Genomic DNA, 69366 nt, shown 5'->3' with positions numbered 1-69366 from the left:
GCAAAGGTGAGGCCTCTGCATGGACAAGCAGCCTTGGGGAAGGAGAGCAGGGTGTGGATGCTTCTGAGAATCTTCTTTTGTCTTTGCTTTTCTTCCCTGGCAATATCAGCAAGCTCTCAGGCACCTCTGCTCTCTAATCTAATCCAATCACTCCTAGGAAAACAGGATTTGCTGCAGTGCCTGACCACTTAGGGACCCACCAGCAGAATAAATACCAGAGAGGTTTCATGAGGGTGCCCAGAAGCTCTCACAGCACCTTCTAATGCAGAGACAGGGCTGGAATCTGGATCTCTCCCTGCGTTGTGCTGCTGCTCCAAATTCCACCACTGTACTGCTGCTGACTTTGAACAAGCTCCTCTGGGGGGAGGGGGTGCTGAGCTCTGCATCATCTTTGGCTGTTCACTGGTATGCAGCCTGTCCCCATCCTGTCCCTTGGATCTCACAGCTGAAGTGCTGTGATCTGGATACCCACCTGCTCCAGTTGTATTTCCCATTTCTGTGGCTGGAGTTCATGAGATGACACATCCCTTACCTTCTGCCTGTGCTGCAGGTGCCACACCTGAGGGCAGTGGGATGGGGCTCTGCTGGGCACTGAATTGGAGCTGCCAGGTGTGGGCAGAGGGGCAGCTGCAGCCTGCAGCTCTGGGGTTTCCCTGGGGGTGCATTAGGTGATTTATGAGCATCTTCCAAGGTTTTCTCCTTTATGATTCTTGATTAGTAGATAAAAGGCCCATTTCTTTCTTTTAATGGAGTCTTTGATGTTAATGGCCTCCCTCCAGTCAGATTAAGGTGCTTTGGCCTGGTTTACTCTAATAGGGGATGACTGAGAAGACTCTGGCTGGGTCACAGTTGGCTTCCTCACACGTCTTGCTGTGCCGTGCTGCGGCCACTCTGCTGAAGAGAAGCTTCCTGCAAATTAAAGAAAGGCTGGAGGAGTTCATCCCTCTCTTTGCAAGGGCTCCAGCACTCCCTCCTCCAGGCCTCCTCCTTGCTGTGGACACATCTCAGGACCAACCCGAGGAGCACATGGCCATGATATGGGAATGGGGCAAAGGCTGAGCTCCTGGGGCAGCTGGTGCTGCAGTGATTACCTTCCCTGGTGTGCTGTGGGAACAGGGCTGCCTGTTCTTCCAGCCTCTGCCAGCCTCTGCCAGCCTCTGCCTGTCTCTGCTGTGTGTTGCCGTCCAAGGGCAAAGCCAAGAGCTGGAGTCTGTTGGATAATCAGAGCTATTAGAGCACTTGTTTGTGCAAGAGGGTGTGAAACACAGATGGATGCAGGACCCTGGGGAGCAGGAGAGAACAAGTGGGGACATGCCCACGTCTCGGCTGGGGTGGAGGGAGCACAGTCTGTGGTAGCTGGCACAGGGACCCTGGCTTCCCTGTGCCCCACTCAGCCATAGGCATCTCTGAAGCAGCACGGAGCAACTCCCCAGGCTGCAGCCTCCTCGCATTACAAAGGCACCATCTCTGCATTTTAAGTGTGTGCTCCTTGATGTTGTCCTGCCTCTAAATGATTCTGGAAATGTATCGTCTACTTAACTACCTTTTAATTAAAAGTCAGGGATATTAGAAAAGTGAAATCAATTCCTGTCACAATTAAGAGTTTGAACAATTGCAGCGAGTTTCACCAAAGGATCCTCTCTGGACTTATTGATCTGTATTGTCATAATGTCTGCTTTATTACCATGGCTCAGACGCTCTTAAATGAATATTTCACCTGAATTATGGATGTCATCTGCGGCAGGGGAGGCTGCTGCTGCCACTCAGAGCCTGCAGGGCTTCCAGGCCCTGACGCTGGCTGGCCAGGGCTGGGGCTGGGTTGAACAGCCTTATCCCCTGGGGTGCCAGGCTCATTGGTGAGCGTGCTGCTCGCACTGCTGGAGCAAGCTGAGGAGTCATGGTGGGGCAGACTCAGGGTTTGCAGCCCAAGGAGCCATCTCCAAGCCTGGAGACAGCCTGGAGAGTGGGACCGGTGAGCAGGAATCAGCAACCAGCAGTGCCCACGGGAGTGTCCTTGCACTCAGTGCCCTGCTGATGGGAGCAGGACCAGGAGGGCAGGCTGACATTTGGGCTGGAGCCTTCCCCACAGGCAGCCATGGCTCCCTCAGCCATTGAAACCTTCCTCTTCCTCTCCTATCATTCTCCCCCTTCTCTCCTCCTCCTTTCCTTTTCCTTCTCTTCCCCTGCAGAGGGGCCGCAGGGAGGCCCTTGGTACTCTCCGTTGCGGAAGTGACGGGAGAGTAGGAGGCTGATTAATCAAAATATAACATGATGAAGAACCTTTTTAAAGGCAGAAGATGTCCCACTTAGGGTTTCTTTGCCCTTTAAAAGTTCTTGAAAACTAGGGGGTCTTGGAGGAAAGAAAATTGATTTCTCACGGTTTCTTTTGTACCTCGGGGCAGAAAGTAAATTCAAAGGGGCCCTGACATGAAAGGTCAGAGTCTCTGTTGCCGTGGCTGATAATGAGAACTCTCACAGATAAATCAAACCACCTGGATTTCACCACAGAGGAGCTACTGGTTTAACCCAAGATGTTGGGATTAGAAAGAAGAGAGGGCATGTGCTAAAATCCTGCCTGCTGTGGAAGCAGACTCGGCAGCGGGAATGCTGCAGCCCCCAGTTATCCTGGGGTCATGGCTGTACTCTGCTGCCTGGGGGTGCCTGGCACAACCCCTGCCTCTCTCCAGTTTGTGCAGGCTCTGCCAGCTCTTGTCTCATGCTGAAGTGCCTTCTTTAGAGTCTGGCTTGCCTCTTGTGCTATTGCTGCTCTTGCTGTGATCCACGGGCAGGGGCTCCTGCAGCCGTTTTCTCCTCTCTCCATGCTCACCCACAGCCGCCTTGCCAAGACCTGGGGCTGGGGGGGAATCAACAACCCCCAGCCTTGACAGCACTTCTTGTGCAGCAGTAGCCATGGCTCCCAAGGCTGCAGCCCTCTAGATACTGTTTGCTCTGTGATAAATAGGAATCACATAATCATTTCTGGCTCTTATTAATGCTTTTAATCTGCAGACCTCAGGAGCACTCAGACAGGGAGAGCTGAGCCACAGAAAGTGAAAGATGCTCAGAAAGAAAAAAAAAGGAAGAAGCAGAGGAAAGTGAGTAGGATGAACTTTTTACCTCTTTATCCCATTAGCACATTCACCACAGATTGCACAATCCTTTTAGGAGCAGGGCTGGAAGGCAGCAGGGGTGCCGGGTGCCAGGCGGTGGCTTCAGCTCTGTGGCAGTGCCAGGGCTCTTCTGCTCGCAGGGGCCACAAGTCAGGGTGCCAGGGATGGCTCCAGCCCTGCCTGCCCCCCACCCCAGGACAGCCTCCAGCTTGGATCACTGCTTCTCTCTCGTTTGCGCTGTGCGACCCTCAGGCTCCTGCCGTTGGTGATGACTAATTGGAGAAGTGTCTAATCTTGTCCTCCGCTGATGGTACCATTGTGCAGCCTGTGATTAACCACGCTGTCAGCCACTGCTGTTTACAGATAATAATGCTGCTTTTTCTCCATCCCTACACCATCAGCCTCATTAGGAAGGTTTATGGATAAATTAGTCAGTCTGGAACTGGATAATGTCTCCAAATGCATCCACTGAGCACCTCACCCTCTGACTCCGGGTGGCCAGATGCGACTGTGGTGACCCCAAACCACCGCCCAGGTTGGCTTTGCTCCGATGGAGACTCTTTCAGGGGTGCAGCCTGCAGGCTGGAGACAACAGTTAAGTGTCTGGGTTGATTAAATTCTCCCTGATGCTTCATTACAGCACAATCTGCAAAACATGCAAAAAGCTGCTCTTTTTTTCCCTTCTTTTTTTTTTCCCCCCACTCTTGCTGAATGAAAAATTCATCCAGAGAAAGCTCCTGGTAGGGGTGGTGCATGGCCTTTTGGATACAGTAGGAACAAGCCGCAGCTGCTGATGGGAACAGGTTGTTTCTGCCATTTGTTATTCTTTCCCCTAATTATAATGCAGATTGGACACTCTCTCCAGCATTTCCTCCCTTTCTGTTGATTTAAGCAGTATTTTTGTGAACCTCCATGGCAATCTCGCCCTGGGATGCGCCTGCACTGTTGTAATGAAACCAAATTCATGGCTTCCCCCAAACTGCAGCCTCTCCCCTCCAACACCCCTTCCACCAGCAGCTACGCTGAGCCGGGACAGGCAGCCAGTGCAGGCAGCGGGGCCAAGCGTGGGGCCAGGGGAGTCCCTTTCCAGTGACAGGACAGAGCTGGCAGGACCCCCGTGGCATGTGTCCTGGGTGACAGCGTGGCCAGGGTCTGGCGGTCTCTCTCTGGGGCTGGCGGCACGTGGAGCAGGGACGCCTGCGGGTGTGGGAAGCTCTCCAGCTCTCAGCTCTCTGCTGCACACCGAGTGCCCTGTAATTAACAGAGAGCTTTAATGGAGCTGGACACCCCGAGCTGGTGCCTTCTTTAGAGCCTGCCCAAGCGCTGAGTCCTGGAGTGCAAAACACATGCAGGAATTAGCCCCACTTGGAGCAAATTGCTAATTATCATTTGCAGAATGCTCTACCCTCCCTTAGCAGCGACAGATGAAAAGACTCACTCTGGGTGACCTCCCCATCACCCTCGCCCTGCCACAGAGGCATAATTGTCGAGCACCTTGTGGTGATTGAGGCCTGAGGTGTCTTTCTTCATCAGTGTCATGCAACTTGCATCTTTGAGTGCCTAATGAACAGGATCTGGGGCTGCGTCACCCCAAGGAGAGCCGTGGCAGCTCGGTGCTGCAACTTCAGCATCCTTCTTGTTCAGGGATGTTTGCTGCCACTTTATTGAGGGGCCAATGGAGTTAGAAATCTTGGGTAATAGGTTTTCAGTGGGGATTTAGCAGATACTTGCACGTAAAAATGAGAAGTTGTGGAGTCTCCTTTTCTGGAGACTTTCAAGACCCATCTGGATGTGTTCCTGTGTGACCTGTGCTGGATTCTATGGTCCTGCTCTGGCAGGGGGGCTGGACTCAATGATCTTTGGAGGTTCCTTCCACCCCCTAACATCCTGGGATCCTAGGATACTCTTAACAAGCAGGGAAAACATGGAAAAGGGAAACCCACAGCTGGGGCCTCTCCAGGGTGCATGGGGATGCATGCACAGAGCTGCGGGTGCCTTCAGGAACAGCACGATCTAGCCCGGCATGAATTCAGCACAGTGATGCTGGGAGCAGTCGCAGGAGATCCAGGAAAGACCACAGGCTGTGCTGGGAGCTCAGCATCGGGGCAAGCACTTGGCCTCTGGTGTAGCTGTTCTGGAGCATCCTTCCTGGTGCCCAAAGCTGGGCACTTGCCTCGCCTGACTGCAAGGCCAGCAGGAGCAGTCTGTCTGAAACCCGTCGGGCCACAAGTGATGGCCACCCGCTGCAGATCCCTTTGTAAAACACATAAACAGCCTGCTGTGAGATGATTTCCGACGCCACTGCAAACGAGCATCCTAATGACAGCACTTCAAACAGAACTGCTGCAAATCTCTGTAAGTGATTTTAATGAAACCAGCCAGGAATACAAGGAGAGCAAATCAAAGCTAGGACAACTCCTTTGTTCAAATTACACGTAATTGGTATCAAAATTATGATAATGGTTGTTTGCACCATTATGCTTGAAGTATATCATCATTTCTATCACAGACCTGGGCTCTCAGAGGCTCAGGCACCTGAGCTCTCAGTCTGAAGTTGTCTCCCAGCCAGGAGAAGAGAAGCAGCAGAAGGGCTGCACGTGAAGAGCACGAAGGTGGCAGTGTCCTGCCCTGTATTTGGCACCACCAGCAAAGGGGCTCTGCAGGGCATAACTACTCCTCCCTGGGGAGCTGGGGTGTTTCTTGGGTTGGGATCCCTACCCCAGCCTGGTTATAACTCGGGTCCAGCTGGGAGGGCCTTGACCCTACTGCCTCTGCTCGGTGGCCGTGGGAGTGCAGCAGGTCAGTATTTCTGCTCCTGGTGATCAAGAGTGACAGGAAGGGTGGGGCAGGGCACATGCCCAAAGTCAATATGTTTAAGTAATTGGGCATTAATTAGCAGTAATTTACACCTGCATTTCTCCTGAGCTCCAAATTGCTTTTCTATTAGCACCGAATGGTTTCCTCTTGATCAATGTCAGCCAGGTAGGGGTTGAAGCTGTGGTCCGTAGCAGGTCAGCGGTGACTGCCACAACCCTCGGGGAGGGGGTGTGTGGGTCCCCGACTGCCCTATGCTCAGGGCATTTGGGGAGTGCTGTGGCCAAGGGTAGGCAGGGTCTGGCCAGTGTGGGGAGAGAGGATATCCTGGACTCAGCAAATGCCTCGGCTTGCCCTTCAGATTCTGTCACCTGGTTGCAGCGCCCGGATCCGTCCTGCCTGGCTCTAATTAATAGAGTGTGATAATTTGTCTCCACTTGAGCTGGAATTTGATGCTGAGTGGATCCCTGCCCCCATCTTATTGATGATGACAGAAGGGGGTATTACTTATGTAAGTGTAATAATCTTAGGCTGCCTGGAGCTCTGGATTTTCTCAGGATATGACGAATGGAAGGCATTTAAAAAAATCAGACACTTACTATATTTTATATTATTTTCTAGAACGTGGATCTCTCTGGGCTGCCTAGAAATCCATTAGCAAGAAATGTAAAGATGCTTAAAGGCATTTACCCAGATTAGCTGCCCTTATGTAGTCAAGGATCTTTTATGTGATTACCTTAAAAGCTAAAGAGCTGCTGCAAAACACTTCTAGCACAGAGATGCCGAAGCAAAGAGTACACAGCTGACAGGAAAATTAAGCCTCTGAAAACAAATGCATAGCTCTGGTTGCTTTTGTTTTCACACAAACACCACAGAAGTTAAGAGGAGTTAAGAGATAGAGCATTTTTCCTCTGGCAGCCCCCAGGGCAGGGCTGGGCAGCTTTGCTCGGGAGATTTATGGGGAAGCTTTACATTAACTTCTGTTTCGCTGTGATTTCTACCAGTTGGCAAGGACGAGAGGGTGCAGGATGAGACGGCGCTATCGGCACGGTGCTGGAGCGTGACCCTCCCGGGAAGCAGTGTCTGAGCCCCGGGATCAGCTCGGCAGGGGCTGGCGAGGCATGGAGGGACCTGCTGCGTGTCGCTGGAGCTGCACTAACCTGGCCGTGTCCAGCGTGGGATGCTTGTGCTGCGTTGCTGCTGCCTGCTCTGCTCTGCCCCAGCCTCATCACAGCAGAAGCAGCAAAACTGGTCTGGGAGCATGCTTCCTTTTTTTCTTGTGACATGCCCAAAACAGCACGAAATTGCACAAACCCCTTGTTTTCTGTGCTAAGAAAATCCTTTCAACTGTGGAAGAGGAAGGAGAGGTGCAAAAGGTTCTGTGAGGTTTTTGCCTGCTCCTCTTTTCTTCAAGGGCAGCTCTTACAGCCACATACTGAGGGCTCCTTTGTCCTTTAGCATAAAAAGTCATTTGTCAGCAAAAGAAACAAAGTTTTGTTTTTCAGTCCAGATCTGGCTGTCCTCCCACTGAGACTTTCAACTCTTTATCTCAGGAATTGATGGTCTCGGATTCTGATCCTCTTTCCTTGGTGTTTGTATCGATTTTCTTGGTTTGTTTTTTTTCCCCCAGGAGGGTTATTTTCACTGTGGTTTCAAAACTATCTTTCTGTCTCCACTTACAGCAGGTAATAGCTCAGCTCAGAGAATTACACGTTTTTCTGGGCTACACTGCCTCCAGCTCTTTGCAGAAGATCTCCTGGAAATATGGAGCCTGGACAAGACAATCAGGCATCTTTGCTTTCCCACTGTTCTCTCTCCAGCTCATCCTGTGGCCGTGGTGGCACTGGGCAGCAGGGTAAGGGAAGCTGCTTGTGCGTTGGGCATGAGTGACAGCAGTGACCAGACAACCAGGGTAGTCCTCTTCCTTCGCTTACAGGAACTGGGTCCATGGTGTGCTGCTGGTGCTTCGGGAGACGCTGCTACGCTGGGCCACCCTGGGACAGCAGCCCTGCCCCGTGTGTCTGCTGACCCAGGGGGACAGAGTCCCTCTGTCCTGCCCCCGGCAGTCTGTGGGCTCAAGGGCTCATTGCTGGTCATTAGCTGTGCCTGACAACAAATCTATCCAACAGCCTCAGATGTAAAGGCTGCTCTGTTTCCTTTCCTCCAGTGATGGCTTTTAGTCATCCAGCTTTACCAAAAGAAGATTCATGAGGCCATTTGCCCAAAACAACAACAATACTTCAAAATCATAATTAAAATACCTCTGGCTGCTCTAATATTAAGCTTTTATAAGTGCTTGGAATAATATTTCAGATAAATGGTGAAGCTTTGTACTCTATTAGCATGACAGTCCTCTAGTGAAACATCTCTAGCATCAAACCCTCCACGTGCATTGAAAATGATCTTTCCCTGTCTGTTTCTTCAGGGACAGAGATGCGTGCAGCTCCCACGGGTCTCGGCTGGTGAATGGAGCTGTCCCAGGGGTCTGCATTGATCTGTTTGACGACATTAACACCTCCCAACGTCCCCCGCAGAGACAACCGGCACAGGAATTCTGAATGGGAGGCTGCTGTGCCCCAGGGGCTGGTGAGCGAGCTCCCATATATTACACTGTGTGAGTTGTGTGTCATATTAGAGCAATCTGATTTTAAAGGGCATCTTTCAAGCGCAAACTGGCTTTTTCCCACACTTGACTGATCACACAAATAACTGTGATTAAAGGTCAAGTGCCTGGGTTTTTCTGTTTTACTCCTTAAAAATTTATATGCGAAAGAAAACCTAGAAGTTAACATAGCATGAAATTGTTATGCAGTTATGAGCCTTTAACGACAACTAAATATCACTTTTCCTCCTGGGTGGCTTGAGAAATCTCCAGTAACAGTGGGTCACTTCTTCTGGTTTCCACTTGAGGAAGGTTACAAATAAACCCTGTCTTCCCTGCCCTGTAATGTGATGGGGAGAGGGTTTTAATGGTATGAACTTGTGACCCAGTCACCGAGGCTGGACCCTGGTAGTGTCAGGGCTTGGAGCACTGACGTGCAGTGGCAGCACCACAGCAAAGCATCAGCCCGTGCTGAGTGCTTCTCACCACTCAGGTTATTAGAGAAAAGGTAGTGGCAGTGTGTGCTGAGGGGCTGAGAGTTGGAGGGAGAGCTGAAGACATCCTTGGGCTCCAGGTGCCAAGCTGGGCTGCCTGCATCCCGTCATGGATCTCTGCTGCAGATCTGCCAGGTTACAGCCAAGACAGTGGCTGAAGAGCATTTTGAGTGGGAGTGGAGTGCTGGAAGGCATGGAAAGCAAGTAGAAATATTAGAGGTAGATATGGTCAAATCCAGCTGTGAATCATCCTGCTTGGAAAATGTTTCCTCAAAACAGCCACAGCAGCAGCACCTCCCTCTGAGCTGGCCAGGAGCCCCAGAGAGCCAGCAGATTTGGCCATGGATGCAACGCCTCCCAGACCTCTCGAAAGTGAACATGCCTCAGCTGTTAGAAGTGCTTGGACAGGCAAAATTCCTGTCTGGCCAGCTGTGGCAGTAGGGGTCCAGCAGTGATGCTGGGACTGGAGACATTGCTCCTTGGTGCTGTGCACAGGGCTTGGCATCCATGCCCATTACCAGGGGCTGTGTACTGGGTGCTGCAGCCCAGACAGGCTGTGCTAAATGAAGACTCAGTGATTTTATTGCAGATTTGCAATGTTTTACCTTGACAGCACATAATCAGTGAAGGGAACACCCCACAGGAACAAGTGCTGCTACACAAACAAGTTCTGGCATCATGGTAGGAGCCACGAGGTGAGAACCTGACAGGCGTTTAGCCTGACTACATTTTTCAGGGGCCTACAATTAATGACAAACAAACTTTGTTGAGTTCCTCCCCCGGTGCAGGAGGCTGTGGGCCTGGCAGCACCCACCTCACCCGAATGAGTAGGGAATTGCCTCCCCCAGCTTGGCCAATCTCCATGAAGCTTCCTCATGCTGCGTTTGCTGCCATGGCACTGCGTGTCATGACCCTCTGGCAAGACTCACCCTGCCTGGCACTGCTTTTTCCTGGGGTTTTGGCTGACCATTTTGACTTTTATGGCAGCTGCTGGGATTGGAGGACCTTGAGATGAAGCTGGAAATCAAATTTCAACCCCCAAAGTCAGATATAAACCTGGCGTTTCTGGGCATCTCTTGCAGGCACAGGCAGTGACGAGCTCTGCCCTGCTGTCCCCGGGGCTGTGGTGCAGAAAGGCGGCTTTGACTCGCCGCTGGCTGCCCGTTCATGGCGGCACGGAGCAAATGTCACCCGTTGAGTGTCCCAGGGCACTGTTAGTTGTGGCTGTGACCACGAGGGCACAGCATCTCAGCGTCACCACAGGCTATCCGTGCCCTAGCAGCCCTCTGGGTCCCACCGGCAGCCCCTGCCCTTGGCAGCGGGACCGAGCAGCCCAAAGCTCTTCCCGGTAGCGCTCAGCCCGCTCCGGCGGGCGCCGACAGCTGCCGTCAGTGAGCTCCAGAGTGAACGGCGCGCCTCACCCCGCCCCCCCCTCGCTCCACGCCCCGTCGGCCGCGGCCGATTGGCCGAGCTGTCTCCCGGCCACGCCCCGCCAGCGGCGATTGGAGGCTCTGGGCGGGGGCGGGGCGCGGCCGCCGGCGCGCGGCGGCGGCGCGGGGCGCGCGGAGTCGGCGGCGCCATGGCGACGGCGCGCGGCAGTAGCGGCTTCCCCCGAGCGCTGCCGCTGCTGTTGCTGCCACTGCTCCCGGTGCTGCTGCCGTCGCCGCTGCTGCTGCCCCACGCCGCCGCCGAGCAGGGTGAGCTGGGACCAGGAGGGCGGAGCGGCATCTCTGCCGCACCTGCGTTTCTGGCCGCGCTATGTCTCCGGTGCTCCGGACGCGCCGGTCACGCCGCGTCGTGCTCTCCGTGCTCTCCGTGTCCGGCGGCCGCCACGCTCGGTGCCGCCACATCGGTTCCGGCGTCGATCCCCTGCAGCGGGTCGTGCTCCGCGTTGCGGTGACCGGAAGGAGCTGGACCGGCTCAGGGGCAGCTGGCGTCTGTGGGTCTGCTCTCGGGCCAGCGGGTCCTGGCACGCTTCCCCGACCTCCCCGCGGTGTCCCCGCCAGTCCCCGCGAGCTCGGCCATTGTTTCGCGGGGTGGGGTGCGTGTGCTGCCGATCTGTGATGCGGGGGGACGCGCGGGAGAAACGGGACGGGGTGCAGCGGATCCGGCCGCCCCGGTCGGCGGCTCCTCGCGGGACTCCCGGGCGTGTCGGGGCATCCCGAAGAGAGGAGATTCGTGCGACTTCGGTACCGGAGAGGCAGGAGCCTGGCCCGGCTGCAGCGGCTCCGAGAGGCAGCGCTGACCCCCTGTGAAGCGGGCACACAGTTCCAGCCCCGGAGGTCGCTGAGCGCGGGGGCCGCGCTACCTCGCACGGATTCACCTCCCGGAGAAGTGCCTGGGAGCCCTCGGGGTACCATGGTCCCCATGGCCGCGCTCGGCCGTGTCCGGTGACTCGAGTCCGAGACCAAGCGCGGCGCCAGTCAGGGGCGCGTCCGCTCGCTGGCGGATGGGGAATCGGAGCCTGGATTTGGGAAAACGGCTTAGGAGGGGGTGCGGGCAGAGGATAGGGCTGCCCCACAGCACCGGCCAGCGCCTCTCGGCCCGCGGGGGATGGCATGGGCACAGCGCGGCGACAGCGCTGGCTGGGTCGGTGGGATTGTCCTGCGGGTCCCTTTGGGTTCTAGCCTTCCTTGGGGCGTTGTCCCCTCCAGGTCGGGGCGCTGATAGCCTAACGATGATGTCTGCTCTGGGGTCTGCACTGGAGCTCCGGGCCAGAGCCCTGCAGGGCAGGTCCTACTCGGTGGCTGCTGGAGCTGGGCAGGAGCTGCGCCCTGCATTTGGGACCTCACACACTGCTCGGGCTGGGGGGGCACGAGCTGGTGTGCATGACACGGTGCTGAGCTCTCCAAGGGGCAGCTGAATGTTGGTGTATGCTTGCTAAGGTGTGGTCTTTCCTGCAGTTGTCCTGCTGGACTCAAAGGAATCTCAGGCGGAGCTGGGCTGGACCTCACACCCGTCCAACGGGGTAAGCGTGGTGGTGGCACTGTCCCCCTCCTTTGCTTTGGTGCTCTGCCTTTGGTGCTCAGCAGCATCTGAAGTCCACACTGAAGCTGGTGGAGAGGGCAGAGGGTGGCACCCTGGGAACAGAGTGAGAGGTGAGGTGCTGGTTGTATGCATGCTGTGACTGGCATGGAGCAGCTTATCAGAAGGGTTCCACTCTCCTGTAGCATGCAAATCACTACCAGCCAGTTAGGGTTTGTGCTGTGGTTTGCACACCAGTGCAAGCTCCATGGGATCAACCCAGTCCTTGGAGGAGGCTGTGGATGGGGTGGCTTTGTCAGGGGCTAAACGTCACACAAGGTTGGTTTGATCAGGTCCTTGCTTTGCTGGCAGGGTCAGCCTGTAGCTGCTCCCAGAAGAGGAATCTCAGAGTTGTGTTCCTGTCTGCCCTGGGTTCATTTTCCAGAGTGGAAACAAACCCTTCAGAGGGAGTGGTCATGGATTCTGGAGTCACCTGCCTTGCTCAGCTGTTAGTCTGCAGAGGAGATGCTCTTTTGGGTGTATTTGGAAATCTTGCATGCATTTGCTCTTGGAAAGCTTTGCTTTGGGGAGCTGCCAGGTCACCCTCAAGGCTGTGAGGGTTGAATCATCATTTCACTAACTGGGATCTTTGCTGGTAACTCTGGGGAGATCCCATTTCACTTGCAGTCAGAGGATTTGTCCTGTTCTAGGTAAAACTTCTGTCAGAGAAGCTGCTGCTTGCTCTCCAGAAAGATACTTGTCCTTGTGTGATGGTGTGATTGGTGTCACCTCTCTTTGGCCATCTTTGGCTTCTTTGGGCAGTTCAGCACCATCTGGCATTACGCTGCGTGGTGATGCTGTGCAGATGTACCTTGCCAGGGACAAATTTTGAACTGTGGGAGATAAAGGCTCAGGTTTCTCAGCAGATGATGTATCCAGGTTCACAGCAGACTTTGTTTTAGAAGGCCTGATTCCAGTGCCCTCTTTCTGGTCATGTCTGCATCTCTGCAAAAAGCTCAGGTGTGAGGTGGTCCAGCAGCACCATTGTGTTACCACAGCTTGTGGGCTTGGTAGGCTGAGGACTTCTGGTGCCTATGACATAATGGCCTGTAGGTGGAGAGGCTCGTGGTGGGGATATTTATAGTGAGTGGTGAGTCCGTGCTGGGGCGGCTGGCTCTGGCTCACAGCAGCCCCCGAGCTCTTACAGCCCATTGTGTTTTCTCCCCAGTGGGAAGAAATCAGTGGTGTGGATGAGAATTACAAACCCATCCGCACCTACCAGGTCTGCAACGTCATGGAGCCCAACCAGAACAACTGGCTGCAGACAGGTTGGATCGCCAGGCGCGACGGCCAGCGCATCTTCATCGAGCTGAAGTTCACCCTGCGGGACTGCAACAGCATCCCTGGCGTGACTGGCACCTGCAAGGAGACTTTCAACCTGTACTACGTTGAGTCTGACTCTGACCTGGGCTGTCACGTCCACGAGAGCAAGCACATCAAGATTGACACCATTGCCGCTGACGAGAGTTTCACGCAGGGGGACCTGGGTGAGCGTAAGATGAAGCTGAACACCGAGCTGAGGGAGATTGGGCACCTGAGCAAGAGAGGCTTCCACCTGGGCTTCCAGGATGTGGGTGCCTGTGTGGCGCTGGTCTCCGTGCGGGTCTATTACAAGAAGTGCCTCAGCACCGTGCAGAACCTGGCCGTGTTCCCGGACACGGTGGCGGAGGTGGCCTTCGCCACGTTGGTGGAAGTTAAGGGCACTTGCGTGGCTCATGCTGAAGTGGACGTGGATAACCCCCCCCGGATGCACTGCAGTGCAGAGGGCGAGTGGCTGGTGCCCATTGGGAAGTGTGCCTGTGGTCCTGGCTTCGAGGAGAAGGATGGGGGATGCAGAGGTAAAAGCGCCTGTCTCTGTCCCGGCTTCTGTCTGTGTCAGTCCATGGTGCTGCCAGGCTGCTCTGCTCTGCCTGGTGCCTGAGCACAGCTAGGAAAAGTGGTGTTGCCTTTTGTCAGCAGAATGGGTCTTAGCTGATTGCAGCTCCCCAGCTGACAGCCAGACCTTTGTTTGAAGAGTGACAATTGGGTAGATGGGAGTGGGAATTGCTCTGTGGTGTGGTGTTGACCAGGCAGACGTGCCAGGGCTGTGGATATCATCAGGCATTTCCCACAGCTTTATCTTAACCATAAAATTACTCTAGAACATTAATATCCCTGTCATCAGGCTTTAGACACAACTTAATAGTTTGATGACTTTACAGCTCGCAAGGTTATGTTTAACAGCAGCTGTAAAGTGGATGTAGCTTCCACTTAATGGCATCCCTCTCATGAACCTGGTACTGTGACCACTTTGATCTCACTGTCAAAGGCAGGCAAGAGCCAGGTGTGTGGTCAGCCCTGAGTGTGGGGCAGGGGCTGCTGTGATGCTCCTCCTGGAGCCTCTGAAAGGAGAGAAGAGAGGTGCTGATCTGATGCCTCCACTTGGGCAACTCCCCTTTTGGGCCATGGTCAGGACCTTGTCCCATTTCAGCAGAAGCATGAGCTGGCAGTGGTCCTGGGCAGCAGTTCTGCCTATCCTGCCCCAGCTGTGGCCGTTCCTCTGTCCATCTGCATCTGGGGCTTGTCTTCTCTGGAAGGTGTAATTAGCTCCCAGTTAGCAGCCCTGTTAGCAGAGCTGCCCTGGGGCAGGGGAGCGATTAGACCACCAGCTGGGACATGCGAGAGATCTTTTCTTTAGTAAGATGCACCTGGAAAGATCCTTTGTTGCCCCTGCCTGGTGTCCAGGTGATACCTTGTGCTGTTACAAGATGGATTGAAAGGAGAAGAGCTAAAGCAGCCCCATGCAGGCGCAGTTCCCGTGCGAGCTCTTCCTGAGGAGTCAGCTCTGCCCTTTGGAGCTCCTCATAGTTAGACTATGCCAGATGTGTCCCCTTCCTCCAGGAGGTGGGAAGACTTCTCTGGTTCTTCAGGTGGTGGCATTGACTTGGTGGCCTCCTTAAGAAGACCTTAGGAGAACTATGGAATCGAAACCCTAGCGCTGTTCATTGCTTCAGCGGCTCGTGGCAGCTCGCCATGCTTTCCCCATCTGTTCCAAGTGGGAATTTACATAGCATGTCCCAGAAGGCTTTTGCTAATGTTTCAGGTTTCTCTGTGTTGAGTTTAAATAATTCATATTCTCCAAGGAAAAATATTTGAAGTAATTTAATGGCCATAATTAAGTTTCCCCCCTCTCTCACAGAAAGCAGGTCATTAGTCACTCTCTGCAGAGCAGTGTCTGATGTCTGGTGAAATATCAGAAAAGAGTTTTTAAGGGTTGAAAGTATTTTTTTTGGTTGTTTCCAGAGCCCAACATTAACATAGTGCTAAGTGAATAACTTTAAAAGGTTTCTGATGAAAGGCATCCAGGGCTGTGGAAATTCTTCAACGAGGATGAAAACCTTTGAGCTGGAGGCAAGCCAATATGGAGGGGAGTTTGGGGACGTTAAAGCAGCCCAGTGATGGCACAGCAAATCCAGCTCCAACACTGTGCTCCTGTGCTGGTGGCTTGGGAGGGTGTGAGTCCACTGGGTCCATCTTGCCCATGGAACTCTTGTGCTCTTCTGACACATGGGTAGGGGCTTAGCTAGGCTGGCAGCGCAGGTAGTGGCCATGGTGGCCACAAGGGTGTGGGTGGTGTGAGCTTCTCTGCAGCAGGAACGAGCTTCATTTCCCACTGAACTGGGGAAGCTGTTGGAGCTAAATCACATGGCTGGTATCCCTGTAACCATGATTGAAGTGCTGAAATCATCCCGCTGCTGAGAGCGCATTTGTATCCTCACACTGAAATTAGGAGAGATGAGAAAGGCTGCCAGAATTTCCAGCACTGCTGATTACTGCTGTGAGACAGCCCAGCCCTTCCACTGTCCCTCTCCCTGTGCTGTGCCACCTCTCTGAAGAAGCCCCAGCACCTGCCAGGCTGCCAGGGGTGTGCACATTTCTGATGAATCATTTCACTGATCGCTGAGACGCAGCCATCTCTGGGGTGGAACCGAGCAGCTTTAGCATCTGGCTAACATCTCCTCCTGAATAAGGGGAGCGGTTCTGTCACTGCAAACACTCCCCCTGCTTCTCTCCTCCAGGATGGATATGCAGCCAGATGCTGCTCTGTGCTCACTCTGATCTGAAAGCCTATTTCCAGCAGAGGCACAGCAGGCAAGCACCAGGTCCTCTTGCAGTGTGGATGCTCACCTGCCTAGCCCTCTTCTGCTCTCCGAAGGCTTCACAGCACTGATGTGCTTTTACCCTTAATTCTACCAGGTCTGAGCTCTGGCCCCTTCCTGCCATTTACCTTGTGGTGCATTGCAATAGCTTCTGTGTAAATGAAACCAGGATGTGGAGGAGCTGCCTGACATTTGCTGTAAAGTTGTCTCTTTCTGCTTCATCTTTCCCATCCAATCCCTTGTAATATCTGCAAGGAGAATTTCAACAAAGCCCAAGGTTAATATTTACCAGCCAGATTCCTTGCAAATGAGACAACTTCAACCAGACATTGAATTAATATGATGGAGACCAGTTTCCAGAAATAGCTGTCAGCCCCTCTGCTTTGACAGAAACGTAAATTTGTGCTGCAGCAAAGTTTCCTTCTCCATTTATTTCCTTCCACTGCTGACAGCTGTGTCAGGAGCTGGCTCTGTGCTGGGGAAATGCCCTGTGCTCTGCTCTCCTGCGCTGGCATCGCCATGCAGGGCAGGCTGGCACTGTGCAGGGCAGGATGGCACTGTGTGCCTTCCGGTGGCGATGGTCTGATCACCAGGCTCTGCCCCTTGCCTACGCAGAGATGACGTGACTGAAGCCAATTTTAGGGAGGAAACAGCTCCCAGTGCTTTGTCAGGGGTTTTAAAGGACGTTTTAAAGTGAGTTTGGTGTGGGTTTGACAGCTCCACTGGGACTGGGCAGTGAGGCAGGACCTGACTGGGTCACGGGCAGTCAGACTGGTCCCTGGCCAGTGCTGCTGCTGCTTCATGGTCCAGCTGAACATATATTTGCTTCCCTCCCAGTAGGCAGCAGGCATTGCTGCTTTCCAGGAAAGGAAAGCCTCATGCAAGAGTCGCATCAGTGACTCGCTGTTTGTAGCAGCCCATGGGCATGAGGAGCAGCTGCCACTGTCCATGGTGGCTGTTTGAAAAGGGGGAATGAAAGAAGTTCCCACACTGCTGAAGGGATTTTTGAGCAGCTGGTTGGATCTAACATGCCATAGACAGGAGACAAGGAAGAGTTACCCTGTCTCACTTAGGGACAAAGCTGGAGAAAGTTGCAGCCCTTAGACTCATTCTTGTTCTGGAGCCTCCTGAACTGAAGCAAGGCTAGAGGGGACAGGTGTTGCTGTTGCAGGATTTTCCCTTTTACCACTCCTTTCCTGCACATTTGTGATAAACCAGCAGGAGTTCCTAGTCTCAGCTGGGTGGGTTTGCACTCTTCATCCCACTGTGTTGGGTGCTCCTGAATGTTCTTGCATGGATGACCTGTCACCAGCTCTGCCTGTTTGCTTACATGGGAAGGGGATTTTCTGAGGGCTGGAGGCAAGTCTCCCATCAGAGCCTTTCCTGGGAAGGGTCAGGCTTGCCCTGGAGGAAGCTCTGGCAAGCAAGGCTGTTGGTGCCAGCCTGCACATCTGTGTCTGGCACAAGGGCACTGTCCTGGTCTGTGCTGGGCTCATCCCCAAGTGACTTCTGTGTGAAGGACCTTTGCAAGGCGAGCTGGCACAGCTGCTGGTCTTGAAACGTAGGATGGAAGGCACAAGCTGAGACTAATGAGAGGAATCTTTCCTAAGGGTTACTGCTGGTGAGCCCAACAGTGACACTCAGTGCTCTGCAGCAAGAAATGGCTGCTCTGAGCTACTAGGGGATTTATCAGGGGTCTGTCAAGAAGTGAAGGACACTGGGCTGGCAGCCTGCTCTGCTCGGGCTGGGCCGCATTATTAATGGCTCTAATTGCCTGATGAGTCTAACGCTGTGTGTAGTGTAATTGCACTTTATGGCAGCTTATAATTGTTGCTGTTAATGAGAGACAAGATTTGTGACAGCACAGTCTGGATTCTGATCTGATCCTTCCTTGTTGCTGTTTTCCTAACTAATTTTCAGCTCCCTGGTGATTTCCTGGGGCTGTGCCTGTGTCAAGGCAGCGGCTGCTGCTCCCCGTGCTCTGCCTGCTGGGGTTGGGGTTCTTGGGGCTCTGGAGGGTCCTCCAGCAATGCCTCTATCTCCTGCTCAGGTGGCTGTCCTAGCCCTTCACTCTCCTTGTGTCTAGCACAGATTGTTCTTGCAGTAACTTAAGCTTCTGCCTCCTTGTCCCAGTGGCAGGGCAGATTGTGCCTTGTACAGACACTTCAGGAAAGTCGATATTATCTTCCCTGTGCTTGACTTCTTCAATAGCAGGGGAAAAAGCAGATAAGCAAAACCTTTGAGGATCTCATCCTGCCTGTTGTGAGCAGAGGTCTGTGAACAAAACCACAGCTGTAAATCCCGTGAAATTGAGCTGGCTTCTCACTGCTGCCAGCCCTTACTTGGACATGAACTTGGTCGATGTCTGAGCAAATCTAAAGGGAAGTTTCTTTAAAGAAGAGGTTTTCCTTAGTTTTCATTCTCCAAAGGGAAGTGCTGCAATAGAGAAAGTGCTTGCTTTTTGAAACCCCAATCTTCCCATTTGTGTCCTGACGTACCTCCCATTTAGTGCTTGTCTGCAGAGCATCACGAAGCTGAGTTTGGGGAAGGAGATTGCTCTGGTGTTGGACCACTCGCTTTGTGCTTGTCTGTCAAGGCTGCCACACTGAGTGCCTTTGCCTGGCTGAGTACCTTTGCCTGACTGCCTGCACTTGTGCTCTGCATGGCCAGGGCTTGCTTTTGCTGAGAAGTTTGGGGCAGGAGTGGGAAGTGGTATCGGTGAGTTTCTTTCTTGTGTGTCATGTGTGTCCCACCACGTCACTGCAGTGTCCTTAGATGGGAAATAAAGAGTTCAGTTGAAAGTTGGAGCAATTTAGACTGCTCAATTACAGCATTTTGTCATCAACTGCAAGGGGATCTCCTGAAGCTTAAGGTCTGCTTTTCCCTTTAGATAGAGAAAAGATGGATCCAAATATGGAGCACTTGAGGCTTTTGATTCATTTCATCTTTTATACATTAGCTTGCAAACCTGCATGTGCTTCTGGAGTTTATTTTATCTTCTGACTGATGCTCGAGTATTATGCATAATAAGTTTATTTTTTCTCCTGGGATTCTCTTAAGTTGCACAAAGCATCAGGTTTTGCTTTCATCACTGATGCAGCCACCGGCATCCCACTGACAGACGCTGTGCTCGTGGGGCTGGGGCTGATACACTTGTTGGGGCTGGATCCAGGGATGCTGGAACTGTGCTGAGTGGATGTGGGGTGGGAAAGGGGGGCACGCATCCAGTGGGGGCTGTGGGAGTAAATCTGTGCCTGTTGCACAGGAATAATCACTGAGGAGATTTATACTCTGGTGGTTTCCTTTCTGAGTTATGGTCTGGCTTTCTCCTCCTGGGTCTGAACCAGCAGAACGTGGCTGGAGCACCTTTGTAACCCAGCCAAAGTGACTCTTTCAAGGCATGGAGAGCTTCGTGCTGAATGAATCTGGATTATTTGCCTCCACCCAGGCTCAGCCATCACCTCTGTGGCAGCTGTAATGCCTTATGGTAGGTGCTGCTTTCCATCAGTCATGCTGTGAAGCAGAGGCTTTCTCCTCAGTCTCTCTTTGGAGTAATGATCAAGCTTGCAGATATTTGTTATTCGGGATTGCATATCACATTGCCGTTCCACGGCGTGTCTGAAATAATTATGGCTATGGAAATTGTGGCAGAGCCAGACACAAATTACTCTGGGACACTTAATTTTAGAGCAAACTGCTCAGAAAATTACAAGGACCTCTGTTCATTTGCTGAATTTTTTTTGGTCGGGCTTATGGTTGCAGGTACCTGGCTGCTGGTCACTGTGTGCCATGCAGGGCAGCCGTGTCCTGCCTAGGGCTGCAGGCTCTGTGTGAGATGAAGCCTGCTGCAGGAGCAGGCTGTGCCGAGGTGCAGGTCAGCCAGTCCTTCACAGGGAGTCATTGGGTGGATCCATTAGGGAGCTGAAGGAGACAACAGTCAATTGCAGTTGGCTCCCTGGATGTGCTGGCTCCAGCCTGTCCTTGAGGAGCGTTCCTGTGTAGACAGCAGTGAGGTTCTGCTGGTGCTGGCCTGGTGCTGAGTGCAGGCAGAGTGCAGGCATTCACTGAGATGTTTCGAGGCTGCCTTGGTAAATATTCCTGGGTATTTAATTTTCTTCTGGACTAAATCACTGAATTTAATTTCAGCTGTCGAGAGCTCGGTGTTGGAGATGCACAAAGATCCAGCCTCTGGACATGGGTTTTCATTTTGGTGCTCTTCAGATTATTTAACAAGTGCAAAAATTCGAGAGTATCATTGGCCTGAAGGGTTCAGGGGTGCTGGGGACGTGCTGGTCTGCAGGCTTTGCAAAGCAGCCATTACTGGAAACCAGCCACTGAAAAGCAAAGTTTGTGTAGCTCAGGCTGCCCTTTGGATGCTCTTGAGTGGCACAGCTGGAGATGCCCATCCTGGCAGATGGGGTGCAAGGTGAGTGGAGCTGGAGACCTGATCCCCTGCCCGTGTGGATCACTGCCTTGCGCTTCGTCCCCTGAGCACGGCGCGGAGATTGGACACGGCTCCGTTCCCCGCTCGCAGCAGGGCTCGGCGGCAGCATCGCTGCTGCTGCAGGGTATTGATTACAGGTCTGCAATGAGACAGGGCCAGATTGCAAACCCAGCATGGCAGGGGGACAGGAGCCTCTCTATTACCAGAGGACATTTGTTGACAAGGCTCTTTCACCGGCTCGATAACACCACTGAAAACCTCATCCTGTTGCTGTGTTCTGCACAAGGTGCCCTGGCTGCTTTTGGGCAGCTCATCCTCATCTGCAGCTGCTTGCCTGCAGCCTCCTTCCAGGTTGCCCACTCCCACCCTGGTCCTTCTGGTCCTCCTTGGGCTGCTGCTCAATCCCTCCTGCCGTGCTGGCATGGAGCACTTCTCCTCTTCACTGCTGGAACATAATCAACAGTGACTTGCTTGGCTTGATAGTAGAAGTAGGAGAGATGGAGGCTGGGTGTGCCTGCCTGTCCTGGGGAGGGGTCAGCAGCAGCGATAGCTCCAGTGACAGACACATTGAGAGCAACTTCCCATTCTACATGACTGATGACAGCAGTGGGCTTGTAGAGACAAAAAAGATGGATGTCTATGCAGCATGTGGTGTGTGCCCTTGACAAGCAGCCCATGGTGTGGGGAGCAGAGGATTTCTTCCCCTGAGTGCTCGAAGGGGCTGGTGCAAACCTTTGGTTTGCCTCGAGCTGGGCTAATCCTGGCAACACCTTAATTAAGCAGCAGCCATACCTGCTCTTTGTGCTCTGGGGGAAGCCCTGTGTGCAGCCTGCCCAGCGACGGTGGGGGCTCATGGTGCACTGGAAATTCACGCTTCTCAAGTCTGCCCCTTGTGAGGTGAGTGTTGGATGCCAGCCTAAGAGCTGGGTGCTCCAAGTCCATCCTTTGCCAGGAGGGACTGTGGTTGTCTTGAGGTGTCTTGAGCCGGGGGTGCTGTGGTGGTTCTCACTTGGAGCACCCCCTTGGCACCAGCTGATTATTTCCTTTAGCTTTGCTGTGTTTCCTAAGGAGCGTTTTTATGAATGCCTGCTTCAGCAGGGAAAATTAACAGACGCTAAAAGCAGATGAACTTTGTCAAATACAATCTCGTGACCCAAAAAAAAATGGAAAGGGATTGATTTTGGAAGACAACCGAGTTGTAGTGTTAATTATAAATGACTCTATAGGCGTTTGGAGGGAAACTGCAGGCGTTATTGATTCCTGCTGGCACGCAGGCGGCTCCTCCGCTATCTGCAGGAGCTTGGCAGCCTGGAGAGGTTCAATAGTGCTAACGCAGGCAGTGTCCTTCCCGGGTTTTCTCTTTCTTCAGCGCTATCTCCAAGGTTTGTGGGTCAACAAACTGACCCCAGACAGTTTGGGGAGGGAACAAAAAACAAACAACAACAAAAAAGAGGCAGAATCCATCAGAAGCATTAAAGCTAAATGCTGAGGAGGGCGTAAAGAAGCCACCCAACTCTGATATGAGGAAAATGATAGCAGACAGCAGAGAGGAGTAAGTGTGGCTGCCAGGGTGTTGCTGGAGCTCAGTGAATGCCTTCCACAGCCAGGGAGGAGTTTGTCCTGCTTGTGCACTTTCTCATCCCCCCTGCCCTTTCCCATGTGCTCTGCCCTGCAGCGGTGTTGCTGCCAGATTCTTCATCCCACTGCTTTGCTGCCATAGGTTGGACACTGTGCCACAGCGTGGGCACTCCAACAGAAACTGCCTTGGTACCTGCAGAGTCATTATAACGCCTTCACTAGAAGGGATCATCTCTGTTGCATAGTGTGGGTCCAGGTGCAAGAGTCATGGTCCATGTTCACATCCAAGTCCAGGAGGTGGAAGGCAAGAGGAGGCTACGCCAGTGTCTGTCACTGGTTTGGTACTGGTGGGCTGAGAAGCACAGACCCAGAGCAGCATCCCAAAATGGTCTTTAAAAAGGTCCTCCTGAACTGTACCCCAGCTGGGACCTCCAGGCAAGTCCTCCCCTGTCTGTGGTATAGCACAGCAGGACTGGAGAAGAGGAGAAGGGAAGGTGTGCATGCACACATGGTTTTCCCAGCTATGCAGGCAGGTAGGAGGTGATTCGATGGCTTTTGCCTGACATTTGTATTAACATAACCATGAAGTTGTCTGGGTTAAGTGGCTTTATTCCCAAATCCATGATATGAGGGAATTTTATCCTAGCATTTAATCTTCCATCTGTGCTCATTCTCTTAGTATTTTATGCTAAGCTTCAGTGTTTACTTAGGTCCCAGCCCCTGCTTCTCTGTGAAACGCTGAACACTTTTTAATTAGAGAAGACTCAGAAGCTCAGGAAATGGGGTCTTGGTTTCACTGGGCCCTGCAGGGTGTCTGGGGCTATGCTCCCTGCTGCTGCTCATGTTTGTCAGTGGAAACCCACCCCATGATCTATAAAGCATGCTGCAGCTGCTGCCTCTGCTGTGTGGAGCATCCAGGTGCTGGCCCAGGCATGGGAAGGACAGAGACTAGTACTGCCCTGGCTGGCAGCAGGCTTGACGCTGGGTACAGCTGTGGGAAAGTCACATCAGACCCAGCTGACTGTCCAAGCTGTGTAGCCAGGGTGGAGCTGGAGGTCCTCTGCTCCAGCTTCCTCTATGGAAGCAGAATTTGTGTCCATCACAGGCTTCTCTGTTGAGAGCTTTTCCCAGTTAATCAAAATCTCTTCTGCCATTTTTCAAACCAAAATTTGAACTTGCAGCTAACTGTGGCATAGAAAATGTTAAGATCCTTGCTGGTGCAGAAGAAGCTTCAGCATCTGTGGAGCTGGGACTGGCTGGAGGGAAAGGTTATGCCCAGGAGCCACTGGCAGGCTGTGTGACGGAATGTTGGAAGTGCTGGGGAGAGAAAATAAAGCTGTCCTATGCCAGCTGGGTAGGAACCCATGCATTTTTCAACTCTGCATCCTCAGTAGCCCCTGCTCACCCTGTGGCACAGACTGAACATGAGAGGACATTGCCTTCTCCTCTGCATGGAGCCATCCACACTCGTCTGAGGAGCTGTGGCAGAGGAGTGGGTAGGTGAAGCCCTCCCGTGGGTGCATCACGCTGGGTGCTCTGCTGAGCTGCAGCACAGATCAGCGTTGCTTGTTCTGCTCCTGGTTTGATCCTGTGTGCAGGCAGCGTGGTATCAAGGAGAGAATGTGTGCTCCCTGTCAGTGAAATGAGTAAGGCAGGGCTGGGGAGCAGGGAGTAGCTTGTGTGGGCAGTGATGATGGAGCTGGAGAGAAGCAACTGACGTCTGCTCTGTCTAACTGCTGCTCTTTGGCTCTGGGAGAAGGTATTGTTGGATTCTATTATTTAATATTTAAGTTGCAGCAGTGCCAGAGGACAAGGAATTGGATAGAAAGCAGTGTACAGAAAAGAGAATTTCATCCTGTAAATGGATTCTGATCTCTTGAGAGCTGTCACAGACCCACTGCAAAAATGAGCACTGTACAATGACAGGGACACCTCAGCCAGCCGAGGGCTGAGAATAACACTTGTGGGATGAGGTGGAGGAAGGTGGGAGTTTCTCTGAGACTAGGAAAGGGGTGCACACAGGCTGTATCACATGTGCTGAGGTGCTCTTGTTCTTCTTGAGGGTAAGATTCAGATGACCCAGGAACAAAATGTACACAAAATCCCGTGGCTGTGCTTGGGCTCCTGGTGGGACATGCTCTTGTGGTGTCCTGGTGCCTGTTCTTGGGAAAATGGAGGTGTTGGTGCAGTGCTGCCTTCTGTAAGCTGACTTCCAGGGTGGAACAGCCTGAAAGATGCCTCTAATGCAAACGTTCCATCTCCTGTGACGTGACATCAGCTCTGTGTGACTGGCAGGCTCCTCTCTGAACCCAGAGAGCAGTGAGCTCTGAGCTTAGTGCTCAGGTCCCATCAGGTTTGTAAACAAGATCGATTTTGTGTTCTGCCTGACAAGCTGTGGGCAGGGATCTTGTGAAAGCTTTGATGTCACAGCCAGATCAGCTTCTTCTGTGGGCAGGGATGGGCCAGAGTTGGGGCTGCAGCAGAGGGTGGCTGGAGTCATGGGCAGCACCACAGCCCACGAGCAGAGCCAGGAGGACACATCCAAATGTTTGGGGAAGTTCATAGAATGATAGAATTGTTAGGGTTGGAAGGGACCTCAAGGATCATTTAGTTCCAACCCCCCCTGCCATGGGCAGAGGCAGCTCATACTAGATCAGGTTGCTAACAGCCACATCCAGCCTGACCTTAAAAACCTCCAGGGATGAGGCTTCCACCACCTCCCTGGGCAACCTGTGCCAGTCTCTCACCACCCTCAAGGTGAAGAACTTCTTCCTAACATCCAACCTGAATCTACCCATTTCTATTTTTGGTCCATTCCCTCCAGCCCTGTCGTTACCTGACACCCTGAAAAGTCCCTCCCCAGCTTTCTTCTAGCCCCCTTCAGATACTAGAAAGCCACTATTAGGTCTCCTCGGAGCCTTCTCTTCTCCAGACTGAACAGCCCCAACTCTCTCAGTCTGTACTCATAGGACAGGAGCCCCAGCCCTCTGCTCATCCTCATGGCCCTTCTCTGGACACTTCCCAGCACGTCCAGATCCTTCTTGTAATAGGGGCTGTATGGAGGCTGGGGGACCAGGGGGTCTGCCAGTTCTTGGCCTCTCTGGGATGGGCACAGCACACACTAGGCTCAGCTGGTGGCTGGCTCAGCAGAGAGCTCCAAGTGCTGGAAGTTCAGTTTGGGTTTCTTTGTTGCAGTCCCTGTAGTGGTGAGATGTGCTCTCAGGCTTCTGCTCTCTGGAGGTGGCAAACTCTGTTTCCATTGTTTGAACGTAACATCAGTTCTCGTTTGGTTTCTCAAATATAAAGAGAAAGCTGGAAGTGTTAAGAGTAGTAATTTAAACATTTGCTGGCTTCCCCTCTTTTATCTAGCACCCTAGGTAGGGAATGACATTTACTGTGCGTGGTGGCTGTGCCAGTCTCACCTCTGCTGTGTTTGTCAAGGCCACACATCGGAAGGTTCAATTCTGCTGTTGCACAGACTGAGGAGAGGTGAATCCTGAGCTGCAGCCTCTCCGGTCCCACACTGGCAGCAGCTGCTTGCTGTTTGTGACATCAGGGAGCAAACATCTATTCTTCGTACCAGAAATAGATATATTCCTGGAAATCCCTTCTCCAGCCCATCTCAGGAGGGGATGGTCCAGCCCTCCAGCAGCTGTGAAGGTGCCCTGGCTCCCCGTGCCTGCAGAGACAGCAGTGAGGGCTCCTGGCAGAGTAGATCACCTCAGTCGGTGCTGACACCGCAGGCAGGACAGACACCTACATGTCCCCAGGGACTGCTGTGGGGTCCCTGTGTCCTTCTCTGTCACCAGCTTAGAGCCAGAGCCCACTGCTGGGGCTTCCTTTTGTGCCTAGGTGCCTGCAGCATGTGCTGGAGTGTTCTGTCTCGTCCTGTTCAGCAGGAACTGCAGCCAAAGGGAGCCCAGCAGTGATCTGCTGATGTTTGGTTCCTTCATTTTTTATCAGTTTTTGGGGTGTGTGTGTTTATTCTCCATTTTAACCATTTAACCTTTCAGCTTTGCTATAGAAATGTTGAAACCTCATCAGCTGGGAAGTTGCTGTTTGCATTTCAGACAGAGGGAAGTCTCTCTTCATTGCTTGTCTGTGACTTGAGGAAGCCAAATCTATTGCTTTTTGCAGGCTGTGCTTGTGCTGGGTGACCCAACAGCACCAGAGCTTGTCTGGCAAGGAGCAAGGCTCATGGGCAGCTCTGGAGAGGCTCTGTCTGTTATGTAAGAAAAGCAGAGATCTGTGATGTGTGCTGCTGCTGGCATCTCTGCCAAGCTGCTGTCTGCTGTGTGCCAGTGGCCCGGGGACAAAGGGCCACAGGGAGTACAAATCTCAGCCACGGTGCTGCCATCCCTCCTCGTGTCCCCACGTGTGACTGCAGGGCACTGAATTTCTAAAGGCTCTGTGGCAGGTGAAATAACCTCCCCTTAAATGTTCACCCGTTTTTAGCATCCCAGGGAAGGATCTTCTCTGCCTGTGCCGTGTCTGGTGCTTTGTCCTCAGATCACAGCTGTAGCTGCCAGGTTTATATCATGCTAAAAATTAATGAACCAGAGTGCACTGGAATCTGCTTTGAAAGGAACAGGCTCAGCAGCCAGCTCCTTAAAAATGATAAGAGAGGGGCCTGCCGTGGTGGAGCTGCTCATCTGGGAACTTTACAAGTGATTAAGCTTAAACATACCGGGAGCTGCTGAAGGGGCAGTGACAGCAGCACCACATCAAGAAGATGAAGAAGCCAAGCAAAGCATGAAGGCTTCTGTATGGCTTGAAATTCAGCTGAGACAAAGCCCAGCTCTGGGGCTGGCTCTGAGGCTCAGAGGGGCTGCAGCCCATGGGGCCCCCTGTGCCTGCCCCATCTCCTATTGCTGGGGACACCCACCAAGGACAGGCACACGTTTGCGTGCAGGCTGTTTCCTTTCCAAGTGTTTTGGGGTCAAACTGAAGCTGCTGCCAAGTGCTTTGAGGAGTTTTTCAGCCATTTGTGTTGTTTTTGTAAAGTGCTGTGCCTTTCATGCAGAACTAGCTGGGTGTCCTGCCAGGAGTGCTGCTTGCAGGCTGCATGCTGCTGCTGGGAAAGATCAAACAAGCCCTTGACCAGCGCGAGAATTCCTTGTTTGTCTGCGTATCAAAGGCACTTCCGAAGGATAAGGGGAGCCTGCCGAGGGGCTGTGAAAGCAAATTTATCTTCCTGTGGTTTAACTCCACCACACACCTCCCTGCCTGTAGCCACTGCTCTACGCTCCACAGCGACAGAGCTGTAGCTGCCAGTGACATGGCCTTGTGACTCAGGGTTGTATGTGAGGCTCTGGTGACTGATGAGGTCTCCAGCTTCTCCATTTTCAATATTCCTCTCCTTTAGGGGTTGTTGTTGAGTCTTGCTATGGTTCCCGTGTAATATCTGCTCTGCTCACCTAAGTTTAAACACTAAGCCATGTGTTTTCCATATCCTGCATCTTTCTGCAGCCACCTCGTCCTCCATGTCCCTCCAGAACCTTCAGCTCCCTTCACATGTTGCCCCGACTGATGTCTGACCATTTCTTCAGCCCCTTGAAAGAGTCCTCCAGCCTGGAAGTCAGTGCAGAGCTACAGCATCCAAATGTCCCTTCTGGGTGAACCCAAAGGCACACCACTCTTGGTGCCAGGATCATGCAGGTGCTCAGGGAAAGTAGCTTGGAGGGTGGTATCTGCTGGCCAGTGGCAAGCAAAGGATGTCCCAGGAAACGGGGAAATGCAGTCATCAAACACGTCCCACCTTCACCTTGTGATGTTCTTCCCATAACTCTCACTCCCTGTCTTTCCAGCTTGCCTTCCTGGATTTTACAAGCTGTCCCTCCGGCTCCCTCTCTGCTCTCCTTGCCCTGAGCACAGCTTCACGCATGAGGAAGCCTCCACGTTCTGTCTGTGCCAGAAGAACTACTCCAGGTCCCCATCAGACCCACCATCTGCCTCCTGCACACGTACGTCTGGCTACAGTGGCAGCTCTTTGGCAGGCAAAGGGGGGGTCCAGACGCTGTCTGTCCGGCAGCACCAAGCTGAGCAGGTGCCTGCTGGCTGCCCAAGGCTGTCCCCTGCCAGCTGGGTGTGCCAGCCCACAAGCCCTGTGCCTGCCCATGTGTGTCCTGGGAGGTCTGCATGGGGGAAGGGGTTGGAGGGGCTGTCCCTATGCCATGGAGCTTACAGGCTGATGAGAGCTGCATGGTTGGGCTTGCAGAGTCTCCAGTAAAACCAAGGCAGTCACTGAGTCAATATAGCTCACAGATTTTAATTAAATGGCCTCTAGTTAATTGGATTGGACTCCAGCTACTCCAGTGATGGATGCTGTGCTGCTGTCTGCCCAGTGACGGGAAACTTCTGCTCTGTCCGAGTGTGAGCAGGGCTGGGCAGCATCCCACCAGTGAGTGGCTCCTGGCCTCTTGTAGCCCAGCCCCTAGGAGATGCCAGGTTTGAGTGGGCACTGCTCCATCCACTGTCCCCACCGTGCCACAGGCATCCATGTCCCCTTAAGCTGCCATGTGCTATGGCTGCCAAGGACCTCACTCTCTTGCTCCGTGCCCAGGCTGCTGCTCCCAGAGGAGCTGTGGGTTTGCGCTCCCTCTTGGCAGTGCCCAGCTGTCCTAGTGCCTGTGCACAGAAACTCTTCTGCTTCCAGGTCCGCCTTCTGCCCCGAGGAACCTGGTGTACAGCCTGCGGCAGTCATCGCTGGTGCTGGAGTGGAGTGCCCCTGCCGACGCGGGCGGCCGGAGCGACCTCACCTACAGCCTGTGGTGCGGGCGCTGCCCGGCGGCGCTGCGGGGCCGCTGCGAGCAGTGCGGCAGCAGCGTGGGCTTTGTGCCGCAGCAGACAGGGCTGGTGGGCCGCACCGTCACCCTGCTCAACCTGCTGCCTCATGCCAACTACACCATCCGCGTGGCGGCCGTCAACGGCGTCTCGGCGCTCAGCCCGCTGGCCGGGCAGCAGTACGCCGAAGTCAACGTCTCCACTGGCCTCTCAGGTACGGTGCCACTGGAAGTGGTTTGGTGCCTTGTCCCCGTGGCACCACGATGATACCTGTCCCCCATGCTCTAACACTTGGGGGTTGTAGAATTGTCAGGGTTGGAAGGGACCCCAAGGATCAGCCAGTTCCAACCCCCTGCCATGGACAGGGACACCTCATGCTATATCAGGTTGCTCAGAGCTACATCCAGCCTGGCCTTATAAACCTTCAGGGATAGGGCTTCCACCACCACCCTGGGCAACTTGTTCCAGTGTCTCATCACCCTCGGGGGGAAGAATTTCTTCCTGACATCCAGTCTGACCATATGAGTCTGCTCAGAGGCCAGGTCTGTGGCTTTGCTGCCAGGAGGACATGAGGTCTGGAGGCACTGCGGGCTCTACATGCCTGATACCGTGCCAGTGCCCTGAGATTGCTCTCAGTGGTGCTCAGCAGTGATGGGCAGCACAGGCAGGAGTGGGGATGGAGATCCAGCACTGCCAAAGGGGTGCTGGTTGGTGTGGTGGAGAGGTGAGGAGCTGCTGTGCTGGAGCCCATGGCCAAGCTGTCTCCACCATGCAGGCTGCCTTCCACTGCATGTTTTGTGTTTCTGTTCCCTGATATGGGGGAGGTGAGGGCCCAGCCTGAGCACATGGACTGAGCCCTAGGCTGGTGGGTTTGGTCCCTCCTCAGTTGCTGGCTATGCCCAAAGAAGCTGAGCCCTGGCTTGTTGTGTCCTTGTCTGCTCCTCCGTGGTTCCGTTATTAATTTGCATGAAAAGCCTTTGCCAAGCCACGGTTAATGGAGACAGATGATCCTCACGTACCTCTTGGCAGGAATTGGCCAACAATTTCATCTGAAGAGATTAAACTTTGATCTTGTTATAAATAATTTTCCCACCACTTGATCAAACGTTGTTGCCTGTGTTGTTGCTTTCTCTCCTCTCATACAACAATCCCTGCGAATCCGTTGGGTGGATGCTGTCTCGCAGATTGCTGCTCTTCAGGGGAGATGTCATTCCTCATTAGGGTCTTTGCTGCTCAAGGATGGATTTAGCTCTGAGAGGATCTTCTGTCCCCTGAGCTCAGGCTTATTCCTGAGCCAGAGCACAAGCTCAGGAAGGGTGAGCTCGATGAGGTTTAATGAAGCTCTAGCCTGGTGCTGGGTCCAGGGACCAGTGCTCAGGAGCTGTGCCCTCACCCAGATTTTCAGGTCTGATCTGGGGACAGGAGGGCAGCAAATGTCCCATTCCCTACAAGGAGTGAAGCAACAAGTCTGTGATACCAACCCATGCTCTGGTGTTCATCTGTTTAATGCAGCTTTTCCTCAGGGTCAGTGGGAATCTCAGCCCCTTCCTCCACACCACGTACTCCTGAAGGAGCTGGAATGCACACACAGAATCTGGCATAATTAATCTTGTGATCTGCTCCAAATCAATGTCTCCTGTTGAGCTGTAAAGTCTCCAGATGCAGATGGTGGCTCAAAAGTAGCAGAGGTGCAGGAAAGGTCTTGGGACTCTTAATTTTTTTGCTGCTGAAGGGGTCCCCTCCTGGGGCAGTGCTGAGCTGCTCCATCTGTGGGTGCCCAGTTCCTCTGACTTCGGCACTGTGGGCAAGAAGTGACAGTGACAATTAACCTGTGCTGATTGGCAAAGAGGGAGAAAGGGTCTTCTCCTGGGGGGCTGCTTCTCTGTTGTCTCTAACACCTCTCTGGGGCAAGAGGCCCCCAGTGCAGGCAGGATGTAGTGCAGAGCCTTGCCTGGCATGGACAGCTTACAGACTGTGCCATCTCTAGCAAGTCCTGAGCCCTGGAGCCCCTCATCTTTAGGGCCCACCACCGAAGTGCTGGATGGGGCCAGAGATGAGGAGCAAGGGAGCCCAGAGACGCCTGCTGCAGCTGTGACTTCCTCTGCGGCTGCCACGCAATGGGCTCAGGGAAGTCATCTGTGGCAGGAGGGGAGCTCTGGCTGCAGATACACAGCTTCAGAGGAAAAATTAAACAAAGAAGCATGATCCTGTTTAGCTGTCAGATCCCTGCTCCTCTAAATAGAACTCTGAGTGCAGCTTTGGCACTGCCCTTCCCCTTCAGCAGCCACCAGAGGGAATTAGCAGTTGTTCATTGTGTTTGCAGGGGAAAAGAGGAGATGCTATTTAGTCTGCAGGAGGCAAAATTAATACTGTGTTTTTTCTAATCTGGCCCCAGCATGGGACTAAATAAAAGTGTTTGAGGAGAGAAGGGAGCTGTTTACCTGCAGGAACAGAGCTGCATTAGCTATGTAAATGTTCACTCCAGGACGATGTCATTTATATTCCCGGCAGGGATCGGCTCCTCACTTAGAGGGCTTTTAAATCTGCTGCAGATTAATAATGCAGCCAGTGCCGGATGCTCTCTGCTTGGAGAGACCCTGGAGAGGCAGCTTGTGCTGAGACAGGTCCTCTGAAGTGGACCTCTCTGCTGCAGCCACACCAGCCCAGCCCCAGCCAGCAAGGACGGTGGGTCCAGGGGACAAGCTGATGCTGGGGTGAGGGTCTGCACTCAGAATCACAGAGTTATTGAGGCTGGGAAAGACCTCATCCAGTCCAGCCTATCACCTAACACCATGACATCAGCTAAACCGTGCCACCAAGTGCCATGTCCAATCTTTTCTTAAAGACCTCCAGTGATGGCAACTCCACCACCTCCCTGGGCAGTCCATCCCAGTGCTTAATCAGCCTTTCTGTGAGGAAGTGCTTCCTAAGCACAAAGCAGCCCTGGAGGAGCTGTGTGATGACTGATGAGGCTGCTTCTCTGGTTTGGACAGAAGGATGCTGGGGCAGGACTTGCCTGGGAGAGTGCCCAATGTGTTTTCTGTGTTGGGCTGTTGATCACTGGTGATGGAGGAGAGAGGCCAACCCTCCACTACGAGCTGTGCCACGGCACAGGGTGGCAGAGGTGTTCAGGGATCATAGGAAGTTCTGTCTGCCCGACTGCTGCTCACCTCGTGTGGGGAGCGGTGGATGGCATGATGGACTGGCTGTGGGCTGCTCTGGTTTGCTATGGTCTGCTCAGCTGCCCCAGCTCCAAAAAGGTGCAGGGAGTGTTCCTGAGGACAGCTGGGTACCGGGGCTGGGCACCAAAGTGGCTCTTTCTGCAGGCACTCTGGGTTCAGCTCCATTTCAGGTGTTTGTTGTGTGTGTCCAAGGGCCCTCTCTGGGTTGTTCCATGCCAGGGCAGCTGCCCAGACCCCGTTTTGTGCCTTTTCTGCTGATGCACTGTTAATTAAGAGGAGCAAACCCACATTCAGTGGAAAGGAGTTTATAAAATCAGGCAGAGTGGTGAATTATTTAATGTTTGCTTTTTCAGAATTGAGGCAACGTTAGGGGAGCTTAAAATATTGATGGGAAACATTTTTTTTTCTCCCACAGTGTGAAATGCTTTATAGTCTGTGTGATTTCCTTTAATGCCTTTTAAACAAATTTGAGGCTAGTGCCTGCTTCTCTGGCCTGTACCATGGGCTCTGCTCTGCAGCCCCTCGCTGGCTGAGTCTGGTTCTTCCTGATGACCTTGTTAACACTCAGGAGCTCTTATTCAGGTTTCTTCAGCCCCTTTGTGAGCTGCAGAGGTGCAGGAGGGCATCTGTGTGATGTTTTATTGATGGGAATCATATCAGCTAGCAAGGAGCACTTAACATGGTGTGCAGGAGCATCAGCCTGGCCTCAGCTGCCTGTGTCCCTTCTGCTTGTAAAACACTTGGTGACAGGTGCCCAAGCAGAAGCTGTGGGCTCGTGGTGGGGATTGCCCTGCAGCCCTGAAGGCTGTGAGCATGCCCCTGTGGGTCAGGGTCTGTCTGTGATGCTGGGGAAGGCAGGCAGGTGGGCAGGTGTGGACCAGGGGAGATGCTGTGCTAGTGGCAGTGCTGCAGTCATCAGCTGCTTTCCTCTCTGCTTTTCCAGCACCAACTCCTGTCACTGACATCCGCACGGATAAGGTTGAGCAGAAGAGTGTCTCCTTGTCCTGGCAGGTGCCAGGCTTCACAACCACCAACAGCACCGAGTATGAGGTCAAGTACTATGAGAAGGTAGGCTCTGGGCACCTGTTCCAGCTCTTGTTCATGCCCCAGCCCTCCCTGTCTGATTCCCAGGTGCTTCCCTCTCTAGCTAGATCTGCTCTGTGGGAGTGTGGTGCCACCTGTGTCTCCTGGTGCCACCAGTGCCTCCTGGTGCCACCAGTGCCATGGCTGATGTGGCACCCAGTCACAGCCAATCACCTGCCATGTGAAGACTGAGGAGTGGGAAAGGGAGGGAATGTGTGTTTGGGGATGGTGCTGCTCTGAAGGCACCTGAAACTAAGAGGAGGGTTTCAAATGGGGGCCAAAAAGGTCTTTTCCTCTCTGGCAGCATTATGCAATCTGCTTATGCAGGGTTTAGGAAGTTTGGATTATTTCTAGAGTATGTGCTTGATTGGTATTTTTCCCCCATCTATGGAGCAAGATTTCATCCCATCTAATGCTGACATCTCCCATCTTCCTGGAGGGAAGAGCAAAGCCAATAATTTCCATTCTTTCTCTTTTGATGCCTTGGCTGGCTTCTTTCAAGGGCTTTGGAAATGTGAGGTTTGGGTGCTTGCCATTAGCCAGCCAGGGACTGCTAAACAGTAGTGGGTTTCTGAATCTTTGATGGGATGACACCAATGCTCATAACCTGTGCTCTGGGAAAGTGTTGGACCTTGTGGTCTCTGCTGGCTGAGGACTGAGTGGACCCCTGGGAATGGTGTCCCCTCTAGGGGAAGGGGCACAAGCAAACATTTTAATGACAGTCTCTTAAGTCTAAAATTAGCTTTTAGGTGAGAGGTGTGGTGGGCTGAGAGCTTTAGAAGAAGCACTGGTGGGCAGAGGGCAGGGACAGTGCTCCATATCCAAATGGATGTGGTTTATGACACAGTTCTGCGGATCACCTTCTCTGCGTGTGCTCAGGCTCCTCACGGAGCCGATTAGGCAGCACGCAGTCGGTGCAGGTGACACGTTGGCATTCTGCACTTGGAAACAAGCTCCCTTCAAGCTGATTCATATTAATGTGACTTTCAGTATCTGATGGCTTTGAAAGGAGGAATCCGTGGGTGAGGGCGAAGGCTGAAGCCTGAGACAGTAATTCCTGTGCAAATGGGCTGCAGCAACCGGATCCTGGGGTTATGTGAGATGAGAAACTTCCCTGCTTGGGCAGGGAATCCAAACGATGGTTTAGCCATTAGTCACTGAAATGAGGCTCTTGGTGCTGACACAAAATCAACTTAGTTCCTAATCTTTGCTTTTGAAGCCATTCTTGAGCTATGGAGATCAAGGGGAAATGTGTATTGAATGGGAAAGGCTGTTGACAGCCAGGTGCCCGGGCCTGGGAGCAGTATGGTGAGTGGATGCTGCCTGTGCCCATGCCAGGGATGTGCACTGGGACTGGTCTGCAGCATAATGAGGCTCCAGCACATGTGAGGCTGATGCTGAGGCTGCAGGGTATGGCCTGGGCCTTCTCCTGGTGGGAAGTGGCCTCAGATAACCCTATCTTGGGACTGCAGCACCACTGATCTCGACTCTGGCCAGGGAGGTTTGTTCAGAAGCAGCCAGCTTGGCTGAGATGATTCCCAGGGCAGCTGTGCAGCAGCACGAGAAGTTTTGTGGGAGCTCACAGGAGGCTGGGACCTGCCCTGCTTTGCAGATCACAGGAGGCAGAGGTGTGGGGATCTACTTCTCTGGCAGGTGAAAGTGTCAGAGTCACTGAGTGGTTCCCCTGGCTGAGCAAAGCCCACCCTGCCCTTGCCAGCTGTTTGCCTTTAGCCAGAGCAAAGGGGCCTGCAGGCAATGGGCAAGTGAATAAAATCCTGGAGAGCAGGACTGCCGGCAAAGCCACCTGCCAGCTTGGCTCACCCAGCCTGTGCTAACACCCCTGTATTTGCTCCACAGTCATCGCAGGGGAGTGGGAAGGGGCTAGGCAGTGCCAGCAGCCGAGCCCTGGCATGGGGGCAGGCAGGAGGAAAGGAGCTGTGCGGGGTGGCACAGCTGCTCTCCACCCTCCCCCTGCCTTCACAGCACATCATCTGGCTCCATCTGCCATTGCATGTGACCTTTCCATGTCATTTCTATTAATGAGACATCCAGCAAATGTATTCTTTCCGGGGAAGGTTTTATGTTTAGACAGCCTGTCCTGATGGGACCCGGGGGCGCGGATACAGCCGTGCCGTGCCCGCGCCGTGGCACAGCTGTCAGCTCAGCTAGATCTTGGGTACCTCATTACTTCCCAGGATCAGAGAGATCAAAGTTACTCGACTGTGAAAACCACATCCCCGGCCGTGACGGTCAATAACCTGAAGCCTGGCACCCTCTACATCTTCCAAGTGCGCACATCCTCCTCGCCGGACTACGGAGGCTCCAGCCCCAGCATTGAAGTGGAGACGCTGGCAGAGCGTAAGTGCTGCCCAGGCTGGGGTCTCTCACACCTTCCTGCAGCCTGAGGTGCTTTGAGCTGAGCCGTGGGGATGCTGCTGCTCCTTCCCCACATGCTCCTTTCAGTCTGCTCTACAGTCTGGAGAAGAGAAGGCTGAGAGGGGATTTAATAAGTGTTTATAAATACTTGAGGGCTGAGTGTCAGGAGGGAGGGCACAGGCTCTGCTCACTTGCACCCTGGGATAGGACAAGGGGTAATGGATGTAAACTACAGCACAGGGGGTTCCATCTCAACACAAGGAGGAGCTTCTTCACTGTGAGGGTCATGGAGCACTGGAACAGGCTCCCCAGAGGGGTTGTGGAGTCTCCTTCTCTGGAGACTTTCAAGACCCATCTGGATGTGTTCCTGTGTGACCTGTGCTGGATTCTGTGGTCCTGCTCTGGCAGGGGGTGTTGGACTCGATGGTCTCCTGAGGTCCCTTTCAGCTCCTAACATCCTCTGATCCTGTGCTTCTGATTTTGTGGAGCAGCACCTATTCCTCTGGTTCTGCTGCTCCACATCTAAGAGCAGACACTTCCCAGGCTGTGCTGTTAATTGTGTTTTCCTGTGTGACTCTAACAAGGTGGCTTCTGCTGGTTGACTTGTTCCGGAAGTGTCTGTCCTCACTCTCCTCAATGCCACATCAGTGAGGGCCTCCAGTCTCTGGCTTCTCTCCTCTGTAGGGGCTGGGGACAGTCTCTGCTCTTTGACTGAGATTGCCCAAGAAAGTGCTAGGCAGAGCAAAGAAAGCTTGGGGGTTGTTCTGCCTCGGTGTTATGTTGGTGCTGGAACAGATCGCACCAGGTCCCTTCTGTGGGGCCACCAAACTGGCACTGGAAGGGAGTGAATGTCAGTCCCTGCTGGTGTAACTGCTGAGGGCACGATCCTGCCCAGCTCTGCAGAGCTGTGCATCCCACAGTGGTGCAGCAGAGACAGGCTGGGTGGCTACACAGGTTGCAGCAGAGGAGGCAGGGCCAAACTGGAGATCCAGCTGGCTGTGGCTGTGTGCCCCAGGGCTCAGGAAGCACTTGGCTTATTAGCTGCTTGGCTGAATGAGGCTGGCCAGTGTCAGTGTTATTTGCTGGGGCTTTTCCTTTTCAGTTCCCATTCATAACTCCAGTCCAGAAGCACCTCATTTCACTGGCTGAAAGAGGGCTTGGAGAGATGGTTGGGCTTCAGCTAATAACCCACCCTGGCTGGAAATGAAAGCCCTGAGTGGCTGGCTCAGTACAGCTCTCACAGATTGTGTTTAACAGGGCTTTAAATTGCATCCATTTGCCACACAGAAGACATTTTCAGAATGAATTGAAGCCAATAAAAGTTTTATATAGAATGTAGCTTTCTGATACCCCTGTTTGCAAAAGCAGGAAGGGAAGGAATTAATGTGATGAAGGAAAGCTATTTGTAAGCCGTAACTTTTAACACGTCCCTCGGATAATCAGGAGCCTTTCCTTGGCACCAATTACCAAACCAGGAGCCCAGGGTGTCAGTGGAGGGCTTGCTCCATCCTAGCCCGCAGTGCTGCCCGCACGTTGGTCTGACTGCACCAGCTCCAGCCTCCAAAACCAGATCACAGTGTGAGCTCTGTGGGGATGGTGAGAAGTAAGCCTGGGCTGTGGGTGAGCTGTCCCACAGCCTTGCTAGAGGATGCAGGCTGGCGCTGGGAGGAGCGTCCGGGGCTGCCCCATGCTGTGCTTCCCTCCCGCAGTGCCGGTGGCGTCCAGCGAGCAGAACCCTGCCCTCATCATCGCCGTGGTGGCCATCGCGGCGCTGACGGTGCTGGTGTCCGTCGTGATCGGCGTGATGGTCTGGAGGAGGTGAGCAGAGCTGGGGTGGGGCCCGAAGAGGCTTGGGCTGGGCTGGGGGACTGAGGTGAGCAGGGTGCAGTGCTGGCTCTCAGCCTCGGGGCTGGGGGAGCTGCCTGCAGGCTCCTCATGCTGTGGGGCTGGGCTGCTCCTAGGGGCTGCCGCTTGAGGCTTTTACCCCCAGCCAGGGGCTGCTGCCCAGGTCATGGTTTGCATCTTCACTCTCATTTCAGACAGTGTGGGTACAGCAAGGCCAGCCAGGACGGGGACGAGGAGCTCTACTTCCATTGTAAGTGGGGCCTGGGCACCACAGCCGGTTCGGCTGCATGGGGACCTCTCTGTTCATTGCTGTAATCCCCAGCTCCCCACAGAGCAGCCCTGAGCCCCAGCTCCTGCAGCATTTCCATCCCCTGTCGTCCTGGAGCAGGGGCTCAGCACAGAGAGCTCTGGGCAGCTTCCTCAGCCGGTGTCCATCCTGCACTCAGGTCACTGCTGCGCCAAAGGGAAGGGAACTGTGCTCAGTTTTCCACAGGGTGCAGGAATTATTCCCTCAGCCTTCCACAAATGGTTGCAGGATGCAGCTTTTTTTCCTGGGGCTACTCCTGGTTATGGAGCAGCAACAATTTTACAGACAACACATGTCAAAGCAAATTCAGATGTCAGGACTGATGAGTTTATCTGATTCCTGGCATATGTCTGTGACGCACGCATATGCTCTCCTGCTCCCCCAAGCATTTCAGAGGCAGCAGAGCCTGCATGCTCCTTAGATGCATCTTGGCCTCCCATGCCTCTGAAGAGCCCTGTGCTGCAGAGCTGCCCTTGGGAGTCTGCCTAAGGCAGGGTGAGGGGAGTGCAGCAGCTTCCTGCTCTTGAGACAGTGAATGGAGTGGAGATGGAAGGGAAGCCTTGCATGGTGTGACCCTTTCCTGGAGCGTTACTGTTTGCCCATCTGCTGGTCCTGGCCAGGCCAAACAGCTCGTGTGAAACGTGCCTTACCCTCCTGGCCTTGCCCAGGAAGAGAGCGAGCTTGGCAGAGCTCTAGCAGAGCCAGGTGAGCGGCAGAGCTCTAGCAGAGCCGGGTGAACGGCAGAGCTGAGGTACTTTGGCGATTGCTTTGGCTGCTTGCTCTCAGGAGATGAGAGCTGGGGTTGTGAGGAAGTCCCAACAAGCAGGTAGCTGTTTCTCCTGCAGAGCTTTACAGGGGTTCCTGCCAGCAGGTCAGGCTTGTTCCATGGGTTCTCCTGGATGTGCCCCCAGGCAGGGTCAGTCACCTGGAGCAGATGGTTGGGTGCCTGTGGGAGGCATTTTGCTGCCTGTGCTGCTAGTTGAGGGATCCTGGAAGGTGGCTGCTGTTCATTATTATAATGATCTGTCTTAGAGGTCTTGGGAATGTTGATGATTTGGATACTTGAGGATTAGTATGGGTGGCAGAAAGGCTCAGTCCGGGCAGGAGCTGCACTGGAGCGCAGGAGCTACTCCTCTTTACCCCAGGGGTTGTGGCAGTGGAGCGGAGCAATTAGGGTCATTTAATGGCACCAGGAATTTCCTAGCAACCTTAAAATCAAGTCTTTGGCTTTGCTTGTCCAGAGGTGGCCAGTCAGTCCTGCCAGCAGCCCCAGACATGGATAACTCGCCAGGGACAGCTGGGCAGGAGTGCTGCTGAGCCTTTCTCACGCCTCCTTTCTGCCTTTTCCTGCAGTTAAAATACCCACCAGGAGGACCTACATCGACCCTGACACTTGTGAAGACCCCATGCAGGCTGTGCACCTCTTTGCCAAAGAGCTGGATAATGCTAATGTTAAAATTGAGAGAATCATTGGGAAAGGCAAGTCCCCCCTCACTGGCCCCTCTGTGGCCATGCCATGCTGCGGGGTGGTGGCTGTGCCACTGGCCATGTGTGTGCCCAGCTGGAGCACTCCCCTTTTGCCCCAGCACACAGGGCCATGGCAGTGCCACAACATCACAGCTGTGGTCCTGCCAAGGCTACAGTGCCATAGGGCACTGCCCCTCTGGCCCTGTAAGCACTGCAGGCCTCTGCTCTTGCTCTTGTCTGGAGGGTCCACATGTTCAGGGGGAGGTGGGAGTGGGGCTGCTGAGGGTTGTGTTCAGGAGCTCGGCTTTGCCTTCACATTTGTTTGTCTGAGGTACCAGGATGAGCCAGGCATGAGGTGTGGGCCAGAAAGCATCAGCAATTACCTACACCTGGGCACTTTGACAGCAGCATCCAAACTATTTATAAGTGTGTGAACTTAATGATTTATTGATTTTCATCGACTTCACTGCCTAAAACTTAAAAGCAAATTAAAATCCCCTCACTGGGCCCTGGAGCCTGAATTGCTAATGTGCACCAGGACAGGGGGAACATGATTATTCTCTGTCATTCCTTTTCCTAAAGATAAATTCAGCTGCAGAAAAAGAAGAGGTGGTGGAAGGGGGAAGGGCTTGCCCCCAGCTTTTAGGGGAGTGGTGCAGGAAAGAGGACACTGAGGACAAGAGGAGGTTATCTTTGTAGCTGCTGAGTGGAGCAGCTGAGACTAACCTCCCAGACCTCTGAGAAACAAATTTGGGTTTGAAAAACCAAGGCAAACTAGTCAGGAAAGCATTTAAATATAAGAAATTTGGGAGGGTGTTTGTCTTGCTGCTGACCTAACAAGCACCTTGCTGTTCAAATCAATAAAGCTCTTCAGAGCTACAAGTTTTTTTGCTGTAAAGCCAATATTGGCCTTTTATGTTGGGAATTTGGTAGCTGCTGTTGGGAAGTGTCTGGCTGTGCAGGGCAGGACCCTCCTGGCTCTGCTGAGCTCTATCCTGGAAGGAGCAGAGCTGAAACTGGGAGCAGGATGGGCCAGACTCAGGGAGCCCAAATGCAGTGGCTGTAGGCTGCTCTGTTCATGGGAGAAAACACAACATGCACTTGAGCAGAGTGTGGGGAGATCAGCTGAGAGGTGTAGAGAGAGAGGGAAGAAATTCCATTGTGTTGTCACTCGTGTTTAGAGTCACATGCTGGTGCTAAACTTGTGCTGAGGGCTGTGTTCAGCAGAGGGGGAAGGTGAGAGAACAGACTCTGCGGGGGCAACCTGCAGCCATGCAGGGCTGAGGTCATGGATTGGCAAATCCTCTGATTTCCAATGGGAAGATCTTGCTTGTCCACACCAGCAGGACTCAGCACTGGTGCTGCAGGAATGCACCTCATGGCCTCAGAGCAAAGCAAATATTCCCTGGAGGAGAGCTGGGAGGGCCACATCAGCATGGCCATGGCTGCTGGGTAACTCCTCTCTCTGCTGTGCAGGGGAGTTTGGGGAGATCTGCAGGGGCTGCCTGAAGCTGCCCAGCAAGCGTGAGCTGCCCGTGGCCATCCAGACCCTGCGGGCAGGCTGCTCCGAGAAGCAGCAGCGCTTGTTCCTGGCAGAGGCCAGCACCATGGGGCAGTTCGACCACTCCAACGTCATCCGCCTGGAGGGGGTCATCACCAGAGGTGAGGGGCTCCTCATCACCAGAGGTGAGGGGTTCATTATCACTAGAGGAGAGGGGGTTCATCATCACCAGAGGTGAGGAGGTTCATCATCACCAGAGGTGAGAGGGGTTCATCATCACCAGAGGTGAGGAGGTTCATCATCACTAGAGGTGAGGAGGTTCATCATCACCAGTGGTGAGAGAGGTTCATCATCACCAGAGGTGGGGGCTCCTGCCATGCATGCTGGAGAAGGGCTCCTGTGCAGCCTTGAGCTGCTGCTGCTGCTTTGGAGCAGTGCCCTGGTGCTGGAGGTGCCATGCTGTTGCTCCCTGGCAATCAGCTGTTTCCTCCTCTATTGGCTATATTAACCTTCTGATGATTAATAAAATGCTTACAGCCAGAGGAATAAATCCAGGTAGCAGAGCTGGCTTAGCAGCAGAGCTGGCTTAGCAGCAGAGCTGTGTGCTCCTCATAAAAGCAAATTGAAGTGAGGCTCTTGTCAGAGGAACAGATGACTCTGCTCCTGGCTCCCATGGGAGTGTGTGTGCTGAACTAGGTTGTGAATGCTGGAGTTAAGTGGATCCCCCTGCACACCCAGCAGCACAGGAGCACCACTGCCGATTTTAACCAGCCTGTTGTTAGGTAAGGAGGTACTTCTGTTGTTGGTCAGGGACTGAGCTGGTTGTTTTTGCTTTCACTAAGTGAAGTGCTTCTGTGTCCTGATAAAAGGAGCATCTGGTACTGGGACCCACTGGATTCCCAGCTGGGTACCACAGGAAAGCCTCAGACCCAGTGCTGGCTGCAAACTGCCTGAGCTGAAGTTCTCACCTGAGCCAGCCATGCTGGAGGGTGGCACTGGATTTCTGACACCTGCAATGGGCAAGACTCATGCTGTGCTCCTTGTCTGTCCATGCAGGGAGCACCATGATGATAGTGATGGAGTACATGGGGAATGGTGTGCTGGACTCGTTCCTCAGGGTGAGTGCCGGCAGCTGGTGGTAACTGTGGGGCTCTGCCAACCCCTCAGGCTCTGCTGGCCATAACTGCTTCAGTTGGACATTGCTCACCTTTGGCTTGTTCTCTTCTTTTTTACAGAAACACGAGGGACAGTTCACAGCCACCCAGCTCATCTGCATGTTGCAGGGGATTGCCTCTGGCATGAAGTACCTGGCAGAGATGGGGTACATACATAAGAGCCTTGCTGCCCACAAAGTGCTGGTGAACAGCAGCCTGGCATGCAAAATAACTGGTTTCAGACAGCCACAAGAAGATAAGATGGAGACCATCTTCTCCACCATGGTAAGCTGCACTTCCAAATTCTGTTGTCAGCATCCCCCAGAAGCGAAGTGCTGGCACAATGGCTGCAGGGCTCTGGAGCAGAGCTGTCCTGGCACTGGTGTGCTGCTGGTAAGGAGCAGCCAGCTGAGCATGGGGTTGAAGAGCCCAGCAGGAGCCCTGGCTGCTGGCACTGTGGTGCAGCAGGGCTGCAGCTCAGGACTGGGGAGTCTCCCCACTGTTAATTACAATTAGTGGTGTCTATCACCTGCTTCCCTATGGTGCATCCAGAGAGCTCTGTGGATGCCAGGATGGGGATGGCTAATTACAGGAGAGCAAGCCAGGGAGCATGGGCTGTGTGTCTGCAGGGCTCTGAGCTGGTTTTCCTTAAATGTGAATGCAGAAAATGCCCCCAGCTCTGCTCAGAGGCATTCTCCTCTGCTCCCATATAGCATGACATTGCCTGGCCATTTTAAAACAAATTGAAGCAAAAGTTTTCTCTTAGCCCTAAACCTGCCTGTGGCTCATTCAGTGTCCATCCCTGTGGTGCTGAGCCGGGCATAATGAATGGCCACCTGGGAACTGCATCCATTACCCATGTACTGCTGTGCCAGCTCATCACCTCTCCTCCTCTTCTGCCCATTCAGCGTGGGAAGAGCCTGGTGCTGTGGTCAGCCCCTGAAGCCATCCAATATCACCACTTCAGTCCAGCCAGTGATGTTTGGAGCTTTGGCATTGTCATGTGGGAAGTGATGTCCTATGGCGAGAGACCCTACTGGGACATGTCCAACCAGGACGTGAGTCTGCGGTGGCCGCATGGTAGATGATGATGTTGCCACCTCTGATGGTGTGTGGGTGGCTCCCTGGTGTGTGGAGCAGCTGCTGCTGCAGCTGCTGCTGCTCCCAGATGGGGTGTGAAAGGAGTTTTGCCCCAGGGCTTTGCCTGTGATCAGCATCACAGCGCCTGACTGCAGCCCTTTACCTCCTCTGCCCTCCTCTGCCGCTGCAGGTGATGAAGGCTGTGGAGGATGGGTTCCGCCTGCCTGCCCCAGTGAACTGCCAGCCGCCCCTGCACCAGCTCATGCTTGACTGCTGGCAGAAGGAGCGCAGCCAGAGACCCAAGTTCTCGCACATCCACAACATCCTGAGCAAGATGGTGCAGAGTTCAGAGCCCCCAAAGTGTCCCACCTCCACTTGCACCAGGTGACCACCCTGCGGCTTTGCTGCCACTTGTCCTCCTGCTCCCTGCTGGACCCAGCTCAGCCCTGCAGTGCCCTGCTGCCTGCTCACTCCCCTGCTGCCTGCTCACTCCCCTGCTGCCTGCTCACTCCCCTGCTGCCAGCTCACTGCCCTGTTCTGTTGACAGGTCCCGCAGCACCTCCATCCCCCTCACCCAGCGCACCTTCTCAGCCTTCCCATCCTTCAGCTCTGTGGGTGAGTGGCTGGAAGCCATAGAAATGGGGAGGTACAAGGACAACTTCACTGCTGCAGGCTACTGCTACCTGGAATCAGTGGCCAGGATGACAGCCCAGTAAGTGAACTGGTTTCCTGGCTTCATAACCTTGTGTTGCTGGGTGCTCTACCCTTCAGTGATGGTCAGACATCACTGGACAAGAGGACAGGTCTGCAGTCTGTAACAGCTGGCTGGGGTGGGGTGGCCTGCATGTCTGACCTGCTGGTTTTTGAAGCACAGATTTAAACCTGGAGTTTGTGACTTCAGTTTCTGGCCTGTCCCCACCAGAGAGCAGAGGCTGTTGAGTGCTGTTGGCTGATAACCTCACATGCAGCACAGGATGCAGAGCCAGGAGCTGCCTCACGCTTGGTCTGCTGCTGGCATGCATTACCCATGGGTGCCCTGCCAGGGTCAGTGCTGCCTTGGCTGGGGCAACAGGTTGGGGACTTGTTACTCCAGCAGGTCCTCAGGAGCCTGATGGTGTGAAACCTGTGCTGGGAGCAGCCGGTGCTGGGGCACTTCACCGTGGGGGCTCATTCCTCATGGCTGACGTGGGGCTCGTTTTGCAGAGACGTCCTCAGCCTGGGGATCACACTGCCAGAGCACCAGCAGACCATCCTGAGCGGCATCCAGACCCTGCGGGCCCAGGTGATCCAGATGCACGGCCGAGGCGTGCAGGTGTGAAGAGCCCCCGCAGAGCTGCAGCGCCCTGACCCAGCTCCCGGGGAGGAGAGAGCCAACCCCAAGCCAGACCGAATCTCTGAAGCCTGGTGGGCTCAGGTGGGGTGTAGGATTCACTGGGCTGCTGTTGAATAAGTCATTCCATGTGGCAGGAGAGCAGGGCTTCCCGGCCCCCACGCTTGGGGGGTTCCTGGAGGTGAGTGGTGAGCCGAGGTGGATGCAGCTCTCCCAGCACTGGTTTGTGAGATGCAGAGCTGCCATTCCCTCTGGGAACTGGGTAACAGGGTGGATGGACATTTGTGCATTGTTGTAATCCAGGGCTGACAGCATTTTCTATCTTGCATCCTACTGGTGAGATCCATGGGTATTTTTATACAAGCTGACATGTTCTAGCAACCCCACGAGGAGCTTTTATTGCTTTTATTTTTAGAGACCAGAGCACAGCTCACACCCAGCACCCAACTTCTGGAAGGTGACTTTCCCCATCTGCTATGCTGAAGGAAATTCATTCCCAGCCGTGTCCCTTCCGCTCCAAGAGTTCCTTCACTGAGCCTTGATGCCACAGTTGGTGAACAAAACCAAATATTCTCCACTAAAGTGCAGAGTAAATGGTGCTGAATGTTGCTAAGGCTCTCTCGGCTGGACAATTTCAGGGGAAGAAATTGAAAGCTTTGATGAAGAGAGCCTTAGCTGAGAGAGGGCAAGCAGTGGAGCCCTTGGGCAGGGAATGGAACAGCAGCAGGAGTGTCCTGCTTTGCTGTTCTGCTTTGCTGTCCTGCTCACTTTCCCACTGCTGGGCAGAGGTCCATGCCCAAGGACTGCAGTGCCAGCGCACCCTGCAATGGAGTGCACCCAGGTCTGGGTGTTTGAGGTAGCAGCAGGGGCTATGCTAAAGGGACCATGGCCCCCAGGTGGGTGCTGGGGCTTGGGCAGAACTGGGCATTGCATCTGTGGCATCCCTGAAAGCCTGCTGTGCCATCTAGGCATAATCCAGGGCACATCAGCACTTTATCTGGTTGCAGAGGTAGCGTGGTGCTGCCCGCCTCACGCGCTGATGCAGCCCCGAGCCCTGACGGAAGACATAAATAGCATCTGCTTAATCATGGAACTTCCCTTGAAGTTAGTTAATTAAATGGGTCTTTGCAGCCTTGTTCAGAGTTTTGTAGGCCTTTTATTATCATCTGTAAGTACTGTGAGTGAATTATTAATGATGAAAGGCAAAGATTTACAAAGGGAGCGGATTGCTGTGGGAGATGTTCACAGCGCAGCTGGAAATCTGCTCCAGTCAGATCTTCCTGGCAGCCTGCTCCAGAGGATGGGATCTGAACCACCACTGAGCCAAGGGCCCTATGGCAGCCTCTCACCCTGCCCTGGTGTCTTCCTTCTCTCCCAGTTCATGGTCAAGCAGAGTGGCACAGCTGTGGGTGCCAGTGGCTATCCCATGACCCCTGTGCCCTGGCACCATAGGGATCCAGCTTCAGCTTGGCAAAGCCTTAGTCATGGTGCTTTCATTCACACCTGCCCTCAGGCTCTTCTGGCTCAGCTGGATCCAGGAGTGCTCCAGACTAGCAAGATTTCACTTCTTTACATATTTTAGCTTGATTGTGTCAGAGATCAGAACTCTCTGCCTGATCTTTGCCAACCAGTGGCCACAAGAAGCTGCCAGTTGCTGTTGGTCTCTCCATTCTCTGCCCCATGCTCTGTTCCTGGGCAGTGCTGTGGTGAGCACCACACACTCCTGCTGCTCTTGGTTGTGCCACAGTGCAGGCTGGTGAGAAGAGCACAATTCCCTGTGCAGGATTTGAGCTTCCAAGGGCACACGAGTGGGGCTGTGAACCAGCACAGCCAAGCATGAGCAGAGCTGGAGGCAGGAGCTTGTCCCATGGCACCGGAGCTGTCCCAGCTTTGGGCAAGTGCTGGGCAGACTCCAGAGAGTTTGCTGCTCTCTAGGGTGAATAAGCTCTCTCCTGCCCCCTCTGCAGCTCCAACATTGCCCTGTGTCACCTGGGCAGGCTTTTAACAGAAATACTTTGTCTTTACTTTGGCCCTTGCCCGCTCTGGTTGGTCACTCACCACCCTGCTGCTCTGCACCCAGAAGAGTAACTAATGGTGAACTGAAACCTTCATTTGGTAGAGATGCCAGATCCTGAGGATCAAGTGCAATTTGTATGCTCTTTATGTTTACATTTTATCTATAGAGAAAGTTTTATTATTGTTCTCCAGGCAGGGAGTTGGACCAACTTGATTCCAGAGCCTCTCTCCCACCTCCCTGCCCCTTGTCTTATCTGCCAGGGTCTCCAGCAGGGAGGTCACTGCTGAGGGGTTGGCTCCAGCTTGGTGCAGTTGCTTTCAAGGAGGGCTGGGGAAAGCCAAGGCTTGGTGGCGAGGTGACAGAGCTTCAGAGTCTGCCAAACTGACTGTGGATCCCTTGGGAAGCTGCTGTGGCTGTGTGGGCAAGAGGCCCATGGCTGCTGAGCTGTGCCCAGGCAGCAGCCCCACAGCCCTCAGTGCTGCATGCTCTGTAACCATGTGCTCAGTGCTGGAGCTCTCCCAGTGCAATCGAGACCATCTTTCAATCATTTAGTCTTTCCCCCCCTGGATTAGGCTCCTGTACTGCATTCTCCAGCACAATCAGAACTGAAGGTGCAATTTCTCTCTCTGAGTCTCTCGAGCTGTTCCCTGTGTTTAATTACTTTTCTGACTCGCTCTGGTGAGGGACTGGGATCTGCTCCCTCTTTCTGCGCGGGGGGAGCAGGCTCTAACTCAGCACAAACACTCTCTCCTTCAAGAAAGGAAGGAAAAAGCCCACGATGAAGGTGCGTGCTCTAAGCCGAGCTTGTTGCAACAATCAACACTTTTAATTGAGCTCCTCGTCAACCCTGAAGGTAATAAAATGAGCAAATTAAGCTATAGATTGTTGTTATGATTTTAAAATTAACTTGCATCCTCTCAGCATCTCTCTTTGGGGAGGTATTCAATGCCTTCTGATTAAATTAATTAGCAACACTGTTTGGAAGCTGCTCGACCAGGGGAAATACCTCAAAATCATTTCAGTCTCTGCTCAGCCAGCCTCTGCTGCCAGGCTCCTTCCCCTGAGCTGCTTCCTGGATCTTCTGCGCTGCTTCCCTCCAGGAGGATGGATCCTGACCCTGTGGCTGCTCTGGCTGCTGTGTCCTGCAGGATCAGACCCTATGGAATGAGTAGGGGGAGGGACAGCACTGGGGTAGGAGTTGCTCTGGAGCCTGATGGGGAAGCTCTGGTCACATTCCCCTGGCGCAGCTGAGTGTGGGCTCCGCCACCCCAGCACCCTGCAGCACCCCTGGCACGGATCTAAAACTGGAATCAAGGTGGTTCATCTCCAGATGCTTTTTGATATTCATTAACCATGTGTTATATACTGTAAATACCTACTTGAGAAGTCAATCTCTATTTTTCTAAGCTCAGAACAAATGTGATATACTATCATAAGGGACACTGTGTGCATTTCATGTTTGAACTATAGTCAGACATCTCCAGGGAATCACAGTTGGGATTGGGATAATTAATAATGATGATGATGATGATAATAATGGTAAGAATAAGAATACTAATGCTAAATGGTAATAAAGATCTATTGGCATTTTTGTTAACTTTGTATTTATTGAACCATGTTTCAAGACTGCAATAATGAGATCTCTAAACACCTGAGTAAAACCAAGCCCTCATTCTGCCTTGGTTTGTCTGTGTGGGTCATTTCAGCTTTAGCACGGGTAGCAGGGGTCGGGTGAGGAATGCTCTTAGTCACAGCAAGGCGGGAAATGATGCCCAATTAACTCACTGGTGTGCTGGAGGAGAGCCTTAGCTCCTGCTGCAGAGGTGCCACTCGAGGTGGTGGTTGGCATTGTTCAGTTTGGAGAGGAGAAGGCTCCAAGGAGACCTTATTGTGGCCTTCCAATATCTGGAGGGGGCTACAGGAAAGCTGGTGAGGGACTGTTTAGGGTGTCAGTGACAGGACTGGGGGGGATGGATCCAAGCTAGAGGAGGGCAGATTTAGATTAGATGTCAGGAAGAAGTTCTTCGCCATAAGGGTGGTGAGACACTGGAACAGGCTGCCCAGGGAGGTGGTGGATGTTTTTAAGGTGAGGCTGGATGTGGCTCTGGGCTGCCTGATCTAGTGTGAGGTGTGCCTGCCCATGGCAGGTGGGTTGGAACTGGATGATCCTTGAGGTGCCTTCCAAGCCTAACAATTCTGTGATTCTTGCTGTTGAAGCTTTGTTAGGGATGCTATATCCAGTGCTTCGTGTGTGCTTGGTGGACAGCAAGGTCAGTTGGTTGGCCAGCCAGGCCTGATGGTGTTGGGGCAGGCAGGAATCCCACCCTGACCCCCAGGAGCTGGTAACCTTGGAAGTGCTCAGAGCGTGGAGCTGTCAGTGCCAGTGCCATTGTCAGCCTGACACATGTGTGGCTGTGGAAGAGTGGGGCTGCTGCTGAGCAGAGGGAAAACTGCAGAGTTACAGTGCTTGAGGCATGTAATTAATTGTTTAATTGAGGAAATGGAAGCAGGGTATGGCCAGCAAGGGAAATGCAAACACTGCACAAACAAAACCAGGTAGGAGCAATTCAATGCTACTCTTACTGGTTCACATTTCTTCTCTTTTTCTTATTAAGCTGCTTAATGCCAAAGAGCAGGTACCAGAGCCTGGCTTGGGCTGCTGACAGCAGTGACAGCTGCTGGGGAAAGCAACTGAATGGGTGCTTAAAATGGGTGAAGCCTATTTGCCTTCTGTCGATCAATTAATTCAGGCAGCGTTCAGCAGGAGCCTGGCCAGGGCTCTCTTGGCACTCTAAAGGAATCATCAGTGCTCTGAAGCAGGGCTTGGTGGCGAGTCACAGCCAGGCAGATGGGTTTGTGCTCAGTCATCTGCACTCCTGCCTCCTGTGCTCCTCAGGTGGTGGTTTTACCTCTCTTCTCTGACCTTCCTGGCATGTTCTTAGCTGGGGACTGAGGGACATCTTCCCCCTGTGCCTCTGAGGGGCTGGTTACCCCCAGCACAGATGATGGAGGGCATAGCTGATGCTGGAGGTCTCCAGCTGCAGCCATCATCTTCCCTCTGGGCTTTAAGGTCAGCCTGGGGGTGCATGGGCAGGGATGGCATCCCCAGGTAATGTTGGGTGATGGACTGCAGGGCTGACACTGAGGCTGTTGCTCCTTCTGCCCCCACACTCTGGCCAGACAGCAAATGTTTGCTGCACAACAGACCAGAGAAAACCCTTATCCATCTGATTCTGGAGGTTTGAGGGATAAATGACAGCCTGGTCTGCATCTGTGCATGTGTCTTGTGCATCCAGCAATGGGCTGGCCCAGCCTCTGACACACACAGTGTTTTTGAGGAAGAAAACAGCTGGGAACAGCAAACAGCACAGCTATTCCCCTGTGCAGGGCTGGCCTGTGACTGAGCAGTGCTAGTGCCAGCTCCTGTGCCCTGGGGACCTCAGTGCCAGCCCTGCACCCCTGTTTCCCCTGTGCTGCTGGGGACGTGGTGCTGGTGACAGAGGAGGATCAGTAAGCTGTTGGAGCTGAGACAGTCGAATGGAGCTGCAGCAGGGGTCAGTCAAGGAAGGGTTCAGTGCTTGGCAGGTGCTGCCTCGTATGGGGGCTGTTGAGGGCAACATTCATTGCTTGGGCAGCTGGGCACAGCCTCTGGCAGGGCCGTGTTTTGGGAGAGCAAAGGAAGAGCTGGGGAGCCTCCTCCTGCCCCTTGCCCCCACCTGGCAGCCTCAGACTCGAAACCCCTCACCTCTCCCCGTCCTCTTTTGCACTTTGCACGTTTGCTGCAGGAGGCTGTGTGCCCTGGCATTGCTGTGCTGGCTGACAGGGCCAGGGAGAGCCAACACCAGAGGCATGGTGGGTGTCAGACAAGCCCAACCTCGCTGGAGTGTGTCCCCTGTCCTCGGGAAGGAGGCGAGCAGGAGGAGAGCTATGCCTGGGGACTGTTAAAGAGAGGCTGGTTCTGGAAGAAGAGCAGCGTTTAAATGTGAACGGCTGCTAATTACCAGGAAGAGCCAGCGCCATCCATCACCATCAGCAGTGCTCTGCCAGTCCGAGTGTCACCGGGACGGAGGCAGTGTTCCTCCTCAGATTAATCTCCCACCACCTCGCTGCTCCAGAAGAGCTCTGCACACGCTGGGGCACTGCCCAAACCCTGCAGCTCCTCCTGCCACATCCCAGCTCCCACCTCCCCACCAGGGCTTCACCACGAAGTCCAGTTGCCCTCCCAGCTGCCAGTGGTGCCATGCAGTGCTCAGCTTGGCTGGAACAAGTGTGTGGCATGGAAGGACAGCCTTGCATGGACTGTTTGCCTTGCACTGGCTCTGCCTTCCTCCATGTGTTAGGTGCCCAACATCGCCCACTTAAACCACTCCTGATCAAGGCAGAGGCTGCAGACTCTGCTTCAGCCACACAGTGCAGAGATGAAGCTGCAAGGACCTGCTCCTTCTGCCTGCAGGCCATGCCAGCCAGGACAGAGGTGCCAGTCCTGGACTTGCCTGGCTGGACCAGCCCCTGAGCTCTGGCTTGGCAGAGGAGGAATGGGGCAAGGGGCACCCAGGCTGAAGCAAGTGCTGGGGTTTGCAGCATGTCCCTGTTCAGGTGGCCTTGGATTGGGATTGAGTAGCCTTGGCATAGGGCTGGGTGGCCTTGGCATAGGGCTGGGTGGCTGCCAGCAGCACCCATACACCTGTCTTTGCCCTTACCCTTGCTGCTGACAGTGGAGCCATCTGCCCAGCAGCAAGCAGTGCCTGGCAGCAGAGGAGCTGTTTAATTACACAATTCTAAATGTCTTTGGCCTCTTTATCTTGCCGAGGCTGACGAGCACCTTCAGCACCAGACAAAGCCACGCTGTTATCGCTCCACACAGCGGCTGCCTTCCTGGGCAGCAGCCACAGCTGAAGGGGCACAAACAAAAGCAGAGGAACATCACTGAGTCAGCAGGTCCAGATCAGTCCCTGAGGCACCACCTCAACACAGGCTCTGCCCCATAGCTGCATCTCGGGCAGCCTGAGCTGTTCCTGCCTTGCTTCTGTGCACTCCAACAACTTGCCACATGCAGAGCCCTGACAGCAGGAGCTTGGGGGCTGGCAGGGGCTGTGTCCCTATCCTGTCTCTGCCACCACTGTTTTGGCTTTGCCCTCACGGCATTTGGAAGCAAAACACACCTGGGATGGTGTTGGTGCTGCTGGCTGGGATGTGGCCTTAGCCAGCTGTGTGCTGCAAGCTGGTGGCAGGTCTCTGGTGGCCACTTGGGATGGGAGGTAGGTTAGAGGGTTTCTGCTCTTCCTGCTACAATGAGGAGCCCTTATAAAGGGGCTGTGCCCAGGCACCTGCACCCCAACCTTTCTTTTCCCTGTGTGGCATCTGACTTAGAGGACATAATTAATAATTCTTTTAGCAGACCAGGCTTTCAGGTCTGCATCACACCTGATAAAACTTTCATTAGATGAGGAGAAACTCCATGAGGTGCTGGGACTTGGCAACAGCTGAGCACAAGCCTTCATTAGAGACACAGCTGCATCAGGCTTGGGGTGCTGCTGAAGGTGGCTGCTCATTAAGTGACACTTTACAAATGGGAGATGAAATATTGACCTGCAGCCATTTAGCAGAGATGAGCAGCATGGTGCTGCCTGGCTCAGTGCCATCTCCATGGTGGTGGCAGTGCCAGGTCCTGTGGCAGTGGGGTTCTGGGCATCCTCCTGCCTGCTCTGCCCACGCTCTAGTGCTCCCATCCTCAGGGTATTTTCCACGTCTGCTGGACAGATAGACCCTGTGGGGAGGCTTCTGCCAGTGCTGGTGCTGCCCAGGGGCCGTCTGGCCACAGCTCTGTGGCTGGGAAGCTCTGGCAGCCTGTGGCAGCCCCTCCAGCAGTGATAGGGATGGCACTCAGCCATGGGGGTTTTATGCTGCTGAATATTTTAAAGTGAATTCTATTAAACTCCAGGAGAAAACAGAGATTAATAGGGCAATGAAAATGCTTTTGGTGAGATTTAGGTGCTCTGGGGTGGTGGTGATCACTGGATAAACAGGGGCTGGTGATGAGCTCCACGGTAAGTGGGGTGTAAATCAGTAACACGGTGCAGCTCCAGGGAGGAACAGGCTCCAGCACCCAGCCTGCTCCTGCTGGGGCTGTTTCTGGGCAAAGTTAAGCGCAGATAAAATGCAGCTCTGCAGGAGAAGCAGAATTCATCACAGCAGCTCCTCTGGGGAGCTGCAACAGGCTCGTCCTCTCACCACCATTTCATCCCCAGGCCTGTTTGTCCTGGTGCTGTCTGTCCCTCTGTGTGTGACCCCAGGGGTTCTCACCTGCTCTTGCACACTGCCACTCTCCTGCTGCCATCTGGGTGCTTCTGCACAGCCTCCAGCCAGTGTCTGTGGGTCAGGCTCCTACATTTCCCTGCCAGTCTCTTCCTTGTGTATTTGATTGTTCCTATTCCAAAAAGGGCTTCCTGTTAGTAAAAATGCTGCCAAATCCCTGCTGGCTGAAGGTTAGAACCATCACCCCAAACCACAAACCCCAAACCAGCAGACACCTTGTCTAAGACTGCAGCTTGTGAGGGTCTGGAGATGGCTCTGGGGAGCCTCAGAGTGCTTGGGTGTGGTGAGTGCAGGAGCTGAGCTAGTTGGAGGCATCACAGAGGTGTCTGTGGACTTCTCACATGTGTGCCTGTGTCCTCCCCATCCAAAGCACCAGCAACCCAGGTGCTTGTGCTAGTGGGCAGCTGGCTGCGCTGTGCTGGGCAGCAAGGAGGCTGCAGTCGGCTCTGCAGCACCCTCCATTTCCTGATCACGATTAAGAGCTCTGTAGGCTCTGCAGTGCCTGACACTGGGGCAGATCCTGGTTCCCACTGAATTATCTTACAGAGGAGCCCTGCTATGGCTGTAACATTTTCCCACAGAAGGGCAAAGATTCCCTGAAGCGTTAAACTCGCTGCTCACAGAGTTTGCTCAGCAGGGCAGGGTGGCTCCAGGAGCTGTCTCACAGCACAGAGCAAGGGCAATGCATAAATCCCTGCTTTGGCTTGCAGGGAAGCGTGCTGTGTCAGGTATCACATCACACCCCATCCAAATGAGCTGTGGCATAATGAATCAAACCTCCCAAAATAAAACTTTGCTCTAGAAATAAACTTGTCACTGTCAATTTCAACTCTTGCCAGGGAATCGTGATTAGATGTGGGTTCCTTTTGCCAGCTATTTGCAGCAGTGGGTGGGTTTTAATTGCTATCTATAACAGGAGTAAGAGACTAAAAGAGTGAGAGGAAGGTGTCTCTAGCCAAATGTGCCTTAGCTGTGCAACAGAAACCCCAGATCCTGAATGTAGCTCCAAAATAGCAGAGCTTGAGGGAGAGCAAAACTCAGTCTGCTTGGAGCAGACAAGGAGAAGGAGGGTTCCCCTCATTCCCACTTATCCAAACATCCATGGAGGCAATGGTAGCTGCTGCCAGAGCTGGGGATCTGACCAAATCTCTTGCCCACACCTGGCTGAGACATTGTCCTCTGGCCCAGGCAGGCTCCCTGGATACTTGACAGGGACTTGATGTGTGGCCACAGCAAGTGGTGCAGGGGCTGGGGAGGCACTGGGTGAAGGGAGCAGGCAAGAAGCCAGATGATGAGACTAGGAGGTGGAACCAGATGGGCAGCAGATGGACATCAGCCCAGCCCTGGGAGCTAGGGGTGCCCATTGATGGCAGCACCCAAGGATCAGCCCGGGGAGCCAGCTCAGCCCTAAAAATGGACTGGGGGTGTGTGAAGGAGGGGTGCAGGCAAGGATGTCCCCAGAATGCAGGGAGGGGGCTCTGTTGCCAGCAACCCATCCATGGGCAGGGTCTGCAGCTCACCTGGGGGAACCAAAATGGGAGTTTTATGTGATGTGAAGTGTGTTGGTGCAGAGCTGATGATTACTGGGCTATTGGCACTGGCCACACCGAAGGGGTAAGACGCATTTCCCCAAATCACAACCCCTGCTTTTGCACAGCCTGGGTCATGGACACATGTGCAGAGGCTTCAGGATCTGCTGCTGTCCATAGAAAAAGCAGTGGCAGGTGAGGGAATGGGCCTAGCACTGCTGCTCCTGCAGGGAAAATGTTCCCTGATGTGGGGCTACCGTGGCTCTGAGCTGCCTTCCAAACCAGCACCCAGAGATGAGAAAAGCCAGGGAGATGTATGGGCTCAGATCAACCTTTCCTCAGACTCCCTGTGTCAGAGAGAAGCTGGGAACAAAAGGAAATCTGTCAGAGGAAGGCTGAGAACCTGAAACACAAGACACAGCAAGGAGCCCTGGTTATTGAGGGTGGAATCTCTGAAATGTGGCTCCTCTGCGTCAATGTCTGATGGCACTGAGAGCTTCTGGGGGTGCCTCTGGTTTAGCCTTTATGGGAGAAAAGAACTGATTAGAATCCAGCAGCCTGAGGTATTTGAAGTGGTTATTTAGAGTCAAAAACTTAGAACATTCTGCAAGATGAGAAAAGCTCTGTCTGCAAGGAAGAGTTCAGTTTCCAGGCTTTGGGAAGAGTGTTTGCCTGGAAAAAGCCCAAATTCACTGTTGGTGCCAGTTACCAGGGGCACAGGGGCTCCATCACCGGCACATGCAGCCCCAAATTCACTGTTGGTGCCAGTTACCAGGGGCACAGGGGCTCCATCACTGGCACATGCAGCCCCAAATTCACTGTTGGTGCTGGTTACCAGGGGTACAGGGGCTCCATCATTGGCACATGCAGCCCCAAATTCACTGTTGGTGCTGGTTACCAGGGGCACAGGGGCTCCATCACTGGCACATGCAGCCCCAAATTCACTGTTGGTGCCAGTTACCAGGGGCACAGGGGCTCCATCACTGGCACATGCAGCCCCAAATTCACTGTTGGTGCCAGTTACCAGGGGCACAGGGGCTCCACCACTGGCACATGCAGCCCCAAATTCACTGTTGGTGCTGGTTACCAGGGGCACAGGGGCTCCCTCGCTGGAGGGGTGGTGATGCTCTCCTGGGCTCTTTGGCTGTGAAGACAAAACTCTTGCCGTGCCCATGGTACTGCACAGGCAGGAGTATGATTGGCCCCTGCCCAGGTCATCACCAGGTAGGTGCTTTCACCGGCTGGTGCCTGGTGGGACCCACCCAGCCTGGCTTTAACTTTGCCATCAGGACTCACTGATCCTCAGCCCAGGCGGGTGCTGGAGCATCTGAGCCCCTGGCCAGCCCCCAGCCCCTGGCCTGAGTCACAGGATCACAGGGTCACAGGGTGTAAGGGGTTGGAAGGGCACTCTGGAGCTCATCGAGTCCAACCCCCCTGCCAGAGCAGGACCATAGAATCTAGCGCAGGTCGCACAGGAATGCATCCAGATGGGTGCTGAAGTCCTGCCCTCTAACCAGCCCTCGAGTAAGGCCATTCCCCGCGTTGGGAACAGCCTGGTCCTTGGCAGCTGTGCACTCTGCCTGCCCTCACTCCTGCCCTCGCAGTGAGCCGCAGTCCTGCCAGGATCCTGACCTGTCCCAGCCCTGTCCCAGCCTCTGCCGGGACGTGAGGAGGTGCAGGTGACAAAGGAGCGAGGTGGCAGCCGCCGAGGGCGCTGGGGAGCGGCGGTGGCTGGGAGTCCGTTATTGATTTGAGGAATGTTTCAAACAGATCATTTATTTTCATTAGACTTCTGCCGATGTCTTCATATCAGTGTCCCCTACGTAGGTCGACATCTGTCCTCAGGAATGCTTTAATTGCATTTTCTTCGCTTTACGCAGCTCTTAGCTAATGCATTCTGGCTTCATTAGATTAGACACCTATTGTCCTGAGGATGTTGTCATGTTTTCAAATGGCTTCAATCAGCACCTCCCAGGCACCGGCTATTTCAGGAGATAATAAAACCGAAACCTCATTCAGGCTGGGTGAGTAATGGAGGTGCTTTTCCTCCAGCCCCACCCCCACCCCTCCATCCAGCCTGGCTTTAAATTTGACTCGCTGACATCCCTCTGGATGCTGGCGGAACACAATTAAGCCTCTTGTCTTGCAGGCATCGTCCGCGTGGTTCCGCGCTGCTCGGGAGGAAGAGCTCTGCAACAGGAGCCGCGTTTCTAATGATCTTGTCATCGTGAGCAGCACAGAGACATTAGAGGAAGCGCTGAGGGAACAGTCAAGATCAAAACTCAGATTTCCAGATGTCCGGAGCACGGCAGGCTGCAGGCTCCTGGTGCTCTGCCCCCTCAGCCCAAGCTGGCCAGCAGCTCAGGGGAGGATGAAACGTGTCCAGAGAAGGGCCACGAGGATGAGCAGAGGGCTGGAGCACCTCTCCTGTGAGGACAGACTGACAGAGTTGAGGCTATTCAGTCTGGAGAAGAGAAGGCTCCAAGGGGACCTTCTTGTGGCCTTCCAGGATCTGAAGGGGGCTACCAGAAAGCTGGGGAGGGACTTTTCAGGGTGTCAGGACTAGGGGGAATGAAAAAATAAAACCAACTAGAAATGGGTAGATTTAAATTGAATATTAGGAAGAAGTTCTTCCCCATGAGGGTGGTGAGACACTGGAACAGGTTGCCCAGGGAGGTGGTGGAAGCCTCATCCCTGGAGGTTTTTGCAGCCAGGCTGGATGTGGCTGTGAGCAACCTGCTGTAGTGTGAGGTGTCCCTGCCCCTGGCAGGGGGGGTGGAACTAGATGATCTTTGAGGTCCCTTCCAACCCTAACAATTGTATGATTCTATAGAGTGAAGCAGCACTGTGGGGTTCTCTCTTTGGCAGCCCCAGGCAAGAGCTGTCCTCAGACCCTGTTCTGCAGAAGTTTGTTCCCCTCAGGGTAGCCCCAGGACTCTTTACTAGTGCTTACCACAGCTCCTGCCCCACAGCACAGCTGCAAATAGCCACAGGTTCAGTTGACCCAAGGAGGGAAGGGATGGCCAGATCTTGTCTTGGGGGGAACAGGTCTGTACTGTGCTCTGCTCCCCCTGCAAGGGCTGATGGCTCCAGGACAGTCCTGATGCTGCAGGATCAGCTCAGCACACAGGTCCCCAGAACACTCACCTCCAGCAGAAGGGTTGCATCAACCCTGTCTTCTCATCACAAGCTAACCTCAACATCTGCATCTCTCCTTTTTGCCCCACAGGCAACATTTTGACTTCTGGAATTCATCTTACCTAGCAAGGGACTCTAAATATATCCCAGACAATTTCCTCTCCTCATTTTTAATAATCTCTTTCAGCCTCAAATTAGTTTTTGAAAATATGTATTGGGCTGATAGGCTTTTTATCACAGCTGATAGACAATATTCATCACCCCCTGTCCTAATCCTCACAACACACACACACATTCATTACAGGAGCCCTGCCTCAATTTTAACAGCACTTAATTCATTACCACTCCATTACTGCCACTGCACGCTCCCCAAAACAACTTCACCAACCATTTGTTACCAGGGATCCTGGGAGCAGCTCTGGGGTCCTCCCCACAGAGCTGTGGTTGCTCCTTGAGCCATGGGATGGGATGGGATGGGACTGAACATTCCTATTGAGAGCATGGCAGGTGGAGGATGCTGCCCTGCCCCTTGCAAGACTCACCCTGGAGACCTCAGGAAGGTGAGGTATGGAAGAGCAGAAGTTTTAAAGCCCTTTCTCTGTCCTTTCTCTGCTGGCTGGGCTGTGAGGGCTGCAGGTGACTGCAGCCCCACCATGGGCACAGCGAGGCTGAGGTGATGCCTTGGGTTCTCTTGTCCCTGTGCCTGGTGAGGTCAAACCAGGAGTGATGGAGGCAGCCCTGTGCAGATCAGTGGTGCCTCTCCATGTCCTCAGCCTGGTCAGGTCCTGGGGGAAGAACCTGCTGGCAGAGCCCATTTGCAGCAGCAGCTCCTCCAGAACAACCACTCCAGCAAAATCCCAGCTTTGTGAGAAACTTCTGTAAGCAAAGGCCTAAGCATTAGGACAGAGGAGGAGCCACCAAGGTCACTTTGGGCCAGAGCTGAGAGCAAGAAGAAGGAGCAACAAGTTGTGGAGATTGGTGGGAAAGAGGACAATCACCAAAGCCTGAGCAGCTCAGCAACTGCATTGCAATGAGCGCTGCAGAGATGGTGAAGCTGCAACAGTTTTGCCCTGGGAGCTCAGAGTCATCTACTTGGCAAAAAATAAATCCCATGGGACTGGCTCCATGAGACCAAGGACAGGTTGTCCTGGTGCCCAGGTCCCTGTACCAGCTCATTTCATTCTGTGTCATGCCCTTGCCATTACCCAGCATTAGAGGAGCCTGGGCAGGATTGGCATGGCTCAGCCCCTGTGCTGCGAGGTTTATGGCACTGTGGAACAGCTGGGCCTGAGCAAACACAGCTGAGCAATTCTGCAAGGCCCCTGGTTAACAAAGCATCTTCATGAATCCCCTTTGATGGGATTTCCTTTTACTGCACTGGCTGATTAAAAGCATCCCTGGGATGCTGGCAATTCCCTCTTGCTTGGGGCATGGTGGTGTCAGGGCTCCCATCCAGAGCAAGAGAGGTGGGATGAGGATCAGCGTCCTCTAACTCCCCCTTTACCCTGTTGGCAGCCAGACTGGGAGAGTTGTCCCCCTGCCAGTCTTGCAGGATTTAGCCCAGAATCGATTAAACTCTCTCTGCCAGGAAAGAAAACACCCTGCAAGGCTGCTGATGCCACATGTGGCCAGAAAAGTGCTGCCGTTGAGCACCTGCAGAGGAAGGTTCATCAGCAACCTTTGGAGCCAAGAGGCAATTATGTTACTCACTGCAGCCTCCAAACAGGACCAGAAGGTTGTCGGTGCAGGGAGATCTTGGGAAGAGGAGAAAGCAACATGGTGGCTCTGTATTAAAAGTGGCATTTCTACTTCTAACCAAGCAACTTGTTGTCTTTAAGGACAAAAATAGGCACGAAGAGCAGACAGGTGCTGACTGCAGCATCAGGGTTCAGCCAGAATAAGGGGTGAGAAGGTAATTCCAAGTCATTAGCAGATGTAGCTAGAGAAGGAAAGCTTCACAGAGACCTTCCCTGCAGCCTGCAAGCCCCTGCCTGGATCTATTAGTTAATGAATCCTCAGCTCATCAAGTCATGGCCCTGCCCGCACAGCACTGACCAGGGAGTGCATCCCTTGGCTGTGGGAGCACTGCTGGGTCCCACTGGTGCTGCTCTTGCCTGGCAGTGCTGGCTCAGCCACAGCGCTTCTGGAGCAGGGGGACATGCTCCAGACTACTGCCCAGCCGCAGCCCCTCTGAAGCAGAGGGACATGCTCCAGACTGCCTGCGCCAGTGGAAGCTTTGTGCTTCCCAAGGTGCACCCATCCCAGACTCCAGCCCCTTCCCCCTTACAGAGGGGGTGGCTGCCCTTGACTGAGTCCCTCAGAGGTGGTGGGGCAGGAGCAGAGGTCTCCAGAGACTTTGCAGCTTTGTGTCTGGGGTGTTTTGAGGTAATTAATTGGTGAGGGGTGACACGTGCAGAGATCTCTGCAGAGATGCTCTGCTCAGGGTCTGAGGGACCACCAGGAGAACCCAGCCTCCAAAAATGCCTGGGCTGTGCTGCCCACTCCTGTCAATGCCCAGCAGCAGGCAGTGCCCTTCCTGGAGCTCCAGCACTCTGCACGAAGAAACTTCCTGCAGCAAACCTTCTCCAAGTGTTGTGGGGAACAGATGGAAGCACCAGATGGGGAAGGTGTCTGAGGAGGGAGAAGTTATTATGTGGAGTGAGCCACAGGCTCCAACGATCCCGCTCCAAACAATTGGCAATTAACTTAGGCTATTAGCATCAAACTTTGTCTCCAAAGTTTCCTCTCTCTGCTGTTGGACCTCCTCATTTCTAGGTGAGTTGGGTATTTGATGAGAAAATGAACCTGTAAGTCATGCACAGCGAGGTGCCTGGTTCCTCAAACAAGAGGAAAAGCACCAGGGAGATTATTTGCCACAAGTAATGGGATTAGGATCGCCGGCACAGTCCCAAAGGGAAATTGGTTCTCTTCTGCAAGGGCTTGTATTTATAGTGAGCAGGTGGAGCCTTGTCACTGTTTTGTCCCGTGCTGGCACAGGTTTGGGATGTGTCCTTCAAGGGGACACCCACAGGCAGCACCCTGTGTGCTCCAGCTCCTGAAGATAGGAGCTGAGACCTCCTCAGCTCTGCTGGCGCCCCTGGCTCAGCCCTGCCCCACACCAGCTTTCCATGGTGGAGCATCTCCAGCCACTAACCTCTTCCTCCCTTGGGTCACCCACTCTGGAATCTGCCTGCACCAGGGCATGGCTGGCTTCTCTGCCAGGGTAGCATTTCAGTGCACAATTAAGTGTCACACTCATGCCAGAGGGGTCCTTAACAGCCCCTGGTCACCACCTCACTGTGAGCACCCAACATGGGGCTCAGGCATCTGCTAATGGGGCCCATGCATGGGTACTATTCTGGGTGCTTACACTTGAACTTCTTGGGCACTCAAGTATGGGTAACTGGGCACACCTGTGGAAATGAACCCAATGCCCATGCAGGTGCAGATCATGCAGTTTATGCTCAGCACCACTCAACCTCCCTCCTGCCTTAAAGGGCTGAGCTGTGCTGCTCTTGGGGGAGATGTGCTCCCACAGCCTAGAGGTGGGCATTATGCTGCAAACAGATGAGCCTCACTGCTGCCCATCAGGATGCCTCCAGTGCCCAGCAGCTCTGCTCCCCCTGTGCCTGCACAGGGTCTCAGCCCTCCAAGGGTGACTTTGCTCTGCCCTGTTTGCTGTGAAGTGCAAAGCTGTTGCCTTTCAGATCCCTGCTCTGCCTGGCAGGATCACAGCATCTCCTGTTTTATCTGTGAGAGCTGCTTGGAGCTGGCAGCACTTGGAGCTGGCAGCTCTTGGAGGTGGTTTCTTTGCCCATCAGGTTCCTATGGAGCTGCATCTCCCATCATCTTTGTGTGCAGTAATTGAGCACCAAAAGACAAAGCAGGAGCATTTGTGAGCGTGCAGGAGCTGAGTGCTCAGCGCTGCCCTGGCCAAGCCTCCCTCCCAGGCTGCCTGCTCAGACAGAAGGCATTTTCCATGGCGCTTTCCATCTGGCACTGATCACTGCCCAATTTCTGGTACCTTCATTTGCAGTCAGCAGAAGCAGGCTGACTGACATTGAGACAGAGCAACTCCTCAGATCCCATCAATCAAGTGCCATCAGGATCCAGCTTCCCAGGCCACCAGGTCACCCTGCATGGGAGATCAGCTTCTATCCAAGGCAGAGCCCCCCCCATGCCCCTCTCCCATTGCAGCTGGGAGACGCTGCAGCAGGCACTCAACCCCCCAGTGTTGCTTGTGTGAGAGATATAGGACAAGGATAAATTGACCTTTTCCAATGGCTTTATGCCTCAGCACTAAGGATCACAGCCGTGTCTCCCACTCCATCCCCTTGATTTGGGGTTTCATCTGGGTCCTGGCACTGTTCAGGGCTCCTGAGGTAGCTCCCAAGGAGGGGCTGTGATGGAGCTGAGATCCCTTTAACATTTCCAGTTTCTGCCTCACAGCAAAGTAATTAATTTCAGATTGTGTATGAAAGGCCTTGGTTTCCCTGCTCAGTGCAAAACCAGCAGGGTTTGTGTGCTGCGAGGGGACTGACCCAGAACCGGCGGCTATCGATTTCTCCAGGGGGCGGGACCACGCAGCACCGGCAGAGCAGAGGACAGACACCGGCAGAGCAGAGGACAGACACCGGCAGAGCAGAGGACAGATGCTGGCAGTGGACTCCCCTTCTCTGGAGACTTTCAAGTCCTGTCTGGCTGTGCTCCTTTGTGACCTGTGCTAGATTGTATTCTCCTGCTCTGGCAGGGGGGTTGGAGTCAATGATCTCTTTGGGTCCCTTCCAACCCCTGACATCCTGTGATCCTGTGATCACTGCACCCACAGTGACTCAGTGAACACAAATAGGGCTGTGGCCCTTGCTGGCACTCATGGAATTGAATCTTAGACAGAGGGAATCCCTCCCTTCACCCTCTGCCATGGCAACTTCTGTCTCCAGAGGGACCTTTGCTACTTCTTCTGGAGGCACAGGCAGGACCTGGCACTTGGGGGCAGAGGCATTGGGGATGACAAGGAGATTCACAGAGACGACTTCCCTATTAACTGTCACACCCTCATTAAGGGAAATTAAATTAATTATGTTGTAGCAGGCAATAAATCTTTCCCTGGAGAGACAGGAGGGTGCCTGGGATTTGGGTCTCTGTGTGTGATGTTAAAATTAGCAATTCTGTCTAATCCCATTTTTCAGTGTAATGATGCTTCCAGGGGAGCAGAGTGGTAAAGCTCTGCGGCTTATGGGCACTAATTTTCTGAGATAAATAGAGAATTTCTTCCCCTGCTCTCATCAGGGCTAAGGATGAAATTGTTCTGAAGTTCTCACCCCAGAAGCTGCGTTTCCCACTGCTGGATTTTAAGAGGACATTTCTGCTTCCCCCAGCAGCGCTGTGACAGCTGAGCAGCGGCACCCTGCAATCCCACAGCGAGCTCCAGCCACAGCACTTTTCCTATTATCTGGCTGGAAATGAGATTCACTGGACAACACAGATCTGATTTGCAGCACAGCTGAGAAAGAAATCCTCCTGCCTTTAAGAAAGCTGCTACCTATGAATAAATTTGATACACTGATTCTGGCCTCCTGGCAGGATCAAACTTTTGGTTGTGAAAGCCACGACCCAGCCTGCCTTGTGGGCACCTCCTCCTGGAAGCAAATACTTGGTGTTCACCTCAGAGAGGGGCTCACCTTGCTGGAGGGGGCCTGGCACAGCTGGTTTTCTCACCCTGTGGGAATGGCACCATGGCTGGAGGCAAGCCAGACTCAGCAGAGGTGTCAGACCCGCAGATGCAGGCAGGCATCAGAGGCTGGTGCTGCTGCAGGAGGGGAAAACCCTCCTTGTTTTGCCAGCTGGCTGGGACTGGAAGGATGGGCTGTGACCAACACCACAGAGCAGAGGACACACAAAGGACAACCACTTCCCCAAGGACCTCAGCACAGAGCAGCACAGCTCCTTGGGAACTCTTTTGTATCATCAACAAATTTCCTACCCAGAAGCTAAGCTAAGTCCCTCTGGCCCCTTACACAAATCCCCCAGGACTGACTCTTCCCAACCAACATACCCCTCCAAGATAAGCCACCAGAAACTTGCCAAGAGACCACTCATCCCCACCTGAGCCACATGCACGTGGGAAGAGAAGCGAGCCCAGCAGCAAGGCTGCTCTCCCACTGCACACCTCCAGGATTCACCCTGCAGCACGATTAATGAGAGGCACACAGGCTGCAGCCCAAGCCATGGCAGACAGCAACCTTTGCTTTGTCTCCTGGAGTCCCCAGCACAGCAGTGGGGGTCAGCTGTGGGGTCCCACGGGGAACGGCACATTGGAGCAGATGGCGATGGGCAGAGCCCAGCCCAACGAAGCGCAGGGGATGCAGCTTCCCCGCGGCGAGATGCCAGCCTGGAACGCCCACCACCACCACTCACATCTTCTAATTAATACATTACACCTAATTGAGGGCCCAACTGCTAAATGGTGTCAGTCAGGTTGATTAAATGTTGAATCTTTGTGTCAGTTAGCAAAAGGCCAACCGAGCAAAGCAGCCCCCACCCAAACCAAAGCCGCAAGGAAAGGAGGGAGAAAGGCAAAGTTGAAGCAGCTTAAGCAGAGCAGGCAGGATGCTCCCCCAGCTGAGGGAGGGTAACTCAGCATCTGTCCTATCAGCTATCACAGAAGGAAGGTTTGATGGGCCATGGAAAGCAGTGGAAGAGCTGAACCCCTGCAGTCCCCTCTGCTCCATCTTTTACTTCTCTCCCCACAGCAGGGGTCACAGCTCTTCAGCACTGAGGCCACTTGTGTGCAACAGGAGTCTGAGCACCACGCCAAGGACCAGCACCAGCCAGGCCTCCTCATCGCTGTCTTGTGATCTACCAACAGCACCTTCCCCTTCAGCAGAAGGGTGAGGAGCCAGCTGGCCACATCTTGCAGTTTGTGGACCAGGCAGGAAGGCAGGTGGCAGCAGATCTGGGACCCATGGACTCAGCTCCTGGGGGAGATTCTTTTTGCCCTATTTAAAAATTGCACTTTGCTCAGCTGTGAACCAGCCTTGAGCAGCCAAATCCAGTTGAGAGCTGTCCCTGCTCCTGGCAGGGAGGTTGGAGTAGATGATCTCTAAGGTCCCTTCCAACTGAAGCCATTCTATGAACTCCTCCAGATCCCTTTCAGGAATGCTAAGAAGCATTTCCCATTACACCTTCAGCTGACCCAGGAAACACAGACTTCTGGTGGGACTGCACAAGACTGCTGGAGGAGTTGCACACTGTCCTTCACCTTCAAATCAAAAACTCCTGCATGAAAGAATTCCCTAGGGACAGCTCTGGTTTGTTCTAAGCTATCAGCCCTTCCATCAGCAAGCAGGGAACAGTTCCCTGTTTGTTTCTTACAATGTCACTGAATCAGTGACCACCTGCAAGGTGCCCACGATGATAAACGCCTGTGGTGGAGCCAGAGCTATTTCTGACAATGCTTGATGGGGCACATCTATCAAATTGCCTGCAAGAGCCACCTATTAGGATCATTATCTACCAGGCCCTTTGTGGGAGTTCAATGTCAGCACATCCTGGGAAGATTCCTCTCTGGGTACCCATTCAGCTCATTATTTCTCTGGATTAATCGTTTCACATTTCCGTGATGAGTTTGGGCTGAACTTTGAAGTTCTCACACCCAGAGCAAAGCTGGAACACAAGCCCTAAAACTCCTGAGCACCCTCCCAGGGCACAGTGTGCAGGAACTCCTGCCTGGAGGGGTGGCTGCTCTGCCTGGTGCCAGCTAAGGAAGGCAGGAACGCTTCCTAGCCTGTGAGACTGCGGTTATCCAGCGGTGCAAAAGCTCTGGTGAAACAGCCAAGCCTTGCTGTGTGTTTGCTCTGTGCTGGAAGGACCACCACAGCTTGCTCTGTTCCAAGGAAAACTTTTGAAGGTTAGGAGGTTTGACCTTAAGAAGTCAGTGCTCAGCAATCCTTCAGCAAACCAGGGCCATTACTCCCCAAACCATTCTCCTACAGTGAAGCCACAGCTCTCAGCCCTGGCCAGTGTTCATCAGGTCTGAAATCACCACCACAACCCCCACTTTTTCTCATGCACCCAGCCATGTACAAAACAAGAAGGGCTTCATTCCTTCTGCAGAACCTCACCTATTAACACAAAGCACAGGTCCTTGAGGGCCACACAGTTCAGTTCTTGGCAGAAACTTGTATAAAAACCACATTCTGAGAAGGTATCTCAGTGTCCTCCAGTCCTCCCCCCCTTCAGACTGGCTCTGTTCAGAGGACAATCCCTGAAGCGATGCTCATAGCACCTGATAGCAGCTCAGGTTACACAAGCCAATGTCAGACTCTGTAGGCTGAACTGCTCTGCCCATGATGGATGCAGCCTCTCCCAGCCCGAGGGAACAGTCGTCTCCTGTATTGCTTTTTATTTCCCATCACTCCATTTACAGAGCAGTTCAGACTACAGCCAGGCTAGCACAGAAAATAGAGACACAAATCCTCCCCCAGCTCCACAGAGAGGTCAGCCAGCTCCCCTGTGTGCCCCTGTGCTTGAACTGAGGACTTTCTGCTTTGTTCAACAAAATGCAGCTGCCATGGAGTGTGCAAGAGGGCCAGAGTGATGCCAACGCTTCCCACGAGCAACATGAACTGCTGCTTGCCCACCTTCTAGAGCAGCACACAGTGCAGGCAGCAGCATGCAGAATGGGTTGAGGTGATGAATCTGTTCAGCTATTAGCTGCCAGAATGCTTTAATTCATGTCAGATACAATTAACTCACCCTGACAATTGGAGAAGGAAGCTGGAATGGGAACAGCGTTGTTGGTTGTGCTGGGGACGCTGTGCTTCCTGTGCCACCACTGCAGAGGACCTGGAGCTGTGGCTGCCTACAGCCCAGCAAATCCAGCACAGAAAGCCCAAACTGAAATGCAGCTGTGACACCCTCCCCACCCCCAAGTTCTACAGCTTGTGCTTCCTCCAGACTTCCAAGTGCTAAATGCTGTTTTGCAAGCAGTGTCTTGCTGCAGGCATGAAGTGTTAAGTGCAGTAACACAGGAATACAGCTCGGCACCCTCCAGGAGTCGGGAAGGTATGGCACAGGCATCTGGAGCTAGGAATGAGGGTATGGCTCTGTCAGGAGCTGGGCAGGCCTGCAAGGACATGAGGTTTTTGCCATCTGGAGAAGCAGCCAAACTGTATCTGCATCTCCTTGCCCCCCCCCCAGAGGAACAGAACCACTGCCTAAAATTCCTGGCTTTACCAACAATCATTTCCTCAGCGCTAAAGAGGAGAGCCAGATGGCTGACAGTGTAACACAGCACAGGACCCTGAAGATTGACTGAGGCTTTTAAGAGCAGACAGCAATCAACAGAATTCTCCAAGCTCATTGAACACCCCAGTTTCTTCCCTGTAAAGACACATTTAATCTTGACTACATCTGTATCAAAGCAAGTGTGTTACAGCCTTATTTACAGCTTCACTAATTGGTTGGTTTTCCTACTCCCCCGCCCCCCCCCTTAATTAATATGTTAACAGAATTCAACAGTGACAGCAAAGCAAGTGTGGCTTAGTAGTTTACAACATTGCCACCTGCAGTTAGGACTTGGAAGCTGCCAAACCCTCTCGGTGATTTCCAAGCATACTCCTGAGGCTGGCATTCCAGGGCCCTTCTTGCCTTCTAAAGGAAATCCATGCTCATGCTGATTTACAAAGCACCTCCCACACCACCAAAGCACAGGTTACCGCTGATAGCTTTTCCCACTCTTCTTTCTCAGCTGTGCTGCAGCCTTTGTTTTCCTCCCCAAAGCAGAACTTTTTCCACACCTCAAAAAATTGCCACTCTCAACATCCCTGCTTAAATCAAGGACACAAAGGTAGCTTTGGAAGGACAATGTGCCAGCCAGCAAAGAAATTGGCTTCATCTGAGAAAAGAAATCTTAGACTGAGTTAGAGAGAAAAGTTCTTTACTGAGTGCTCTCTTAACACACCAGATTAAATGTTCTCATGTTGGCTTCCTGCTGAAACAGAGGCAGGGTTATCAGCCTGGCTCCTGCAGGTGCCATGTTACACATCTGACTTTGATGCACACCAAGAAATGCTTCAGGAACCAAAGCTGCCCAGGCTTTTAAAGGATCCCATACCTTAGTTCAACAGACAAGAGAAGTTTCCTCTCCCATCCTGTACCACTGCAAGGATTCACAATAAAAGTCAACGCTGAGGTCTGAGTGAGTCTTTTACAGTGAAGATTTCATGCAAGCTTCCCACAGAGAGCCAGTCCTTTGTACAGCTCTGGCTCTGCCTCTCCAGGCTGTGAACAGCAGGATGGTGGTTGGAGGAAAGCAGAGACCAGGCTTCCTCCCTGCTTCATTTCACATGGAAGTATTAAGCCAGATGTGTGCTTCCACTTACACTTTCAATCCATACAGCAACCTTTCCCAGGGGGTGACATTTAAAGTGGAATTGGCATCAGTCTGGAATAGATGAAGATTTCTGCATTTTCTGTAAGCAATGAGGGATCCTTTATTTCTTTAACAATGAAACATCTAATATTGCTTACTTCAAGCCAGTTAAAAATACAGTGGCTGCTGCAGGAACAAAAGGACTGCTGTTCATGGCAGCATCAGGAGCTACAGGACTTCCATTCAGGCCTTGGAACTTCCCTTGATGTAGCTCAGGTCCTGCACTGTGACAGTCACCACCCTTTAAGGGTATTTGTAGAGAAAGGCCATGCCTGGAAGGAAGCACAAATCTGATCTGCCTTCTTCACCCAGACAGAGGCAAGCTCCAGTCACTTGTGTCCACTACTTGCATCTTCTGCAAGATACCATAAGAGCCCATCTGCCCAGCCTGCTGCTCTGCCAGCCCAAGAGAACTGTGTGTTGGTCTAAACCTTGAAGGAAACAAAAAGTTGGAGTTCTATTTTCCTGCAAAAAAGACAAAAACTGCAATCTATTCTAATGCCATTACATGCTATAGGCAGAAAAACCAGTTCTTCACTTCCATCCTGTAAGTTAATGGAAGCCACCAATTAAAACAAGAACTAAAAGCAGCAGTCCTCAAGGTCAGCTTGCTGTATTTACAGAGGTCTCAGCAGTCCTCAAGGTAACTTTCTGTATTTACAGAGAGGTCTCAGCAGTCCAAGCTTCATCTGTAGTTTTTGGTAACGCTGCAAGCTTGTGCGAGACGAACCTAGAAAGAGAGAGAAATCAATCAGCACTCTGACACTCTGTAATGGTTTGGAAAACCATAACACACTTACAGCCCACAGGCACTTCAATTCCTGCCTGAAGCAGAAGACAGTTTGATGCAGTTTCTCAAACCATTGACAACAGCCTTTTACCAACACTCTCAGGTTTTATCCACAGCGTGTGTCAAAGCAGATGTAACAAATCTACTTCCCCTCCTTCCACCCCTCAAGTTTCTGCTTCTTGACCCCTGACAGGAGCCAAAATACAAGCAAATGAGGGGGAAGAAAACAGTTTACAGCACAGCTCAACAGGCCAGTAACTGTTGAGGCAGTGACAATGCTGCCTTTTAACTTCAGGTCATGAGGGACAAAGCTACACAAGACTTACTGAGAGCTTCTTCATAACTCCTTGGGCCTCTGGGTTCAGATGAAGAAGAGTCTTCCTGGTCAAATCATTTGCTGTTAAACGAAGGCACTGTGAAAAAAAACCCAAATCTTAGGGTTTGGAAAGCTGTGCCAGCTGGAAGCAGCAAAAAGCTTCAGAAGTAAATAAAATCTGAGTCTGAACAGAGCAAGAGAAAATATGCCCAGGCAAAGAGGTGCATTCAGCTTGACCAGAAGCTCACCTCCTACCTTTCTTACAGTGCATTAACACTTTGCTGCCAGCAGAAGCTGCTTTAAACCTCACTCAAATACACAGCAAAACATCATAGCTGCCTTCCAGTACCTGAAGGGATCCTACAGGAAGACTGGAGAGGGACTTTTCATAAGGGTGTCTGGCAATAAGACAACAGGGAATGATTTCAAGCTGAGGGAGAGCAAGCTTAGACTAAATCTTAGAAAGAAGTTCTTCAGTACAAGGGTGGTGTGACACTAGAATAGGTTGCCCAG

The 69366-nt window shown here is 53.3% G+C and overlaps 2 protein-coding genes across 2 annotated transcripts in view; one reads left to right on the top strand and one right to left on the bottom strand.

Annotated features, from left to right (window-relative positions):
* Positions 1–11928: 11928 nt before the first annotated feature.
* EPHA10 (EPH receptor A10) lies at positions 11929–47990 on the top strand. The gene is made up of 16 exons (XM_068159373.1): positions 11929–11988; positions 13213–13882; positions 28013–28168; positions 28861–29202; positions 33114–33238; positions 35449–35611; positions 37339–37447; positions 37669–37724; positions 39135–39260; positions 40725–40910; positions 41806–41867; positions 41985–42188; positions 42812–42961; positions 43174–43367; positions 43531–43695; positions 44187–47990. Exons 2-16 carry the CDS (start codon positions 13279–13281, stop codon positions 44299–44301), a joined length of 2757 nt encoding a protein of 918 aa, XP_068015474.1. The 5' UTR covers positions 11929–11988; positions 13213–13278; the 3' UTR covers positions 44302–47990.
* A 19245-nt stretch (positions 47991–67235) lies between these two features.
* CDCA8 (cell division cycle associated 8) overlaps positions 67236–69366 on the bottom strand; it is a 5770-nt gene continuing 3639 nt past the window's right edge. The window contains exons 9-10 of the mRNA XM_068158935.1: positions 68864–68950; positions 67236–68477 (exon numbers count right to left, since the gene is read on the bottom strand). Coding sequence (XP_068015036.1) covers positions 68433–68477; positions 68864–68950 — 132 coding nt within the window. The 3' untranslated portion in view covers positions 67236–68432. The remainder of the gene's footprint in view (positions 68478–68863; positions 68951–69366) is intronic.

Source organism: Melanerpes formicivorus, unplaced genomic scaffold (assembly GCF_026170545.1).
Source record: "Melanerpes formicivorus ecotype bairdi unplaced genomic scaffold, bMelFor1.0.p_v2 SCAF_45, whole genome shotgun sequence".
NCBI classification, from domain to species: domain Eukaryota; kingdom Metazoa; phylum Chordata; class Aves; order Piciformes; family Picidae; genus Melanerpes; species Melanerpes formicivorus.
This window is presented reverse-complemented; position numbering and strand designations above follow the sequence as displayed.

Excerpts from the sequence above, each read along its gene's own strand:
- EPHA10 (XM_068159373.1), top strand. The coding sequence starts at position 13,279 with ATGGAGCCCAACCAGAACAACTGGCTGCAGACAGGTTGGATCGCCAGG. Across the intron at positions 28,169-28,860 it reads ACCATCTGCCTCCTGCACAC|GTCCGCCTTCTGCCCCGAGG; the intron begins GTACGTCTGGCT and ends TTCTGCTTCCAG. Across the intron at positions 43,696-44,186 it reads GTGGCCAGGATGACAGCCCA|AGACGTCCTCAGCCTGGGGA; the intron begins GTAAGTGAACTG and ends CTCGTTTTGCAG.